At 44.4% G+C, this 60,948-nt stretch overlaps 1 pseudogene; it reads left to right on the forward strand.

Annotated features, from left to right (window-relative positions):
- The first annotated feature begins 31,005 nt into the window (after window positions 1-31,005).
- LOC141055840 (uncharacterized) lies at window positions 31,006-57,213 on the forward strand (annotated as a pseudogene).
- The last annotated feature ends 3,735 nt before the right edge of the window (window positions 57,214-60,948 follow it).

Genomic DNA, 60,948 nt, shown 5'->3' on the forward strand with positions numbered 1-60,948 from the left:
TGTATCTACAATAATATATACCTGACAGGAGCCCGTACAGTCTATATCTACAATAATATATACCTGACAGGAGCCCGTACAGTCTATATCTACAATAATATATACCTGACAGGAGCCCGTACAGTCTGTATCTACAATAATATATACCTGACAGCAGCCCATACAGTCTATATCTACAATAATATATACGTGACAGGAGCCTGTACAGTCTGTATCTACAATAATATATACCTGACAGGAGCCCGTACAGTCTATATCTACAATAATATATACGTGACAGGAGCCCGTACAGTCTGTATCTACAATAATATATACCTGACAGGAGCCAGTACAGTCTGTATCTACAATAATATATACCTGACAGGAGCCCGTACAGTCTGTATCTACAATAATATATACCTGACAGCAGCCCGTACAGTCTATACACTAATATATACCTGACAGGAGCCCATACAGTCTGTATCTACAATAATATATACCTGACAGGAGCCCATACAGTCTGTATCTACAATAATATATACCTGACAGGAGCCCATACAGTCTGTATCTACAATAATATATACCTGACAGGAGCCCATACAGTCTATATCTACAATAATATATACCTGACAGGAGCCCATACAGTCTATATCTACAATAATATATACGTGACAGGAACCTGTACAGTCTGTATCTACAATAATATATACCTGACAGGAGCCCGTACAGTCTGTATCTACAATAATATATACCTGACAGGAGCCCGTACAGTCTGTATCTACAATAATATATACCTGACAGCAGCCCGTACAGTCTATATCTACAATAATATATACCTGACAGGAGCCCATACAGTCTATATCTGCAATAATATATACCTGACAGGAGCCCATACAGTCTATATCTGCAATAATATATACCTGACAGGAGCCCATACAGTCTTTATCTACAATAATATATACCTGACAGGAGCCCATACAGTCTTTATCTACAATAATATATACCTGACAGGAGCCCATACAGTCTATATCTACAATAATATATACCTGACAGGAGCCCATACAGTCTATATCTGCAATAATATATACCTGACAGGAGCCCATACAGTCTTTATCTACAATAATATATACCTGACAGGAGCCCATACAGTCTATATCTACAATAATATATACCTGACAGGAGCCCATACAGTCTATATCTGCAATAATATATACCTGACAGGAGCCCATACAGTCTTTATCTACAATAATATATACCTGACAGGAGCCCATACAGTCTTTATCTACAATAATATATACCTGACAGGAGCCCATACAGTCTTTATCTACAATAATATATACCTGACAGGAGCCCATACAGTCTATATCTACTATAATATATACCTGACAGGAGCCCGTACAGTCAAGATTCAAGATTCAAAGAAGCTTTATTGGCAGGACTAAATACACATTAGTTTTGCCAAAGCAGGTGTATAGAAGGGAATAGGAATAGGGACTGTAGGGATGTTGGGAAGGGGCTGTAGGAAAGGTGGATGGGGCAGATCCAGGATGGGGGTATAGAAGTCCATGGCATAGGGAAGGGGGCATGGGGGCAGATCCAGGATGAGGCTATAGAAGTCCATGGCATAGGGAAGGTGGATTGGGGATTGGGGCATATCCAGGGTGGGGGCCATAGAAGTCCATGGCATATCATAGTTCTCTTTCTCGCAGTCTATGGCATTCGCTCACATATTGCGCTGCTATCTCCACTGCTCTCTCTTCTTCCCCCAACAGGATATATGCTTTCTCTTCCTCCTTCATGGTGGTGAAATCCGGGAAGAGATGTGAGTGTCCCTCACTGCTGAGTACTTGGAGCAGTGGAGCAGGAAGTGGGTCTCATCCTCCAGGGCCTCCTGGTCACAGTGTAGGCACAGTCTTTCCTCCCTGGGCTTGTAGCTCTGCCTGTGTCGGCCGGATTCCATGGCCAGACTGTGGGCACTGAGTCTATACCGGCTCAGGATCTTGCAGTCTTTGGGGTCCTGGAGTTTCTCCAGGTATGGAGCCAGTCTGTGGTCTCTCTGTAGACTCTGGTACATGGTCAGTTTCTGTGAGCTGATGATGTCGTTCTTCCAGTCACTTACGTACCTCTCCTGGCCTTCGTCTACCATCTTCCTGATTCCGGCTTTTGTCAGGTTGTTGTGATTGGTGTTCTGGTCATGTTGGGTTTGGGTGAGCTGTTCCGAGGGTCCTGGTTTTTCTGGTTCCCCTACATGTGTCAGGGCTTTATGGTGATGGGAGCTTGGATTGCTCCTATGTAGGTGAGCCCGGAATGACAGTGCCCTCTTTAGAACCGTTATGTCACGTCGCCGTCAGACTCGGGGCCTGCTGTTCCGCCCTCAGCCACTAGGAGGCGACGGACTGTCACGCCGCCCTCGGGCTCAGGGCCTGCTTTCCAGGCCTCGGCCACCAGGAGGCGCCGTGGCTCGCGCCCGAGTGATGGCGGCAACAGTGAAAGGGCTTCTGCGCAGGTGTCTAGTGGACGCAGACTCCGCTCCTCTGTCAGTCATGAAGGGGTTGGTGCATCGTCATCAGGTCTGGTCCTGGGGGCGGTCCTGATGACATCATCAGCCCGGGAGCCAGTGAGGGATGACCTGATCCCTCAAATACCTTGGGACTGGGCTTGCAAGCCGCCGGATATATTCTTGGTTCCCCTGCGTGTTACTGTGTGAATTGCTATAGTTGACTGACTCTGACCTTGGCCTGGACTTCTGACTCTGCTTCTGCCTAACGATTCTGTACCTCAGCTGCCCTCCTGGTTTATGACTCTGACCTTGGCCTGAATCTGACTCTGCTACTGTCTACTGTTTTTGTACCTTGCTGCCCGACTGGTTTAGACCCGGATACCACTACGTTTTTGTCCTGTTTTGGAACACCTTTCTGGCGACTGTCCTGCTCTGGCCACTGCTCCTATTCAGACAGCGCCTCCTGGGCTCTGCTATAAATCCAGATCCCTGTATAGGGGTAAAGGGTATCAGTGTTTCTCGGGGTGTTGGCTGGCTGCAGCCCAGACCGCAGACGGACGTCACACGTTAGGTGTAGAGGGAATCTGCCCAGCTCGGCCCGGCAAGCACTGTTGGAGGTGCTCCGATGGACTTGTAGAAGGTGCTTGCAGAATTCCAGGTGGAATATTTCTGTTGGGCTTGAATCCCACCTTGACCAGTCTGGGTAGGTGTGAGGACCCCAGACTTCGCTGCCATACAGGAGCATTGGGGCGATGATAGAATCGAAGATTTTTAACCAGACCCTCACTGGTGGCTTTAGATGGTAGAGTTTCCTTCAGATGGCATAGAAGGTTTTGCATGCCTTGTCTTTCAGGGTCTCTATGGCTTGTTTGAAGCTCCCTGATCGGTGAATCTCTAGGCCCAGATAGGTATATTTGTCCGTTCCTGTAAGGGCGCAGTTGTTGAGGATAAATGAAGGGTGCTGGTCTGATTTTCCCTTTCTCTTCTGGAACACCATGATGTTGGTTTTCTTTAGGTTGACCGGTAGAGCCCAGGTGGAGCTGAATTTCTCTAAGATTTTCAGGTTGTCTTGGAGGCCTTTCTCGGTTGGTGACAGAAGCAGCAAGTCATCTGCATACAGCAGGAATTTCACCTGCACGTCGTGGAGGGTGAGACCTGGTGCTGTGGAAGATTCCAGAGCGGTAGCCAGCTCATTGATGTAAATGTTGAAGAGCGTTGGGCTTAGGCTGCAGCCTTGTCTGACTCCCCGGCTCTGCTGGAAATAAGCCGTTCTTCTGCCGTTCACACTCACACTGCAGAGGTTCTCGGTGTAGGAGCTTTTGATAACATCATAGGTCTTTCCTCCTATTCCGCTCTCCAGCAGTTTCAGGAATAAGCCTGGGTGCCACACCGAATCAAAGGCCTTTTTAAAGTCCACGAAACAGGCGTATATCTTCCCGTTCTTTGTATTGTGGACGTGGCTCTGAATGAGGCTGTGCAGGGTGTAGATGTGGTCAGTAGTGCGGTGGTTTGGCATGAACCCTGCTTGGCTCTTGCTGAGGACGTTGTGCTCGGTGAGGAAACTGAGGATCCTCTTGTTCAGGATGCTGTTGAACAGTTTTCCCAGGTTGCTGCTGACACATATTCCTCTGTAGTTGGCTGGGTCATACCTGTCCCCATTCTTGTGGATGGGTGTGATGAGGCCTTGATTCCAGGTAGGAGGGAAGTAGCCGGCACTTAGCACAATATTGAAGAGTTTAACCATTGCGGCCTGTATTTCTGGTGGGCTGTACTTCAGCATTTCTGGTAGGATTCCATCCAGGCCACCGGCTTTTCTACATCTTATGGAAGAGATTCTCTCTGCTACTTCCTGTAATGTAATAGGTGCATCCACGGGGTTTTGGAAATTTTTTACTTTTTCCTCCATTGCTTTTAGTTTTGCCATTATGTTTTCCTGTTCTTGGCTTAGTTCTTCCTTTGGAATGTCTTTATAGAGGTCTCTGAAGTACTGGAGCCAGATGTTGCCATTTTGGATATGGATGTTGTTTTTCTTGTCTTTTGTGCCCATGTGGTTCCATAGTTCCCAGAAGGAGTTGTCTTGGAGGGCGTCTTGGAGTTGGTTAAGTTTGGTGGAGATGTAACTCTGCTTCTTCCTCCTGAGGATGGTTTTGTACTGCCTTTGTATGGTTTCATAGGCTTCCCTCAGACCCGGGTGGTTGGGGTCTCTGTGTTTCTTGTTTGAGGCTGTTCTCAGGGTCTTCCGTACGGCTTTACATTCTCTGTCAAACTATCCATTGATCTGTTTTTCTTTTGGTCTCTTGTAGTTGACTTTTTTAAGGTCGGACAGTCTGGCCATTGCATAGAATATATTGTTGAGGTCTTTTGCAGCTTGACTCACTCCCTTTGGGTTAGGCTGGTACTCGTAGTTGTAGAAGTGGTGGAGCATCCGCTGTATTTCAGGTCTGCTGGGAACCTCTTTATACTTTAATGCCGACGTTTTGTGCCATTTATAGGATGGAGGCCGGGTGAAGAGGCCGCTCTGCTGTGGCTTTTGAGTGGATGGTTTCTCTGTAGATTTCAGGTACAGAAGAAGTTGGTTGTGGTCTGACAGGTGCGTTTGTGGGGAGACTATGAAGGCGCTGATATTTGCCAGGTTCATATCTGTAATGGCATAATCTACTACACTCCTCCCTACATGGGAGTTTAGTGTGCACCTCCCTAAGGAGTCTCCTTTGGTTCGTCCGTTAAGAATATGAAGTCCTAAACTTCTGCATACGTTCAGGAGCTTTTTACCACTTTTGTTGACTGTACTGTCATAGCTGTTTCTCTCTGTGACTACTGAGTCTTGGGCGTTATTCTCTGCTCCAAATATGTTGATGTTCCCATCCGTGGTCAGGAAGTCGTTTTCTCTCCCTGTTCTTGCATTGAGGTCTCCAAAGATGAGAACTTTGCCCAGGCCCTGATAGTGGGCGGCTTCTCTTTGTAAGATCTCGAAGCAGTCTGGATTGAAGTAGGGTGACTCTGGCGGTGGTATATAGGTGGCGCAGAGATAGACATCAGACTGAGAGGTGAGGATGGAGCTGCTGATCCTGATCCATATGTGGCTGCCTCCTCTCTTCACTGGTTTGATGTACTGGTGGAGCTCCTCTTTATGCCAGATCAGTATTCCTCCTGAGCTCCAGCCCTGTTTGATGTTTTTATTTTTCAGGGCAGGGACAGAGATTTCCCTGTATCCGATGGGCACCAGAGATTCGTCTTCGGCTCTGGTCCATGTTTCCAGGAGGATCTGAATGTCTATATTTCTCAGTCTTTGTATAAAGTCAGGGTCATTTGTTTTACATCCAAAGGCCGAGGTGTTGAGACCCTGAATATTCCAGCTGCTGATTGTAAGTGAGGTCATTTTTTTTTTTTTTTTATATATATCTTGGGTGTATATACCTTGTAATGAGTATGGCTGTGTAGGACACACCGGATCTCTGACTGGTTTATTAATGGTGTTGTTTCCGTCCAGTCACATTAGTTTCCTGCACACTGTGTTGAGTAGAGTCTTTATCTCCTCCATATCTCTGCTCTGTATATCTCTGCTCTGTATGCCTCTGTTTCGCATGTCTCTGTGTGAGGTCGGTGAACTCCTCCATGGTGGTCTCCTCCTCTGATGGTCCAATTTTGGGTGAGGGTGTATGTTTTCAGCTTCCTTTGATATAATTGTTGTTTCTTTCCTTCTTATTGTCGGGGGTCTTTTCATGGGATTCTGGTTGGTGTTGGCTCCAGGCCTAGGGTGGTCTCTGTTTAGTACAATGTCCTTCAGCTCTTTGGCCAGAAGGCTGACCCCTGATTTGTTCAGGTGCTTACTGTCATAGAGGTGATGGTGATTTATGGAGGGGTGTTGGGCCAGAATCACTCCTGGCACAGATTTCATTCTTTCTGTTAGGTCCATATTGATGTTCTGGATGGTGTGGTTGGATATGTCCTTTCTTGGGAGCAGAGATGACAGGATGATTTTGCTGTCTGGGAATCTTAGTTGTGCCGTCTTTGCTAGTTGGGCCAGTTCTCCTGAGATCTGCTGGTGCTGGTCTGGCAGATTGTTTGTGCCGGTGTGTATAATGATATGGTTTGGGTTGGAAAACCGTGGATTAATGATGACCGCTGTCACCTGCTCAATAGTTGCACAGCGGATTTTTTTGACCCTTTTTCCTGGGAATAGCCGCCTTGTATTCAGGTATTTCCCATTTGAGTCCATTATGAGGACGGTGTCAGGACTTTGTGATGTTGTTGGTGGGGGATGTGGCTGCTGATGAGGGTCTGTGCTGGAGATTATGCTGGTAGCAGGTTCTCTTCTCTATGGGTCTTGTTTCTGGCTCACTTTGATTAGACTCCGGTTCCTCCATATTGGGGTTGTTTGGCCTCTCAGCCTCCTGGCCAGTGGAGGTCATGTCCTCTCCACTCCTCGTTTCCATGGCCCCCTCCTGGCTCAGATGTCCAGGTGTTGGTGCTTTCAGCTTTTCTATCTCCTGTCTCAGCCTGGCATTTTCTTCCTGCAGTTCACACATTGCGGCTCGTATTTGCTGTAGGGATGACCTGTATTCACATTTCAGTTTGCTTATCTCAGTAACTATGTGGTCATTCGCATTTCTGTCACCAGTGTTTCTCAGATGTTCTTCCTTAAATTGTACAAATTCTCTTTCTAATTGAGATAAACAGTCTCTGAGGGTCTGGGGTGAGGGGTGTGAAGCATTGGGGGCAGTGGTGTCTCTGGAGGTCTCTGTAGGCCTGTGGACATCAGAGGTGGCTGTAATGGTGTGGATATCAGAGGTGGCTGGGGTTTGTTGTTCTTTGTGGGATTGGGCCTGGAGTTTAATATGAGGGAACCTGTCTTCAAATTGCCCCAGATTGTCCTCAGTCCCTTGCACCAGGACGGTGCCACTGTTGTACAGAGTGATGGTGAGTGAGCTGCATTCGTCGTCTTAGAATCATAGAATCGTAGAGTTGGAAGGGACCTCCTGGACCATCTGGTCCAACCCCCTGCTCAAAGCAGGATTCGCTAAATCATCCCAGTCAGATGTCTGTCCAGCCTCTGTTTGAAGACTTCCATTGAAGGAGAACTCACCACTTCTCGTGGCAGCCTGTTCCACTCATTGATCACTCTAACTGTCAAAAAGTTTTTTCTAATATCTAATCTGTGTCTCTTCCCATGTGTCTTCATGGTTTCTGACTCTGATCTGCCGGCTATTATTGGTATCAGACTTGGTTGTGTGTTGATATTGCTTGCACAGGGCGGTGTGCCAGGCTCGGAGATGCTCTGTGAAGAATAACACATTGGTTTTCCTTTTCTCTTCCTCACTAGATGTGAAGTCTGCATACAGGGTCTCTGGGTTTTCTCTAATTGTGGCAGTTTTTATGGCTTTCTTTGCATGACTGTTCTTCTGCCTTTCAGAGTGTGTTATCTCCACGATCTTAGACCCCCTGCTGCCTTGTGTCTCCGGCTCTCTATCAACATTTACTTTGTTCAGTTTCCCTTGTTCCAAATTAACATTTTCCATTTTTATAATTCTAATTCTAATTCTTATTTCTGATAGTTTTAAGTTCTAGCAAGATTCTGAGTGTGGTGAGGCTGAGGATGGTCCTACCTGAGGGTGCTGTCCTCTGGATGTCAGACCTGGTGCTGCCTGGTGGTTGCTGTCTGTCCTCCAGGGGATTCTTGTTTTGTCCTTTGGAACTTATTTTTTCCTCCTTTTTCATAAAATCTTTAGTCCGGCTCCGTCCTGCTCACTTCTGTATTCCACGGGGATGAATTTTTCCAGGTTGTGTCCTAAAGTTTCCTCATTACAAGGTATAAAGTGATGAAAATTCAGGAGCTCATGTTCAGTGCTGCTTACTCCTGGAATGGTGGGCGGGATCTATCTACAATAATATATACCTAACAGGAGCCCGTACAGTCTATATCTACAATAATATATACCTGACAGGAGCCCGTACAGTCTATATCTACAATAATATATACCTGACAGGAGCCCAAACAGTCTATATCTACAATAATATATACCTGACAGGAGCCCATACAGTCTATATCTACAATAATATACACCTGACAGGAGCCCATACAGTCTGTATCTACAATAATATATACCTGACAGGAGCCCGTACAGTCTATAGCTACAATATATACCTGACAGGAGCCCGTACAGTCTGTATCTACAATAATATACACCTGACAGGAGCCCGTACAGTCTATATCTACAATAATATATACCTGACAGGAGCCCGTACAGTCTGAATCTACAATAATATATACCTGACAGGAGCCATACAGTCTAGCATCTACAGTAGTGAGCCGGCTAGACTGTATGGGCTGCAGTTAGGACCTGGAAGGAGCCCATACAGTCTAAGCTCAACACAGAAATGACGGTGTGCAGAAACACAGACAAGAACCTTGCTGGTCACATGCCCAGAGCAGGAAGGTCCTAAAGGCTAGATTAGTACTTGTGCATGTCACATCCATTTTTGGATCTGTGAGTCCTGCCTACACTGACTGAGGCCCCTGATCATGTGACCCCTGACTCCTCCCCTCCTGTGACCTCATCACAGGTCCTGTGCGCACAGAGCAGCCATATATGTGGAGTGCGGCTCTGCGGGTGGAGGTAGGTGCTGGAGATTCCCCATTACTGGGCGCGGGGGACATTAACCCCTTCAGCACGGAGATTTTTTTCAGGTTTTTGTTGTCACTTTATAAGAATCATAACGTTTCTGTGCTGTATCCTGTAATAGATACATACGGCCCAACTATGGAAGACAGGAAGGGAGGAATGGATTGTTCTCATAGTACAGGGGCCCAGACAGTGTAATGCCCTTATTATCTACATTATGCAGTAGATGTATGATGCCCCCAGTACCGCCATCACCCACACAGTACATTGTTCCCACAGTACCACCACCCCCCACACAGTACATTGTTCCCACAGTACCGTCATCCCCCCACACAGTATAATGTTCCTACAGTATCACCATCCCCCCACACACAGTATAATATTCCCCCAGTACCGCCATCCCCCCCACACACAGTATAGTGTTCCCCCAGTACCGCCATCCCCCCCACACACAGTATAATGTTCCCCCAGTACCACCATCCCCCCCCCACACACAGTATAATGTTCCCACAGTACCGTCATCCCCCCACACAGTATAATGTTCCTACAGTATCACCATCCCCCCACACACAGTATAATATTCCCCCAGTACCGCCATCCCCCCACACACAGTATAATATTCCCCCAGTACCGCCATCCCCCCCACACACAGTATAGTGTTCCCCCAGTACCGCCATCCCCCCTACACACAGTATAGTGTTCCCCCAGTACCGCCATCCCCCCCACACACAGTATAATGTTCCCCCAGTACCACCATGCCCCCCACACACAGTATAATGTTCCCACAGTACCGCCATCCCCCACACACATCATTTTTATCATTTGGTCATGGACAGGGATCTTGACAGGGAGCTGAATGTCAATAGATTGGGTCCGAGAATTACATCCAGTTTAATTTTAGCAGGTTGCCTTTCGTGGACTTATTAATTAAAAAAGAACGGGATGGGACCACCACCATCCCTATAAAAAATGGAATACCCAAGGGCTAGTTTAAATGGTTGAGAAGGACCTGTTCTAATGTCACAGATTCTAATATACAGGCAATTGACATGAATACCAGATGCAGGGAAAATGGGTAACCACAGTACAGTTTGGATTTCGCATGATCGATTGAATGAAAATGGGAGAGACAGACACTCCTCCATACCTAACCAAGAAAACACTGGCATATGCTTGTGGTGGACCCGGACCTGATGGGTGCTGTAGGATCTGCTCCTACAAAAACTTTCAAAAAGGGTTGGTAAATTAGGGACCATTTAGTGCATAGTTTCTATAAAAAACTTGGTTCCAAGGGGACTTGGCTAGATAGAAGAACCTGCGGTTTCTTTAGATGTGGAGAATGTTGCACATGTAATTGGATGAGACCATGTAAATCTTTCTCTAGTTCCTCCACGCGTAAAACCTTTTCCAGAGGGATTATTCTGTAAATTTCAGGACTTTCATATGTGGCCACAAGCACCTGCCCCCTAGATTATGTAGACAAGAAGAAGAGGAAGTTTAGGATGCGAATGAGGGAGCATTTGGGCGATATACGCCACGGTCAGGACACCCCATTTGCCAGACACATGAACCGTGTACATCGAGGTGTCACCGGAGACGTCTCCTTTTGTATCATTGAGGTGGTGAAACCCAATGTGAGAGGAGGTGATCACAATCGATGTCCTCAAATAGGAAAGTGAGAGGATTTTTACCCTGGATTGATTAGTCCCTAAGGGACTCAATGAGCAGATTTCCTATGCCTGTTTTGTGTGAATATAGCCCCATTCTGGATTACATTTTAGATTTTATCCTTCACCCATTGTTATTCAGTTTACTGCGAATGGTGGTCACATATTGTTGTACTTCATTGACCTGTCTGAGCTTCTATATCAGAATTATTTCTTACCAGTTATATCCCACATATACTATTTAGTAACTAACAAGTGTGGTGATCCTTGTGTATCTCTAATTATACAATAGGCGTCACATTAGACCATTTAAGAACATACTGTGGGCCATCATCCCATATTTCATGTAGTGATAAAGTAGATCTACATGCCTATTGCATGATGGGAGGATGTGCAATACTAGTTTTTAGTCTCCGATGACGCTGATCTCAGAGATATGACTTTTCTATATTGGTGGAATGCAATCCAAATTTCGTTATGCACTCCGGCGCGGTACGCATGCTTCTGGAAATGCACAGTCGCAGATAGGAGACCGCGATTTGCTCCAGCGTGGACTCTTGTCTGAGCATGTGCAGTCACTGCTACGAGTGGCGCGAAGGCAGTCGATTTATCTGGTTTTTCAATTTAAAGCACTTCTGTTCCAGACATGTAAACTAGGGGATAGACATTATCGGACTTCTACAGCATGAGAAGTAGTGCAGGCGCAGTACATTATTGTAGACAGACTCCATTCTCCCGTGGGTGAATTAAGTATTTGATCCCTTGCTGTTTTGTAAGTTTGCCCACTGACAAAGACATGAACAGTGAGCTACCTTTATAATTTTAAGTGTAGGTTTATTTTAACATTGAGATATAGAATATCAAAAATGAAAGCCAGAAAATCACATTGTATAAATTATATAAATGTATTTGGATTTTGCAGTGAGAAATAAGTATTTGATTCCCTACCAACCATTAAGAGTTCTGTCTCCTACAGACCAGTTAGACGCTCCTAATCAACTCTTTACCTGCATTAACATGGGGAAGACCAAAGAGCTTTTTAAGGATGTCAGGGACAAAATCATAGACCTTCATAAATCTGGAATTGGCTAAAAAACCATAAGTATGACGCTGGGTGAGAAGGAGATAACTGTTGGTGCAATAGTAAGCAAGTAGAAATACAAAATCACTGTCAATTGACATCGATCTGGGGCACCATACAAAACTCACCTTGTGGGGTATCCTTGATCATGAGGAAGGTGAGAGATCAGCCTAAAACTATACAGGGGGAACTTGTTAAAAGGAGTCTGTCACCTATTTTTTGACCTATGAGATGCGGCTACCGCCATCAGGGGCTTATCTACAGCATTCTGTAATGCTGTAGATAAGCCCCCGATGAAACCTGAAAGATAAGAAAAACGAGTTAGATTATACTCACCGGGGGGAGCGGTCCGGTGCGGTGGGTGTCGCTGTCCGGTCCGGCGCCTCCCATCTTCTAGCGCTGACCTCCTCCTCCTTACAGCTGCCGCGGCTCCTGCGCAGGTGTACTTACTCTGCCCTGTTGACCTCTCTGACCTTTCCCGACACCTTGAGGGTAAAGAGGTTAAGTTAGGGAAGGATTCCTTATATCAGACCAGGTTTTAAGAAAACAATTGTCTATACTAGAGAAATGTCACGACACAGCTGTCGGGTGACCCGGGACCATGGGCTCCTTCCCTGTCCCTAACACTAGGGGGCCCCCTAGCTCGCTGTGCTCTGCTGAATACTTAAGATAGCGAAGATGCCAGGGCCTCTGCCCTTGCCTTATCTCCTAAGTTCTCTTCCTCCACCCAGGGAAGAGGGGGCACTACTGTGCTCAGTAGTACACCAACCAGACAAACTAGGCTACACAAACAAGGGTTAACAGAAAACTCCAGGCATAAAAATTATTCACTCACATATAACAGGAAGGCACCGGTTTGTGAGGGTAGGTGAATAAACCAAAATAGAGAAGGATAGGGATTTACCATACATAAAAACCAAGCAACAGTCACTTATTGTGACGACAGCATGCCGCTGCCACCAAATTGTGACGATTGACAGCACAGCACCCTGTGCCACCAATAAGTCACGATCCCACCACTGACACGGATAGTTATCATGCCACTGGTACCATGTGACAAAAATACACAGCAAGCTAATCTCGCTCTAACAATTTACCGCAGGGGGGTTATTTTGGATGCCCTACCACTGCTAACAACCTTCCAAGCAGGGCTGTGGAGTCGGAGTCGTGGAGTCGGAGTTAGTTTTGGTTGGAGTCGGTAGAAATGTACCGACTCCGACTCCAGCTTTAAAAAAATGTATTAATAGTTCATAATTGAACTTTCATATGAATTTTATAAATGTTACTCAAATATATATGTTCTATCAAACTATGAACAACAGTGATAAGCAGTTCTGCTGGAGATAGAGACATTTCTTACTTCTTGTGTGTCACTGTTCTCCACTGCCCTTATCTAATCTTATACTTGGTTAACCTCATGCTGCCCCAACCCCCCCTACTTACAATGTATGAAACTGAAAGTGAAAATATGTTGCAAATTCTTAGTAGTAAAGCTCCTCCTCTAGACTAGATCATACTAGGTGTGCGTCTTCCAAGCATCTCACAGCTGCCTGCTACTCAGAAGAGGAAGACTGTAAGAAGTATTATCCTTTCAACAAACTTTGCATCAGTTAACTGTGAGTACATGAGGAATAATAACAGTATTACTGACCACTATATCAGTTGTACGACCTGGCAATAATTTTGTACAATTGTTTTTAGGAAAAACAATTGTCATTTGGATTGTGAATGCAGAATTAAAAACCTGAGAATGTCAAAGAAGCATCACATTAAATCAGCTGTATTTGAACATTTCACCATCACTCAAGATAGAAAACATTATGTCTGTCAGTGTATGACAAATGATCCAGACGAAAACAAATGCTGTGAAGCCAAGATGAGTGCATATTCAGGCAAAGATAAAAATGCTCCTACCAGAGCTTCTAATCTAAAGAGACATTTACAGCGCTTTCATCCAGAAGTACTGAAAGCAGTGGATGAGAAAGACTGCATCCAAACCAATGAACCAGTGCCCAGCTCTTCCAGCCAAACAAAGGAGCAGAGAACTTTGCAGCCATCAGTTGCAAGATATTTTGTCAGTGACAAAGTTACTGTGACAATGACAGTAGATACATTTAAAAAACAGATCATAGAGCTTGTTGTAAAGGATAGTGTGCCTATTTCATTATTTTCACGACCAGCTTTTATGTGTCTGAATGGGGAAATGGCCCGCAAGCTTGGTGTTTCTCTGGAAAGAGAGAATTAGAAAATTAGTAATCGAAGAAGCTTTTAAACAAAAGGAAGAACTTAAAAAACTCTCAAGGGACGCTTTCTGTTTCTTAAAATGGATGCCTGCACACGTCACAGAGTGAACTATTTTGCCATCAATGTCCGATTTGTTTGTGACAAAAATGAAATAGTTACCAAGACATTGGCAGTAAAAGACACCAAAGCTCATCACACCAGTGAGTTTCTCCAGGTCTTGGTGGAAAAGGTTCTGCAAGACTATGAACTTAAAAAAGAGCAAGTTCTTTCTGTCGTAACTGACAATGCTTCAAATATAAGTACTATTAAGCTAATGAATGAGAGTAATGATGGTGACCAGCAGCTTGAAGAACATTCTGGGTCCACAGACACAGAAATGTTTGAAATAGAGGAACACAGTATTGTAACTGAGGAGCAAACTGAAGTTGCTTCAGATGAACAGCAACATGATAGTTTAGATGATCTTGTTGAAACTGTGTCAATATGTTCTTTCATTCATCACATGCGCTGTGTTGTGCATACGCTACAGCTGGCTATAAGAGACAGTCTGCAAGAAGGACATGCTGCTGCACTGATTGGCAAGGTGAGAAAATTGGCTACTGTTGCCAGAACCCCTAAAGTTGACTCAATTTTGAAGAGACGTGCTGGAAAAGGGGCAATTATTGATCAAGCCACACGATGGGGCAGTACTTACTTAATGATTCAGCGCTTGGTTGAACTGAAAACCTTTCTTGTAGACATGGCTAACTCTCAACTGACGCTAAATGAAAGTCAGTGGAATCAGGTGACTGAGCTGGAAAAATTGCTAGAGCATCCATTTACAGTGACTAAAAAATTACAAGCAGAGGACTTAACTCCAGGTATCTTCTTAAAGGAGTGGAAGAACCTGATGTTTTGCCTGTCCCAAAGAGGAGGGTTAATTGCAAGTGGCATTGCTACATCAGTGAAACAGAGAGAGGAGCTACTATTACAAAATAACATTCTTTTGGCAGCTGTTTATGTAGACCCAATGCATCGGATTCTTCTAGATGATCAACAGCTAAGTAAAGGAAAAGAAGCTCTGTTTGAAATAGCAGTAAGGATGAAAGGGTTGCAGAACAGTCAGGAGGAACAAGAAGAATTTGGTCGTCCTGCCACATCTTCACCCTCATCATCAACTGATGAAGAATTTAATTTCGAAAAATATTTGGATCACAAGGACCGTGCAAAGCGTTCCCGCATAGAAGAGTCATCCCCATCAAGGAACACAGCCAGTACATTTCAGCAGAATTTTTCATGTGCACTAAAAGAAATTGAGAAATTTGACCGTTCATCAAAAATAACAGTGCAACAAGCGATTCCTCTGTATCCTGACATTGTCAGAGATGTTGCCCGAGTGGTTACTGCTTTGCCACCAACACAAGTTAGTGTAGGGAGGTTGTTCTCTGCTCTCAAAATAATTAGATCAGATTTGAGGGCATCCATGAAGGAGGATCTGACAGAGGCAATACTTTTTCTGATGACAAATTTATAGATTTCTTCTTAACTGCATAAAAGTGTTTATTGCATATTTACTTACAGTTTAGAAAAGTTTATAAAAGTTATTTGCTATATTCTAATTGTATTCTAATAAATGTAGTTTTTGCTCTAAGTGGTCTGATTACTTATATGATGGTGAGAAACTGAATAAGCACGATGTTTAATATTTTACAACAGTAAATTTGTTGTTATGAATTGGCCATTTATGAAGGAGCCGGAGTCGGAGCCGGAGTCAGAGCCTGATAAAATCCAGTAGTCGGAGTCGCAACTGTGGCTTACCGACTCCACAGCCCTGCTTCCAAGAACTGCGGGGATTTATGTATATCCCTCTTTCTCAGTTCCACCTTGGAACTCGCAGCTCTCCGGCGCCCCCCTTACTCTCAGGTCAGTCAGGGAACTGCACCTAGGATAATTAGTCGCCGGATGGCCTGCTTGTTGTGCACGGGAAATTAGACTACTGCATTAAGGGAATTATCAATGCTATGGCCGCAGCCCCCCTTATTCAGCATTTAAGCCCCTTCCGGACTGCCAACTAGCCCAACCAACCTTACACACCACACTGCCACCAGCTCCTGGTTTCTCCACTTAAGTTATAGACTTAATGGAGGGGTTCGATGCCAACCCAAACAGTAACGTAATTATCTAAAAAAAAAAAAAAAAGGCACATAGTTCGTTTCTTAGAGCATGGAGACAGAGCTAACAGATTTTATCATTTATTCCCAAAATGTGAGCAGTGATTACATAGATAAAGTTGCTATAAATGGAGACAGTAAACATGTACAATGCAAATATGAAAATAACGTGGATGAAAAGAGAAAGTACACTTACATGTGCTTAGTTGGTATTAGGCATCCCATGTGGCTCGGGGGATGGGCAGCCATCCACACATCCCAAGACATCCGCACGTCGTGTCAGCATCAAATCCCAGCTCAAAACTGATGGGTTTTTCCAAGGGAATGCCTTATAGCCTCTGCTGTGTGACATCACGGAAGGGGCAGATTGAAGAGGGTCAGCCCCCTACTCTTGGATTTAGAATCAAACTACAAAACTTAATATAACTATCTCGTAGGAGGAAGTTTGCACAAACACGCACATGGTATCATTCTTTGTAGTTTGTTGATTACAATAATTCAAAACCAAATATGCAGTAGTTCGGACACACCGTTTAGAAGGAATCCATATCTCAGTTTCTGGGGGTGCTAGAACCATGAAAACTAGGGGAAGAAAAGCTGGTTTCGTGCCCATCACAGGAATGTAATTATTATATCTCTGTGGTGTATGATTTTTGCAATATGACTTGTTTTAATACTACTCATATTGATCCCAATACATGTCTAGAGAACAAAGGAACTTCCTTTCCTGGCTGTGCAAGGGGGGGGAGCGAATCCTCATTGTGATCTCAGATTTCACTGAGCTGCAAGCAGGAAGACGCTGGTGTGTGTGTTGTGGGGGAAGAGGGGGTTGCAGCTACATGACAGGCTGGTCTCCTCAGTGTGTAGCAATGGGAGATTCTAGAAAGTTCTGCAAAATCATATCTTACATTACACTTATACAGTGGGGGAAAAAAGTTTTTAGTCAGCCACCAATTGTGCAAGTTCTCCCACTTAGGCCCCTTTCACACGTCCGTGTCTCCGGTGCATGTGGTGACAGTTTTCACACGTACCGGAGACACGTACTCACGTAGACCCATTCAAATGAATGGATCTGTGCACATGTCAGTGTGTTTCCATGGACCGTGTGTCTGTGGGCAAAACACGTTGACATGTCGATTTTTTTTTTTTTTTTTTTTTTTTTTTTTTTTTTCCTGTCACCACGGATGGCAAAATGTCCCGCACACGGTGAACACACATTGACGTCCTCCGGGTGCACGGACTACTGTAAGCGCTGTTCCCCTGCTGCAGGTGCTGAACATGGCTCTCATTCTCCCCTGCTCTGCCGGCAATCGGCACGAGCAGAGGAGAATCAATGAATGAAAAATGCAACGTGGGTTCCCCCTATGTTTTTGAACCAACCCGGCAAAACTCGCAGGTGCGGGCTGCTGTTCTCAGGATGGTAAGGGGGCCATAGATATGGGCCCCCCAGCCTTAAAACAGCAGCCTGCACCTGTGAGTTTTGCCGGGTTGTTTTTTCCACTACCGGAAAGATCAGGACGTGTGAAAGTGGCCTTAAAAAGATGAGAGAGGCCTGTAATTGACATCATAGGTAGACCACAACTATGAGAGTCAAAAATATATCCAGAAAATCACCATGTTTGATTTGGCAAGATTTATTTTGCAAATTATGGTGGAAAATAAGCACCGTATTTTGCGGTTTATAAGACGCACCCCAAATTTTGAGAAGGAAAATAGTAAAAAAAAACTTTTTTTAATAATATGGTGGTGCTTCTTATAATCTATGCGTCTTATTGCTTACCGGGGGTGGTGAATTCGGTGAAGCGGGGTCCCAGGGTTGCTGCTGAGATGAGGGGATATTTGGATGTGCGACGCGCCACTGCGGGTGTCTCCAGTGCTGCGGGTGTCTCCAGTGCTGCGGGTGTCTCCAGTGCTGCGGGTGTCTCTGTTGCTGCAGGGGCTCTGCCGACATTTTTTTATTATTGCTCCCACAGTTGATTTCATCATAGAATCGTAGAGTTGGAAGGGACCTTCTGGGCCATCTGGTCCAACCCCCTGCTCAAAGCAGGATTCGCTAAATCATCCCAGTCAGATGTCTGTCCAGCCTCTGTTTGAAGACTTCCATTGAAGGAGAACTCACCACTTCTCGTGGCAGCTTGTTCCACTCATTTATCACTCTAACTGTCAAAAAGTTTTTTCTAATATCTAATCTGTGTCTCCTCCCATTCAGTTTCATCCCATTGCTTCTAGTCTTTCCTTGTGCAAATGAGAATAAAGTTGATCCTTCTACAATGTGACAGCCCTTTACATTTTTGTAGACAGCTGTTAAGTCTCCTCTCAGTCTTCTCTTTTGCAAACTAAACATTCCCAAATCCTGCAACCTTTCCTCATAAGACAGGGTTTGCAGACCGGTCACCATTCTGGTCGCTCCTTTCTGAACTTGCTCCAGTTTGTTGATGTCTTTTTTAAAATGTGGTGCCCAAAACTGGACACAATATTCCAGATTCAGTCTTCCCAGCATGGTGCAGGGCTACAATTTTGTTTCTGGTGTCCTTCGACAGCTCTTTTGTCTTCACCATAGTGGAGTTTGGAGTGTGACTGTTTGAGGTTGTGGACAGGTGTCTTTTATACTGATAATACGCTCAAACAGGTGCCATTACTACAGGTAATGAGTGGAGGACAGAGGAGCCTCTTAAAGAAGAAGTTACAGATCTGTGAGAGCCAGAAGTCTTGCATGTTTTAGATGACCAGTTATTTCCAACATAATTTGAAAAATAAATCTTGCCAAATCAGACAAGGTGATTTTCTGGACTTGTTTTCTCATTTTGACTCTCATAATTGTGGTCTACCTATGATGTTAATTACAGGCCTCTCTCATCTGTTTAAGTGGGAGAACTTGCACAATTGATGGCTGACTAAATACTTTTTTTTTCCCTTTCCCATGACAGCACCGTACATGAGAGATGGCATCCACCCCCAGGAACAGGAAACCTGCAGCAGAGATAAAAGAAAGGGGCGGCACCTCTCTCCTCAGTTTGGGTTTTCTGTTCCTGCAGACAGATACCTGTGGCGAACTGCATACATCTGGAGCGATCCCCGTCCGATGATTTCTGGTCCGGAGACCAAGGTCTGCGGTGTGGGGGCAGCTGGGCGCGGTGGCGCGCCCGTCATCCCAGCTTCCAGGGAGCTGCCATGGGTCGCGCCTCATCCCACCACTCGACTCCCCTGCGGCCGCTCCTGTCCGGAGGCTGGGCCGGGGGTGGGCGCGTCCATCACGACGCTGGCGCTGAGTGAATGGGACGGCTTCTGAGTCGCGCAGAAAGTGACGTCACACGCCGGGGGAGATGGTGTGCTGAACACTTCCGGGAGGGAGTTGATTCAGAGGCATGCACACTGCTCCCATCAGATAAAGGAGCAGTGTGCAGTTGATGCGGCGGCAGCAGCTTCTCAAACGAGCATGGCGGACCCCACAGCGGACCACTCATATCTGTGGAGGAAGCGAACCCACAGGCTACTGTGCTACCCAGGGCTCTGGTGGGTGAGCGTCTTTGTAAGGCAAATACGTTGGAAATAATATTTTCTGTGTCATATTTTGTTTAGGGGAAGAAGGCCACATCAAAACAGAAAAACAGGGTATGTGCACTGTGTAGGAAAACCCTCCCTAGAACATATGAGAAATGAATCTGTCGCTCATGTATTGAGAAAACTGTGGCCGAGGAGTTGCCGTCCTTACTCCAAAGCATAAAATCTATTATTAGGGATGAAGTAAAAACCACAGTAAAGGAACAGATGAAGCAGCATACTGCACTCAGTTCCGGGATCCCCCCCTCCTCCTCCTACAGATATCCAAAGCCCTGATGTAGATTTGGAGGAAGAACCTGGAGAATTAGCCCCCTCTGATGACTCAGATTTGGACTCCTCGGATGAAGAATATGGCCACCCTTGTTTTTTATCCGAGGGTATCGGAAAGTTACTTGGTTACTTAAGCTTGTCAGGTTTACTATGGGGGTTGAAACACCTAGAGAGCAGTGATCAATTCAAGATTCCATGTTTCGTAGCCTGGAGGGGAAAAAACGTAGGGTTTTACCCTTTCATGATAACCTGTTGAATTTGATTAAAAGGGAATGGAAAAAGCCAAACAAAAAGATGTCGGTTCCGCAGACACCAATGACGCCATATGTTCGGTGGGGGGAAGACCAGGGCTGTGGAGTCGGAGTCGTGGAGTCAGTCGGTGCTCATTTTGGTGGAGTTGGAGTCAGTATAAAATGGACCGACTCCGACTCCTAAAATATATAATAAATTGGGTACAGTAATTCAATGCAGGATGTGCTGAATATTTTTTCATAGGAATTTGGGAAAGTTATGAAATGTCCTATAAATGGCTGTTCTAGTCCTGATCTAAGGCTACATTCACACACAGCGTTTTTCCTGTGTTTTTCAAGGATACGTTTTTCAGCTGCAAAAGCAGATCAGCTTTTTAAAAAACTGCATCACCTGAAAGGTTTTTGAGCTCATAGATAATGTTTTCAATAGCAAAAGCAGATTAGAAATCTGCTCTATCTATCCATTTATCCATATCTGTCTATCCATGTCGTATCTGCACCAAAAAGAATGAAAACCGGGTAGTACACAGACTAACACTCCTTTTTTTAGCACCAGTCAGCTACACCTCATAGCTGCCCAAAAGGACGCCCAGGACAGGCATTGCTCGTCTTCAGTAACACATCAACATCAAGTGATAGTTGGAATAAATAGACTGCATTCATCACCACCACATCTTCTTAAGGTGCATGCTTTATTTTCAAGTGTAGGGGTGTGCAGTATAAGGTTCTGCAGCAGCTGATGTGTGCAGTATGACATTCTGCAGAACAGTATGAGGTTCTGCCCCCCCCAGGTTTAATCCTGGCTACGCCCATTGTGTGAATGTAGCCTGAGGATCTAGGCTTTGTCTTAGCTGAGATAAGTCGTAGTGTTATATGTTATATATATATATATATATATATATATATATATATATATATATATATATATACACACACAGTACAGACCAAAAGTTCGGACACACCTCATTCAAAGAGTTTTCTTTATTTTCATTACTATGAAAATTGTAGATTCACTCTGAAGTCATGAAAACTATGAATTAACACGTGGAATTATATAATTAACAAAAAAGTGTGAAACAACTGAAAATATGTCTTATATTCTAGGTTCTTCAAAGTAGCCACCTTTTGCTTGATTACAGCTTTGCACACTCTTGGCATTCTCTTGATGAGCTTCAAGAGGTAGTCACCGGAAATGGTTTTCACTTCACAGGTGTGCCCTGTCAGGTTTAATAAGTGGGATTTCTTGCCTTATAAATGGGGCTGGGACCATCAGTTGTGTTGTGCAGAAGTCTGGTGGATACACATGTGATAGGCCTACTGAATAGACTGTTAGAATTTGTATTATGGCAAGAAAAAAGCAGCTAAGTAAAGAAAAACGAGTGGCCATCATTACTTTAAGAAATGAAGGTCAGTCAGTCCGAATAATTGGGAAAACTTTGAAAGTGTCCCCAAGTGCAGTGGCAAAAACCATCAAGCGCTACAAAGAAACTGGCTCACATGAGGACCGCCCCAGGAAAGGAAGACCAAGAGTCACCTCTGCTGCAGAGGATAAGTTCATCCGAGTCACCAGCCTCAGAAATCACAGGTTAACAGCAGCTCAGAGACCAGGTCAATGCACAGAGTTCTAGCAGCAGACACATCTCTACAACAACTGTTAAGAGGAGACTTTGTGCAGCAGGCCTTCATGGTATAATAGCTGCTAGGAAACCACTGCTAAGGACAGGCAACAAGCAGAAGAGACTTGTTTGGGCTAAAGAACACAAGGAATGGACATTAGACCAGTGGAAATCTGTGCTTTGGTCTGATGAGTCCAAATTTGAGATCTTTGGTTCCAACCACCGTGTATTTGTGCGACGCAGAAAAGGTGAACGGAAGGACTCTACATGCCTGGTTCCCACCGTGAAGCATGGAGGAGGAGGTGTGATGGTGTGGGGGTGCTTTGCTGGTGACACTGTTGGTGATTTATTCAAAATTGAAGGCATACTGAACCAGCATGGCTACCACAGCATCTTGCAGCGGCATGCTATTCCATCCGGTTTGCGTATAGTTGGACCATCATTTATTTTTCAACAGGACAATGACCCCAAACACACCTCCAGGCTGTGTAAGGGCTATTTGACCAAGAAGGAGAGTGATGGGGTGCTACGCCAGATGACCTGGCCTCCACAGTCACCAGACCTGAACCCTATAGAGATGGTTTGGGGTGAGCTGGACCGCAGAGTGAAGACAAAAGGGCCAACAAGTGCTAAGCATCTCTCGGACCTCCTTCAAGACTGTTGGAAGACCATTTCTGGTGATTACCTCTTGAAGCTCATCAAGAGAATGCTTAGAGTGTCCAAAGCAGTAATCAAAGCAAAAGGTGGCTTCTTTGAAGAACCTAGAATATAAGACACATTTTCAGTTGTTTCACATTTTTTTTGTAGTATGCCACAGGCCTGTTCTGCTGACCATGTTTTTGGGCTAGGACCCCTGTAGCATGTCCTTGCATTTCTGTGCAGTACAGGAGGAAAAGTTTAGCATAGTCTGGGGTGCCTAGAGCTGGGGCAGAGACGATTGCTAGTTTGAGTGATTAGAAACTGTCTAGTGCTTCCTGATCAAGTTTGAAAGGTTGAGAGGGCAGACAATCAGAGTGGCTGCATGAGAATGGATGCTGAGCGAATCCAAGGCCTACAATATGATGCCAGCCCCAGGAAGGTACGTAGATGTTGAACCCCTGTAGGTGGTTTTAACACCTCAATCGCCTTTTTCCTGTCCTCTGTCAGATGGCGTGCACCCTGTGATATGCAATGTCCGAGAAACACAACTTTTGGCTGACAAAACTAGCTTTTCTCTGGACGCTTTACACCCTTTGGCAGCAAGATGCAGAAGCAATGAGATTGTAGCTTCGCAGCATACATCTCTGTTCGGGGCACAAAGGAGTAGGTCATCAACATACTGAAGTAAAACAACCTCAGTATGTTTGTTGTCCCAGTCCTGCAAAATGAATTGCAAAGCAGCAGTATACAAGGTTGGAGAGTTTTGGGCTCCCTGCGGTAAAACCAACCAGGTATACTGTCGACCCCTGAACGTAAATGCTAACAAGTACTGACAGTCCGGGTGCAGAGGAACAGAGAAGAAAGCATTTGCCAAGTCAATGCAACTTAAGTAAGCAGCTGTTGAAGGGATCTGTGCCAAGATCGTGTGCGGATTTGGAACTACTGGTGTCAGTAATTCTGTGACAGCATTTATGGCTCTGAGATCATGAACCATCCTGTAAGTAACTGGCTCCCCTTTCCTGCCTTTCTTTTTCACTGGAAACAAGGGGGTGTTGGCTATAGATTTTGTAGGCTTTAGAGCCCCAGAAGCAATTAGATCTGCAATATTTTTGCTTATTGCCTCCTCTTGATCGACACTTAGTGGATACTGTTTAAATTGCGGTGGTTTCTCTCCTGATTTCCGGTTGATCATTACAGGAGAGACTGGCATGTGCCCAATATCAGTTTTAGACTTTGACCATAGCGAGTCTGGGATCTGCGCTAACTCCTTATCTTCTTCTGAAAGGGCGGGGGAGTCAGAGAAGTACATGCAGGCTAGAGCTTTGCATAGGGCGCTTTCAGAGACTCCTGCCGTTAACTTCACAGTTCCGTCGGATCCGTACACAATGTGGGCCTGAATTGCTTGCAGCACATCAGAACCGAGTAAGTTTACAGGTGTTTTGTCACTAACTAGCAACTTAGTTAGGCATGTGTGGTCAGCCAGTCGAAGGAGCAATGGTTTTGTCATTTTACATTCCTGTATCAGTCCCTCAAACCCTTGAGTGTAAATGGTTTCATTGGATATGTCAGATGGTTTAACATGTTCCTGGCGAATAACGGTTTTGGCTGCCCCCGTATCCACCAGGAATGGGATTTTCTTACCATCTGGGAGAGATACTGAGATTACCCCTTGTGGACCTGTTTTTGCACATGATGGTGTCCTAAGGGGGTAGATGTCTACGGGGTTGCCTATTTCCTATTGTGGGTCTTGGGTCGGGACGTCCGTCCTGGCCTGATTCTCTTTCCTGGCTGATCTGCATTGTCGGCTAATGTGGCCCATCTTACCGCAATTATAACATTCAATCTGTCTGCGGTGATTTCTGGCTGTGGTAGCTTTCTGACCTGTCTGGGTGTCATTAGATGCATACTGTATCTGTACTGGCTTTATCCTCTGGTCTAACTCAACACCTTTTGCCACACGCGCTAAGTCTTCTATGAGACATGTCCTCCAGTCGGGCTTAGCTGCCTGCACCCTCTGTCTGAGCTGTGACCTAAGCCCCGCCATAAAAGCTCCATGGAAAAGTTTCTTTCCTGCTTCTCCCATCCTGTCATAGCCCAGATCTGCATATCTCAGCTTCAAGTTCCCCCAGAATTGGTCTACCATCTCCTTAGGACCCTGTACCACATCCAAAAGGGAGATAGTGGATTCCCCCACCTTCCCTCAACACCATGCGTGCAGACCTTTCAGGAAATGCATCCCTGACTCTATAGTCCTTACGTACTGTGTTCCCAGTCTATGTTCTGCACTGTATGATCTTCCAGCTCTGTTTATATCCTCTAATACTGACTCCATTCGTGCATCCCCAATTTTCCCCCTCAGGAGGGACTCTAAGTCCATCCATGTGCAGGTGTAGGTGTTATTTAATCCTACCATCCATCTATAAAAGGCCATTGGTAAGTCAAATGGGTCTGGGGCGTCTTTAACTAGCGTCATTTGGTCCTTTGGACTCTATGGTCTGTAATGAGACACAGCAGTTGTCTGTATAGTCGGTCTTGCGGGGGTAGAGGTTGCAGCTGCTGTGATACCAGTCGCATCCATGGTTTGATAGTCCCCCTCTTCCATTGTAATTAACAAACTGTCCTCCGGTTTTATTACCGTATTATTATTATACCCAGGGACCTGATACTGAGTCTGACCCTGTAGGACTGGGTATAGCCCTGTGCTCTTATGGGGTTTTGGCCTCCCGCAGGCAGAACATTGTTCACGCCAGTCGGGGTTCTGCTGTCCACACACGCAAGTCCATCCTTCTGGTCCTGTCATAGGATGGGTCTGATAAGGTGGGGGTGTTTTTATTTTCCTTGCATACCTCACTCCTTTCGGGGTTTCTACCTTAACCCAACAACCTTCTTTCTTCATTTCTTTTGCTGCCTCTGCCCAAGCCTCTGCTTGTTTTATTAAATTATTGTCAGCAATCCATCCCCTGCTACCTGCTAAAGCAGACTCCCAGAGAGAGAGCAATCCAGTGGATCGTTCTTCATTCCTAAACCTTTTAACAACTTCCTTGCGTCTTTTACAGCAAACTTTCCTTTTCTTTTCTCAACTATCTCACACGCCTTGCAACCCTCCTGATGCTCTGAACTTTCTGTATTTCCCATTTTGCCTAATCTCTCTGTCTGCCTCTTTCTCTGGTTGTTACTCACTATTTTCTTTAATACGCGCTATTATTTTGTGCCCACTTCTCAACTATTCTACTTCTTTATCACTTTGCTAGCAATTTCTGACCTATGCCGACTGCACTTCGCTAATTCGATGCATAGGCTGCGAGCCGCTGTTATAAGGGGTTCCTGCTCAGTGTCCGAACTTACATCCTAAAACTGACGTGACGTCATCAGTTAGTAGGCATCAAAAACCCATAGGAACCCTGATAAGAAGTTTAACTATTTTAGTGGTCTGGCCAACGTGACCCACCCGGTCATTTAATCCCACTAAATCTCTACGTGCTCAGTATGAGATGGCACTTCTCTGTAGTTAGTCCTAGCGTATTCAGCAACTCTATATATCAACCAGAGAGCAAATCCAACTAACCATAGGCAGGCTAATATAACCCAAATCTTCTCATAATCTTCTAATCCCATAAGAAGCAAGGCAGAAATTGAACAGCCCTATATCATGGAGGGTGCAATCATGCATAACCCACACAGTTGCAGCTTCCCCAAGATATTAGCTAAGTTGTTGCAAAACCATAGGCCACCAGAAAAGCACGGACAGGGCAAGCCCGACTATGTGTAATCCAGTCTTTCTGCGTAGCTCCGCAACAATAGCAAAATATATTGGTTTCAGCTTATCTCATTCACTCAGGTGTGACTATGTGTTTTGACTTCCTAGTGTTCCTCCACTCTATTTCTGGTACCAAGGTACCCAATTAGCATACCTAACGGACTCCCTTATACATTCAGGATTGTGTGTCACAATCCTTATTACATGCATACAGTCATTCAATTCATTCAGGGAGTCTCATTGTCCCCATATACATACACATACACACCTCCAATCCGGTATACCCTTAATGTATCACAAGGATATTCTACGGTTCTTTAGTAAAACAACTGGTCATATAAGAAGATGGCTATACTTGTACCCGGGGCCCGGCTGCAGAGTATGCGGCAAGAGGAGACACAGAGAATTGTAAGAAACAATGGCTCTTACCTTCACCGGTGATTTTGGTCTGTGTGTCCTCTAGGCCTCAGTCTGCGGTTGCCGGATCTCGGATACTGGGTGTCTTCTGGTTGTGACCAGCCTACCCAATTGGGACGCCAGATGAAGGGTTTTGATCTTTATCTCTCAATCGGAGATCTTTAGATATACCGGATGGTAGCCAGATTGATAGCGTGTTGCCCGGGCAAGGTGACAGATCGACACAGAGACAGGTTATGTATCTGCAAGATGCCACGCTACGCCTGGCCAATTTTAATCAGGTCAAGCTTATATATTCATTTAAGTAGGCGGTTACATTACATCATCGTATTCCATTGGACAATTGATTATTCAACAGTAAGCATAAATGGTTTCAACCAATCATATTCATATTCGTTAACCAATCAGATTGTATTCGGCCGTTAATTATTAGATACATTTGGGAATTTCCAGAAAAAGGGTTAATACAGGTGTTGGTTATACAACAGCCTGATATTACTCTCATTAACCTGTCTTACTAAGGGTTCATAGCCCCTTTATCTATCTATTTCTAGGACTTTTGTACTCATTAGGGCTACATGGATCTGCTGATGCATGAATCATAAGTGTCATAGAGGTGAGAGCACAGAATAACAGGATCAGGAGAGAGATGATTTCTTCTTTGTCAGCTAATATCATATAAGTGTGGAGTGTGAGACCCTATAAGTGTATGAAGGGACCCCACAGAATCATGGTCTCCCTATCAATTATATAATTCCACATGTGCTAATTCATAGTTTTGATGCCTTCAGAATGAATCTACAATTTTCATAGTAAAGAAATAAAAGAAAACTCTTTCAATGAGAAGGTGTGTCCAAACTTTTGGTCTGTACTGTTTATATGTAATCGATATTACATAGTGTATTACATATTTACAATTTATTACAGTTTTTTGTGTTCTAAAGTTGTATTCCAATAAATATATATTCTGCTCTATCTAAATATCTTGATTATTGGATCATAAAAATAATTAAATGTCTGATGTTCACATTGTACTACAATAAATTTTTCACTTAAATATAAGCAATATGTGTGGGAGTCGGAGTTGGAGTCGGTGTAAGGGAAATTGAGGAGTCAGAGTCGCAGGTTTGGCTTACTGACTCCACAGCCCTGGGGAAGACTTCGGTTTTTCGTCCATCATTGGTCAGCGTTAGCAGCCTCACAGTGGATAACCAACCTGTTATCCGAGGACCTATGGCTAAATTTAATCAGCCTCCCACCTCAGCGGATGATAATGACTCGTGGCCAAGAAAAATCAAGCCACACTAGAGAAGGAAGTTCGTCTCCTCATGCACAAGGAAGTACCGTTAAAAGTACCAGACCAAGAAATAGGAAAAGGATTCTACAGCACTTTGTTCCTCACGCTGAAACCAGACGGTTCACTGAGGACAATCTTCAACTTGAAAGTACTGAATCGTTATATCCGGGTGGAGAAATTCAAAATGGAAACTCTGAAATCAGCAGTAAGGCTACTTTATCCAGGTTGTAGCATGGCAGTAATAGATCTGACAGATGATTACTACCATGTACTAATTTGTGTGGAACATCAGCAATACCTAAGGTTGGTGGAGATTGGGCAAGTTCCCACCCACTTACAACACCAATGTCTTCCTTTCGGGGTGTCGGTAGCCCCTCAGATTTTCACGAAGACCATTTCCGAAATAGCATCCTTCGTGAGGAAAGAAGACATACTACTGGTTCTCTGCTTAGACAACTTTCTCGTTGTGGCAGACAGCAAGGAAGACTGTGTAGACACTGTCACGAGAGTACTGGAGGTGCGGACCAGGCTGGGCTGGATAATAAACTTAAAAAAATCGAGGATAGTTCCAGCTCAGATACAGGAATTCCTCGGGATTCACTCAGGCAAGATTGTGTCCTTCCAGAGAGGAAAATTCGGACCATCCAATAAAAGATAAAGCAGGTGCAACCCGGTCAGTCCATCTCAGTAAGGGGGCGATGTCACTCTTGGGTATCCTAACAGCGACAATCCCAGCGGTCCAATGGGCGCTAGTCTATACGAGAGAATTACAATGGCAGATCCTGTCCGAGCAGGCGAAGGATCCTTACAATTTAAATCGGAAAATTCTCTTATCGCCATAAGTGCGGGACTCTTTAAAGTGGTGGCTGAGCACCGAAAACCTGAACAATGGTGTACCTTGGTCAGTTCGGAACCCAGTGGTGCTGACCACGAATGCAAGTCCATTAGGTTGGGGAGCACATCTAGCAGGCCGGATTCCACAGGACCAATGATAAGCCTCAATGAGGGCAGCATCCTCCAACCTAAAAGAGTTGACAGCTGTATGGCGGGCAATTCTCCATGCAGAAGAAGAGATCCAAGGAAAACATTTGGCAGTATTGTCCGACAACAGCATGACCGTGTCATACATAAATTGACAAGGAGGAACAAGGTCAACATCTCTGATGGCAGAAGCCAAGAAACTGTTCTTATGGGCAGAAAGCAATCTTTTATCCCTGTCAAGCACACACTTGAAAGGGGCGGACAATCTTGTGGCAGATTTCTTAAGCCGTCATGTGTTACATCAGGGAGAGTGGTCCCTGAATCAGGAAATATTTGGAAAAATTTGTGCCATCTGGGGCACACCAGAAGTGGATCTGTTTGCCACAAAAGAAAATCGGAAGGTAAACAGGTTCTACTCCTTAAATCCAAGGGAACACCCGGAGGGAGTTGATGCACTGCTGCACCGTTGGAAGTTTCCACTAGCTTATGCGTTTCCCCCGGTTCTGCTGATCCCAATAGTCCTAAAGAAAATTCGGGAAGACAAGACACGAATAATCCTTGTCGCGCCCTTCTTGCCAAAAAGGGCATGGTTAACGTGGTTCAGACGTATGTATATCTCGGACCCATGGATTCTTCCGGATATGCCAAATCTCCTGCACCAGGGTCCAGTAGTACATCCTCAGGGGCACAGACTCCATCTCACCGCTTGGAACTTGAGAGGGGACTCCTACTAGCGAAAGGATTCTCTGGCCCTTTAGTGACCACTTTGCTTGCCAACAGGAAAAAGATCACATCAAACAAATATCAAAAAAACTTGGGAAAGATTCCTGTAATTTTCAGGATGACGGTTGTCCGATACAATCCAAGAAGTCCCAATAACTGAAGTTCTGGAGTTTCTCCAAAGAGGACTAGAGAGAGGATTATCTACTAGCACCCTGAAAGTGCAAGTCTCTGCCCTTTACGGCCAGACCCTCGAAATCACTACCTAAGGTAGCTCCCTGGGATCTAAACTTAGTTTTAAATGCCCTAACTTCTCCTTTCGAGCCTCTTCCATTTCGATAAAGGCCTTGACACTAAAGACAGTTCTACTGGTTGCCCTGACATCAGCTCGACGTATCTGCGGGATGCAAGATATCTCAGTAAATCCCCCATATACTACTTTTCTGGATGACAGAGTAATTATAAAGTCTGACCCGGCCTTCCTCCCGAAGGGCAATTCAAAATTTCACAGGGACCGTAAAATAATTTTGCCCTCTTTTTGTGCCAACCCAAAATCCCAGGGAGAGCAAACCTTTCATTGACTAGATATCAGACGTTGCCTACTCCAATATATAGAAGTTTAAAAGTCTTGGCGACAGTCATCAGCCCTCTTTGTCTTCTTCCAGGGGAAAAAAGGCCTCAAAATCGACTATTGCACGGTGGCTTCGTATGGCTATTTCACTTTCGTATTCTTCTTCAGGACAAGTTCCCCCACTGGGTGTAACGGCTTACTCTACAATGGCCATTGCCACATCCTGGATTGAAAAGGGCGAATGCCTCTGTAGAACAGATTTGCAGAGCAGCAGTATGGTCCTCACTCTCCACTTTCTTCCGTCATTATAGGTTAGATCTAGGACTTTCAAATCTTGCCTTTGGGAAAAAGGTGCTATCTGCTGTTGTCCCACCCTAAGAGTCTCTTCTATTTTTTTCCTCTCATGTACGGTGCTCTCACGGGGAAGGGAAAAAGTGATAATTACTTACCGGTAATTTTATTTTCCATATCCTTGACGGGACCACATTAATTCCCGCCCTGTCTTGGTGATGGTTGTGTGATGCACAAAAAATATTGTAGAACTGGTAAATATGGTTTCGTTAAAAGTGAATATCATATGCATATGTGAGCTAATAAGGCTGTTACCTTGCATACTCTGAAACAAACTGAGGGGAGAGGTGCTGCCAACTTTTATCTCTGCTGCAGGTTTCCTGTTCCTGGGGGCGGATGCCATCTCTCATGTACAGTGCTGTCATGGATCTGTAAAATCAAATTACTGGTAAGTAATCATCACTTTTACCCACTGTAATTCCTCCAACTCTCATAAGAACTCCTCTGCCACAATTATCCATGCAGTAATAAAGCTTTCTCTGACAAGGATTAGTAACAGAGGCCAGATTATGGAGGAAAAAGGAGTGGCTATCTGAAGACAGCTGTGAGCACAGGGATTTCCATTATGGACGATTAACCCCTGTTCTGCCTGAAGAAATAAATACACTTAAAATGAAGGAGGAGTGCTTCTCAGTGCTGGAGTAGGAGTAATCAGACGTACCGTTCTTCTGGCTCCACACTGTTGCGGTAACCCCATGTGACAAGAAGAAGCCGCAGTGTCGCCAAACTGGGACATGAGTTCACCTACGGAGAGCTGAAGATATATTGCCACAGCATGGAGTGTGTAGCACTCATCTAATGGAGGAGTACTAGTGAGGAGTCGTACCGATGCACCTCAGCCATTTAGGTCCTCACAAATCATCTGTAGCCGTAGTGACACATCTCAACCTGTATGGTCCCCACAGGAGATGATCGACTTTGCCATAATGGTTTGCTGGACTGTTGTAGCTTGTAACAAAAGTTATGTATCACCACTTGTAACCGGAAAGTTCCTGACTCTGCATAATGCAGAAGAAGCATTCATAAAGTGCTGTACCTGCTATCTGATGTATATACTTCTCATCAAGTTCTTCTTAATTAACGTATATACTTGAGTATAAGCCGAGGCCCCTAATTTTGCTACAAAAAACTGGGAAAACTTATTGACTCGAGTATAAGCCGAGGGTGGGAAATGCAGCAGCTGCTGGTAAATTTCAAAAATAAAAATAGATACCAATAAAAGTAAAATTAATTGAGACATCAGTTGGTTAAATATTTTTGAATATCCATATTGAATCAGAAGCCCTATATAATGCTCCATACAGTTCATGATGGGCCCCATAAGATGCTCCATAAAGGTTGATGATGGGCCCCATAAGATGCACTATACAAAATATGCCCATATAATGCTGCACAAAAGATAATGTTGGGCCCCATAAGATGCTCCACAGAAAAATATGCCCCATATAATGCTGCACAAAGGTTAATTGTGGCCCCATAACGTGCTTCATAATACAGTATGCCCCATATAATGCTGCACAAAGGTTAATTGTGGTCTCATAACGTGCTCCATAATATAATATGTCCCATGTAATAATGCTGTTGCTGCGATTAGAAAAAAAAAGACATACCTCTCGTCGCTGGGTCCCAGGTGACGGTGTTCTGAGCAGGCGGGGACATTGGCGCGCTATGAGAGCCAGGTGCCGGTGTTGCCACTTGCTCAGGCCCCTGGCACTGGCTATATTCACCTGTCCCCGTTCCACTGCCACGCGCTGTGAGTATGTGTCATTTTTTTTTAATCACAGGGACCGTGACTTGTGTATAAACCGAGGGGATCTTTTTCAGGGGGCTGAAAAATTTGGCTTATATACGAGTATATACGGTAAATAAAAGTATATTTTTGGACTTTGGTCTCCCTCATTCATCTCAATAACATCTGGTCCAGGCCTGCCAAGTACAACAGAAGCATGCAGTCTGTAGAGTCAGGAGATATATACATGTACAGGTCTGGCAAAAATTAAGAGACCACTGCAAAATTTTCAGTTTGTCTGATTTTTCTCTTTACAGGTATATTTTTGAGTAAAATGTAAATTGCTCTTTTATTGTATAAACTACTGACAACATGTCTTCGAATTTCCAAGCACTAAATTTTGTAATTATTTTCAAAAAATGAGAAATGGTCAAAATAGCAAAAAAAAATGCAGCGCTTGCAGACCTCAAATAATGCTAAGAAAACAAGTTCATAATCATTCAGAAACAACAATACTAATGTTTTAACTCGGGAAGAGTTCGGAAATCAATATTTTGTGGAATAACCATGATTTTTAATCATGCGTCTTGGCATGCTTTCCATCAGTCTTTCACAATGCGTTTGGGTGACCTTATGCCACTACGGGTACGAAAATGTAAGCAGTTCTTCTTTGTTTGATGGCTTGTAACTATCCATCTTCCTGATTTAGCGAATCCAGCTTTGAGCAGGGGGTTGGACCAGATGGCCCAGGAGGTCCCTTCCAACTCTACGATTCTATGATTCTTGATTACATTCCAGAGGTTTTCAATGGGGTTCAGGTTTGGAGATTAGGCTGGCCATGACAGAGATTTGATGTGGTAGTCCTTCATCCACACATTGATCGACCTTGCTGTGTGGCATAGCGCATTGTCCTGCTGGAAAAACCTGTCCTCAGAGTTGGGGAACATTGCCTGAGCAGGAGGAGTCAACTGATTTTACAGGATAACCTTGTATGCGGCTTGACTCGTAAGTCCTTCGCAATGATTAACCTGTCCAATTCCCGCCTTGCTGAAGCATCCCCAGATCTTCATCGATCCTCCAACAAATTTTACAGTGGATCCAAGACACTGTGGCTTGTACCCCTCTCCAGGTCTCCTTCTAACCATTAGATGACCAGGTGTTGGACAAAGCTGAAAATTAGACTCAGCAGAGAAGATTACCTAAATCCAGTCCTCTATAGTCCAATCCTTATGGTCTTTGGCAAACTTCACCCTGGCTCTCCTTTGTTTCTCATTGATGAAAGGCTTTTTTCTAGCTTTACATGACTTAAGCCCTACCTCTAGGAGCCTATTGCGATCTGTTCTTGCTGTGCACTTGTCAAGTAGCAGCTAGATAGCGCTGCCACTAGAGGTGACAGGGGCAAGTTACCAGCGTGGGGAAAGTCTACTCACCGCGGTGGGACCCAGGAGCGCAGCGCTGGCAAAGATAGACAAGCTGCAGGACCTGCGGGGAAGGCGGAGCGTTGGTGAGAAGCCTGAGATCCGCAGGACCTGCGGTCACGTGACCGAGAGAAGGTGGGTGGGGCCACCGACGAGCTTTAGTAACGCTAGCAGCTGTGCTGGAACTAATGTGGCTCAGAGAATTACAGTGGTCAAACAAGCAATCAGGTCACACACGGAGTGGGCGGCGAGGTACAGGAGAGATGTACAGAGGGAGGTCAATAACGTAGCCAAGGGTCATACACAGAACGGGCAGCGAGGTACAGGAGGGGTATTCCAAGAGAGGTCAAAATAGCGTAGCCAAGGGTCATACACAGGACAGGCAGCGGGGTACCAAATCAGCAGACAAGAGACGTTAACTGTGACAGGACTGAATCAAACACCAGGCAAACAACAACGATTGGCATGAAGCACAGACAGAGCAGGGTCAGGCACACTCAGCTAGGAGTATAAACGACAGAGGAGGGCTCTACCATGAGGCCATAAAAACCCTCCCTGGATCCACAGAGAGGCTTTCCAAGTTAACCCTTAAACACCCTACCCTGAAACCTCAATAAACCATGACAGCACTTCACCCCAGCTGCCATTTGCCATTCCTTTTGTAGGTCTCTTGATGTCATCCTGCGATTGCTGAGTGACATTCAAATAAGATGACGGTCATCCCGGTCAGCGGAGAGTCGTTTTTTGCCCTCTGCTGGTCTGTAGCTTTGTTGTCCCCAATGTCTGCTGCTTGACCTTGTTGTAATGGACTGCCATCTTAGAAATTTTAAGGATGGAGGCAACATGATGCTCACTGAATCCCTCTGCTATTAAAAACAGAATTGAGCCCTACTTTTCCTCACTCAAGACTTTTCTTTTCAACTCCTATGGCTTGGTTAAAAGTTATTTTTTCATTCCTATTACTTTTGGGATATTACTAGCACTTGTTTTTCCATCCAGCTTGTCCTATTGCAGGAGGATTGTGAACAGGGTGTTTTATACTTTCCCTTAAATAAGATTTTGTTCAGGTGATCACCTAATCAGAAGGACATTAACTAGAATGTGGTGGAATTCAACAGACACTTGAATGGAATGGCTGTCAGACATTTTGAGAAGCTGATGTTTGTAAAACTGTGCAGTGGTCTCTTAATTTGTACCAGAGCTGTATGTATGTGTGTGTATATGTGTATGTGTGTGTGTATGTATGTGTATATATATATATATATATTGTAGGGATTTGACTCGCTTAGGTGCAGCGGGAGACAATCATGAGGCACGTTCCTTTAAAATTTCACCAGGTTTATTACTCCATAAACCATAGACAGTATAACACTGAAATGTAACCTTCACTTCAGGCAAAGGAACAGAAATGTCCGTGGCTTCAGACTCGGACTGAGAGTCTCAGCACATGCTGGGAGCTGTAGTCCTCCCCATATACACTCTCTGTAGTGTCCCACCTGGACACATGGAAGTCTGTCCACACTTAGACAGACTCACTCTCACACTCTCTCACATGTGCCAAACACCTCAATTACATAGCCCTGTAACCACACCCACAGGTGATCACATGGCTATGACATCACTAAAGGTTGTATAGACACACACAGGCTTCCCTGACACAGTGTAACAGAAAGATCAGCAGTACCTCTGCTGATCAATACACCCTGGAGCCTGCATCCCAAGGCCACCCACCTTGAGACCCATAATGGTCATTTAGGACCCTGCTCCTGTTACCACACTGAATGTGCCTGTACACCCGTCCTGGGACACCCACACAGCGCCCCCTAGCTGACATAGTGGTAACTACACCACAATATATATATATATATATATTATATATATATATATATATATATATATATATATATATATATAGTACAGACCAAAAGTTTGGACACACCTTCCCATTCAAAGAGTTTTCTTTATTTTCATCACTATGAAAATCGTAGATTCACTCTGAAGGCATCAAAATTATGAATTAACGCATGTGGAATTATATAATTGACAACTGAAACAACAGTTGTGAAACAACTGAAAATATGTCTTATTTTCTAGGTTCTTCAAAGTAGCCACCTTTTGCTTTGATTACTGCTTTGCACACTCTTGGCATTCTCTTAATGAGCTTCAAGAAGTAGTCATCCGAAATGGTTTTCACTTCACAGGTGTGCCCTGTCAGCTTTAATAAGTGGGATTTCTTGCCTTATAAATGGGGTTGGGACCATCAGATGTGTTGTGCAGAAGTCTGGTGGATACACAGCTGATAGTCCTACTGAATAGACTGTTAGCTGCTTTTTTCTTGCTATAATACAAATTCTAAGTAAAGAAAAACGAGTGGCCATCATTACTTTAAGAAATGAAGGTCAGTCAGTCCGAAAAATTGGGAAAACTTTGAAAGTTTCCCCAAGTGCAGTGGCAAAAATCATCAAGAGCTACAAAGAAACTGGCTCACATGAGGACCGCCCCAGGAAAGGAAGACCAAGAGTCACCTCTGCTGCAGAGGATAAGTTCATCCAAGGCACCATCCTCAGAAATCGCAGGTTAACAGCTGCTGAGATTAGAGACCAGGTCAATGCCACACAGAGTTCTAGCAGCAGACACATCTCTACAATAACTGTTAAGAGGAGACTTTGTGTAGCAGGCCTTCATGGTAAAATAGCTGCAAGGAAACCACTGCTAAGGACAGGCAACAAGCAGAAGAGACTTGTTTGGGCTAAAGAATACAAGGAATGGACATTAGACCAGTGGAAATCTGTGCTTTGGTCTGATGAGTCCAAATTTGAGATGTTTGGTTCCAACCACCGTGTCTTTGTGCGACGCGGAAAAGGTGAACGGATGGATTCTACATGCCTGGTTCCCACCGTGAAGCATGGAGTGGGGGTGCTTTGATGGTGACACTGTTGGTGATTTATTCAAAATTGAAGGCATACTGAACCAGCATGGCTACCACAGCATTTTGCAGCGGCATGCTATTCCATCCGGTTTGCGTTTAGTTGGACCATCATTTATTTATCAACAGGACAATGACCCCAAACACACCTCCAGGCTGTGTAAGGGCTATTTGACCAAGAAGGAGAGTGATGGGGTGCTACGCCAGATGACCTGGCCTCCACTTCTCCAGATCTGAACCCAATCGAGATGGTTTGGGGTGAGCTGGACCGCAGAGTGTAGGCAAAAGGGCCAACAAGTGCTAAGCATCTCTGGGAACTCCTTCAAGACTGTTGGAAGACCGGTGACTACCGCTTGAAGCTCATCAAGAGAATGCCAAGAGTGTGCAAAGCAGTAATCAAAGCAAAAGGTGGCTTCTTTGAAGAACCTAGAATGTAAGACATATTTTCTGTTGTTTCACACTTTTTTGTTAATTATATAATTCCACATGTGTTAATTCATAGTTTTGATGCCTTCAGAGTGAATCTACAATTTTCATAGTCATGAAAATAAAGAAAATTCTTTGAGGTGTGTCCAAACTTTTGGTCTGTACTGTATACATACTGTGTGTGTATATGTGTATATATACACTCACTGGCCACTTTATTAGGTACACCTGTCCAACTGTGTGTTAAGACTTAATTTCTAATCAGCCAATCACATGGCGGCAACTCAGTGCATTTAGGCATGTAGACATGGTCAAGACAATCTCCTGCAGTTCAAACCGAGCATCAGTATGGGGAAGAAAGGTGATTTGAGTGCCTTTGAACGTGGCATGATTGTTGGTGCCAGAAGGGCTGGTCTGAGAATTTCAGAAACTGCTGATCTACTGGGATTTTCACGCACAACCATCTCTAGGGTTTACAGAGAATGGTCCGAAAAAGAAAAAAAATCCAGTGAGCGGCAGTTCTGTGGCCGGAAATGCCATGTTGATGCCAGAGGTCAGAGGAGAATGGGCAGACTGGTTCGAGCTGATAGAAAGGCAACAGTGACTCAAATTGCCACCCGTTACAACCAAGGTAGGCAGAAGAGCATCTCTGAACGCACAGTGCGTCGAACTTTGAGGCAGATGCGCTACAGCAGCAGAAGACCACACTGGGTACCACTCCTCTCAGCTAAGAACAGGAAACTGAGGCTACAATTTGCACAAGCTCATCGAAATTGGACAGTAGAAGATTGGAAAAACGTTGCCTGGTCTGATGAGTCTCGATTTCTGCTGCGACATTCGGATGGTAGGGTCAGAATTTGGCGTAAACAACATGAAAGCATGGATCCATCCTGCCTTGTATCAACGGTTCAGGCTGGTGGTGGTGGTGTCATGGTGTGGGGAATTTTTTCTGGGCACTCTTTGGGCCCCTTGGTACCAATTGAGCATCGTTGCAACGCCACAGCCTACCTGAGTATTGTTGCTGACCATGTCCATCGCTTTATGACCACAATGTACCCAACATCTGATGGCTACTTTCAGCAGGATAATGCGCCATGTCATAAAGCTCGAATCATCTCAGATTGGTTTCTTGAACATGACAATGAGTTTACTGTACTCAAATGGCCTCCTCAGTCACCAGATCTCAATCCAATAGAGCATCTTTGGGATGTGGTGGAACGGGAGATTCGCATCAGGGATGTGCAGCCGACAAATCTGCGCCAACTGTGTGATGCCATCATGTCAATATGGTCCAAAATCTCTGAGGAATGCTTCCAGCACCTTGTTGAATCTCTGCCACGAAGAATTGAGGCAGTTCTGAAGGCAAAAGGGGGTCCAACCCCTTACTAGCATGGTGTACCTAATAAAGTGGCCAGTGAGTGTGTGTGTATATATATATATATATATATATATATATTTATTTATTTATTTTCCCCTTGTGAGATTGAGGGGCCTAATTCCAGCTTTTCCTGTTGGACCTGTGATTTCTATCTACACCACTGTGTATAGGATAATAAAGTGTAATAAAGTTGTTATGGACCAACATTGTGCAGTGACTCTGTTTTCCTTATAGTGACAGATATTTCTTGTTGCTAAAACTGATTTCTTTATTTTAAAACTTTTTTTTTAAACCTTTTTAAACATCTCTCATTAGTGCGATCAAACAACATACAAGCCTGTGATTTCTCCGGTGATGCACTGTACTACTGTAGTGCCGTGTATCGTCACTGCCTGTCAGTGTAATACTAACGGCCCCATACACATGAGATAAGTGTTGGCTGAACGGTCATTTGGCAGACGGGTATCTCTCCCGACTCCCCCATATACACATATATTCCAGCTTGCTGTGGTCTGTATGAGAGAGTCGCCTCCAGACTCCTCTAGCGGAGGATTATCTACAGGAAGAACTAACGGATTAGCCTCTGAAATTCAGGATGCCAGATCCTTCTCTGCGCTGACATCATCTGTCGGGAAAAATATGAAAACCTGGCATTCAGCTTAATGCTGTGAGAGATAATTTTAATTATTTTCCAAATTGTAGTACTGAACAGAAAACGTTTTGGTCACCCGGACCATCATCAGTTAGTACTGTTATGATTAAAAGGTTTCCTAAGGACGCTTTTAAATAGCCGGATGTGTCTGCAGTCAGTGGCTTGTTTAGCATATGTCCGCCGTCTGAATGAAGAGGAAAAGTGCGTGTGAGTCCTGTTAGTCAAGCGGTGGATACTGCATCACAGGATGACTCGCACGCGCTTTTCCTCTTCATTAAGACCTCTGACAAAGCATAATAAGTTGAGTGCCAGGTTTTCATATTTATTACTACACGGTTTGTGAACCTTCCTCAGGCACTCTCCACAGTAGTGTTCACAAGTGTTTCTTATCATCTGTCGGGAGGTATGAGGGCTTTAAAAGGTAACTTATTGGTCGCTGTATATCTTGTCTGTTTCTATGAATTGTTGGAGCCAATTTTCTTTGGATATCTTATTTTTTCTGGCGTTCATGGAGACTTTGGCATCAAATAACTACTGTCGTGTTGTTCTTATAAAAAAGCTTTTATAAAAGCCTCAAACTTCTGTGTGTGACTCAGACCTGAGATGTAACGTGATAGAAGATTACAGTGCAGGGAAGACGGGAAACCTTCATATAGACGGTGGAGTCAGTGACGGACTCTGGCCAAATATGTTTCTAGAGCCGTAGTAGAAGATGAAGATGTCGTCCTCATCATGAAGTAGTTATTTCTCCTGTCCTGTGTAATGAATATCTCCTGCAGTATTGCTAATGCCGATTCCAGTGTCGGGAAATGAGACGAGAATTAGCGTTATGGAAGATGAGTCTATGAGAAACGTATTCAGCTGCCGACTCCGAGGAAGAAACTGCTTGTTGTCTGTGGCCTAAATATATAGGTTTTATTAGTAGATGTAAAGAAGAAAACTAAATACTGTAAAATAATAAATCTTCTGATATGTTTCCCTTATTATCTCCAGTAATTGTATTATTACACTGGATTTTTATGATGTTACATCGGCTCATCTTCTTCTCATTCAGGTCTCTACAATATCGGATCCTCTCAGTGAAGATCTTCTATATAAGAGAATTTTCCTGATTTACTTCTCAAGGATGAATATGGACAGAGACAAGATGGCGGAGAGGATATTACACCTCACCCTAGAGATCCTCGTCCGGCTTACTGGAGAGGTGAGAGATTGTGATGACGTCACATTACATCATTCTTATCTATGGGAATAACAGATGGACAGAACTCACTCGCAGGCGTGCCTCTCCTGTCGCCGTCTCCGCATGGGTCTTCCCAAGGTCACTTCCCCTGCAAAACTTCCAGCATACTTTTTGGTTTCACTTGATTTTTGCTGGGCATCAGATGGCAGCCTCTCCTAATCAATGGCACCTCCTTCAAGAGTTCTCAAGATATGTCATGGCTGGAGAGGTGAGGACTCTGGAAATGTCTGTAGTGAGATTTATTAGTGTGTCTCTCCATAACCAGGATTACACAGTAGTGAAGAAGACCTCTAGTGAGCGCTGTCAGGACCCTGTGTCTGAGGGATGGGAAAGACCTCTGAGGCCATTCACAGCGCCTCCACCTCACTCCCTGATACATGAGGACATCAATGACCAGAAGATCCTGGAACTCATCTACAAGATGAATGAGATGCTGACTGGAGAGGTGACACTGCTGGGAATCCTGGGATATTATACAGTAATGCAATGAAGTGATCGGGGGATGACTATCATTGTTTGTGCTAGGTTCCTATAAGGTGTCAGGATGTCGCCGTCTATTTCTCCATGGAGGAGTGGGAGTATTTAGAAGGACACAAAGATGTGTACAAAGACGTCATGATGGAGGTTCCCCAGCCCCTCACATCACCAGGTAATAGGACTAAATACACAAGGCCTATAATTATCTGTATTTAAAGAATTAATTTAGTCCCTGTGTTTGTTTCCTCCAGATCTATCCAGTAAGAGGACAACACCAGAGAGATGTCCCCATCCTCTTCTTCCACACGACTGTAAACAAGAAGATCCCAATGTTCCTCAGGATCATCAGGTAGATGGATAGAAGGTGTCATGAGATCTCCCCTATGATGTGTAGATGGCTGTGAAGGTCTTGTGCTCAGTCTTGTTTTATCCACCAGTATTATATGTTTTATACTTGTGTAATGAGAGCAGTGGAGATGGCAGGATTAGAGCTGATCATACAGGTGACTTCTCATCTGTCAGTGACTTTTACAATATTTGTTTCAGGGTGAATATCTGACCCATATTATTACTACAGAGACATATGTGAGGGGTGATGAGCGGTGTAAAGAGGAGATTCCTACATATGACTACCCGGGTGAGTAGTAACTACTAAACACAGAAAAGTCACATATTCTTCTCAGTCACCGGCTGTGGCTGCTTTATCAGTGGTGTAGTCCGGCTGTATCATAATTTTGTGTTCACCATTTTGCCGCTGGAGCACAACATTTTCTTTCACCCATAACTGATCAAATGATTTTGGACATTGTAAGACAACCTGCAGGACCCCCTTACGTAAATTAGAAATCACTGACTGTTACCTGTATCTGTAAACTACAAAGTCAAATGACAGCAAGCGTAGAATGTGCTAACAAGTTAGAAAATCTTTCCAAATAAACTTTTATGATCGGCCTCTAAGAGCAGAACGAATATGTTCGAAATACGATCGCCAAACATAAATTCAGCACGGATATGGCATATTCAGATTCGTGATCGGGATAAGGAGCTAATTTTTGTCAAATCAGAAAAAATCGGTAACATAAGTTAAAAAGTGCCGGAATATATTTGCGTTGCCACTAAAGTATCTTCAGCACTTTGACTAGGATAGTGGTGGTGTATTATGAGCATGGGGCCCATGTTTGATGAGGGTAGTGGTTGAGGAGAGCTCAGAGTAGTGACTTGCTTGTAAAAATTTTTTCTAACTTTATGTGTGTGTAAGAAGGCGGCTGGGACCATCAATTGCCTTCTCGCTTCTTAATAAGGAACACCGCTGTTGCATCAGCTTTCTGATGTTTTCTAATGTTCTTGCAATGTGTAATGTGTTGTATATGTGCTCTTAATGTTTTACACTGTAATGTGAATGTATTTGTACATGTTTAGCTTAGGGATAGAGTACTTAGGGTTAAACAATTGGGAGGAGTTAAAAGGGAAACTGTGCAAAGCCTGTGAACTTAGAGAAAGGACTTCCTGCTCTTAGAGCAGAGCCAAAGCAGGCTTGCCCAGGGCAGGACATGCACCATAGCAGGGACAGAGGATTCCCCGGTCGGGGGGGATAAAAGCTGCCCTAGCTTGACGGGCGGCATGGACAGACACTGTCTTTTTGGGATCGTCCTCAGGAGAACTACGAGGTTCGGGATGAGGATAAGATCTGGTGCCATGCAACATACAGAGGCTGCAGGAAAAGTACAGGAAATATTGTCTTGTTTGCACTGTGTTCAGTAAAGTTGTTCAAGACAGTCAGTGGCGTGAAAATGGAGAGCGATGCCACCTTTTGTGGGCGTCATGGAAAGAAATTTGCACCGAAAGGAAAAGACTGTGGCCTGAGCCGAGGCCACAGCCCACTGTGATTAATGCCCAATCGAAATGGGTGCGGGCGAAGAAGTTTCAGCCTTTCCAGCAGAATGTGAGAAAATGGGTGGAGCAGCCAGAAGTGAATCCGCCCACAAACGGGAGGAGCCCAGAAGGATGAGACAACGTGTCGGGAGAGGGGACGCCATTGCCTGACAACATGCAGAGGTGAAGCATGTCCTTCCGCGGTGGCATCAGATGCCAGGACTGGAAGCTATCTGTGGTCCGGGCGGAGACAGGTTCCCTGCACTTCGAGACCTGTGGATGAGCAAGTGGGAGGTGTGGTACCCTTTTCGATGGTCAGACAAGCAGCCTGTCGAGGACAAGGATATCACTGGACTGGCTGAACTGGAACCGGACTGGAAAGCCCGGGAGGCTATTCTGAGAGGGGTCGTCGTGACTGTAGTTCCCTACTCATGCGGTTGCATGAAGAAATCGTCACTGGGCGCTGCAGCGGTGAGTAGCGAACCCGTGTCCGACCAGACTGTCCCATCAACTCCTACTGCCTCACCTCCCACAGCCCAGCCATCTTTGCCAACTCTCGTTTCTTCTCCCGGCGCCTACCGGGAGGAGTCCAGAGAACATTCTCCTGAGGAGGATCGGTGGATCCAAGGAGTGATAGAGGAGAAGAAAGGGCAAGAATACCAAATTGTGAAGGAGTCACAGCGCCCCGGCAGGGAAGCCTTGTCTACCCGGGTGACCAGCGGCGTTATCAGGTACTTTAACCCCACGAGGGGTTACGGATTCATTCTGGAGACCGGCACTGAAGATAAGGTATACGTAAATGCGGGTCAATTGCCTTTGAGGGTCCCATTCAATCGTGGGACTAAGTCACCATGGATAAGGAGCAAGGGCCCTGAGGGCCATATGCAGTGGCTGTAAGGATGGCAGTCAGTCTGGATGATCGCAGGAGTCCCAGTGTTGTAGGCGACTGACTACAGCGATCGCAGACCCTGCAGCTAGACAGCAGGAAGCGGCGCCTGGACAGAATGTGGCAGCCGCAGATGAATGACCAGAGCCGAACGTTCTGGGAGCCATGGAACCGCCGCTGGAGGGAGCAGGGAGTAGGAGAAATACTGGAGAATGTTCCTCCAGACGATCCTCAGCTTACACGTATATTGTGGTGCAGGGTCCAAATGCGTCCCACTATTTAACCAGTGGCCGCGTATAGACTGGTGCGGCCTTGTTTAATGTTGCTGTGCCGGTTGCACATGCTGGATGGAAGAGACTGTTCCACGTCTCTGAAAGGGCAATGACCCTATGTGGCAACAGGACTGGGTGTCAGTGGTGACCAGTGCGGTCACAAGCAAGGAACTTTTTGTCTGTTTTCTTTCCCTCTCCTCCAAGTTTTAGTTGCGCACGTTGTGCACCCCCTGCTAGGTTACGGGACTAGAACCTACAAGGATTAATCACTATGGACTATGAGTGTGGCTGCTTTAACGACTGAACTGTTTTTAACCTTGAACTTTACCCTTCTTTTAACCCTGGACTGTCCTCTGTTAAAAGCAGCCCACCAGAGTTTAAAGGCCCATGGTCTGCTCAAAGGAGGGATGGGAGAGATCTGTGCAGGAGGACCTGAGGTGCGAGCCAGGTCAGGACTATATGAACTGTCGTTACGTTGGCCATGGGGCCAGTATGTTTGTCATGGATTTTCTGCATTTGGACACCCGAAGCAGGAAAGGACTAGCCTGAGGGCCTAATCCTTTGCTGTGATATATGGGTTCTAGGAGCAAAGGGACCTGGGTCAGTCAGACCCACATTAAAGGAACTTGGACTCTTTGGTGTTGGGGCTCCAGCCAGGTGGAGCCGAAGTCACAGTTGAAAAAAAACTGTATTAACTTTCTTGATGTTTACAAATGCTAATTGTTTTTTTAAGTTTACAAGTGCCATCATTTTAGAAGGGAGGAGTGTAAGGAGGTGGCAGGGACCCTGAACTGCCTTCTCTCTCCTGAATAACAAACACCGGTGTTGCGTGCGGCTTCCTGATGTTCTTGCAATGTGTAAAGTGTTGTATATGTTCTCTTAATGATTTACACTGTAATGTGATTGCATTTGTACATGTTAGCGTAGGGATAGAGTACTATGGGTTAAACAGTTGAGAGGAGTTAAATTGGGGACATGCAAATCCTCTGAACTTAGAGAAAGGACTTCCTGCTCTTAGACCAGAGACCGGGCTGGCTTGCCTAGGGCAGGACATGCACCAAAGCAAGGCCAGAGGATTCTCTGGTCGGGGAAATAAAAGCTGCATTAGCTTGACTGGCAGCGTGGACAGACACTGGCTCATCGGGATCGTCCCCATGAGAACAACGGGGTTCGGGACCAGGATAAAAGCCAAGCAATATACAGAGGCTGCAAGGAAAGTGCAGGAAATATTGTCTGGTTTGCACTGTGTTTAGTAAAGTTTTACCTTTAGAGCAGAACTGTGGCTTGTGGTGTTTCCTGAGACATCGTCCCTTGCAACCAAAGTGACTATGTGCTGAAGGTAACTAACTGTACCACAAGACTGGGACTTCACCTTTCTTTTCATGTGCAAGGTGCCGGGGTGCTCACTGACTGCGGCATAGTAGACTTGCCCACGACTACCACCCCATGCCACCTTGTTACATGTGCACATTGCATGTAGCCAATCAGGTCACAGGAAACATCCACAGTGTCCTGACACAATGTCTTGTGTCATTGGCTGCTGAAATCACATGTCCTCTATATAAAGAGCGGACATCTTGTTTTAGCGCCATTTTGTCACTAGCACAGCGCAGAGATGCAGCTCCGGACACTGGGCCTTGGTGCTGATCGATTTTAGCTATATAGCTAGGCGGTTGTTTTTCCAAACTCGGACAGTTTAGATAACTAATGTCCTGTGTGGTTGTAAAATCGAGCTTCCAGCAGATTTTTTTTTTTTGTGCCATTTCTGAGGTCCGCAGACAAAGACAGCAGGGCACATTTAATAGAATTGTGTTGTGCATTGCTTCTATTGTGCTCCATGCATGAGTAGACCTTTCTAAATCTTATTTTGTCAGTTGCTTAACGTGATACAGCACGCCATATTCCTTGTCAGTGGCGGTGAAATTGATCTGTGTGCAGAGATATGCACAGTAAAAAAATATATTTTTGCCAGTTGCTAACATGATTCAGCACGCCATATCTCACCTTGTCATTTGGTGGCGGTAAAATTCAGCTGTGTGCAGAGCTCATGCAGAGTAAAAAAAAAAACACATTTTTTTTCCTGTTACTAAACGTGATGCAGGTCACCATATCCCACTTTGTCATTCAGTGGCGGTGAAATTGTTCTGTGATTTGACCTGTTACACAGTAAAAAAAAAAAAAAAAATTTTTGCAGTCGCTAACGTGATTCAGCACGCCATATCCCACTTTGTCATTCAGTGGTGGTGAAATGGTTCTGTGTGCAGAGATCTTGCACAGTAAAAAAAAATATTTTTTGCAGTTGCTAATGTGATTCAGCACGCCATATCCCACCTTGTCATTTAGTGGTGGTGAACTTTAGCTGTGTGCAGAGCTCATACAGAGTAAAACAAAAACATTTTTTCCAGTTACAAACGTGATACAACTCGTCCACAGTATAAAAAAATCTCATGTTTTCTGTTACTACCGTGCTACATAAAGCAGGCCACATTTTATATTTGAATTACTTTGGGCTGGTATTATGCTCCAGCCAGGAGTTCACATTTCACAGTATAAATTATTTGTGCTGATAGCGTGGTCTTTAAAGCATGCCACATTTAAGCATTAAACAGGGCTTGGAGCAGTATTTCTTGCTTAAAGTTTGATCAGTAACTGGTGGATAAGTGACAGGTGTAGTCCTGGTGCTCTGAGAGCTGTGCCAAATTCAGGCAACACAAATGAATGAGACCCAACTTGGATACCAAACATTTCCTAAAATTATGCGCAGATATCATCAATATGCATCAATTTCTATTTATTTATTTTTACACTCACTAAGGCTACTTTCACACTTGCGTTTTTTTGCGCTGCGCACCGTGCGCAGTGCAAACGCACATAAAAAACGCATCATGCGTTTGTGTGCGTTTTTTTGAGGGTTTGGGTGTGTTTTTTTAAAAATCGCATGCGTATTTTTTTTGCGCATATGTGCGCATTACCATGCGCATGTATGCGCACCCATAGACTATAATGGGTGTTTGGCTGTAAAAAAAAAACGCATTGCGTGCGCATGCATTTTTTGGGAGCAAGTCGGACGCACAAAAAATGCAACAGGATGCATTTTGTGCGCCCGAGCGCACACTACAAAAAAACGCATGCACATACAAACGCGTACAAACGCATGTGTATGCGCACCCATGTAAAAGATAGGGGAAAAAAACATGCGTTTTTTTGCGCAAAAAAAAAACAGCGCAAAAAAACGCAAGTGTGAAACCAGCCTTATATATCACCAATAATTCCACAGCGCTTTACAGACATTAATGACACTGTCCCCATTGGGTCTCAATCTAAGTTTCCTTTCAAGTGTGTCTTTGGAGTGTGGAAAGAAAAATGAGTACTACTAGAAAACCCTTTCAAACATGATAACATACAAACTTCTTGCAGATGTTGTCCTTGGTGGGGTTGGAACCCAGGACTCCGGCGCTGCAAGGCGGCTTGTGTTTTTGCATTGACGACTCAACGTTCCCGGGGTTGGAAGTCTATCACTGCGATACACACACTGTGCCTCACTTCTGTCTTGGGGGAAAACCTCAAGATTGTCTTGAAACACGTTTTGATACTGCAGCATGGATGCTTCCCTTTCCAGGGGGGAAGCAACTGGCAAAATTTACTTTTGTATCTAGGATCGAACAGATTGGCAACCCAGTAGTCAGAACAATTTTGAATCCTAACAACACAGGCAACAATCATTTTGCAGATAATGCTGCAAGCAGGTGCTCATGGGTCAGTGTCTTTCATGAGGTCCAAGTCCATAGTGTTTTGCTGACGGGATAACACTCAAGCTTGCTTCCTCCATCCCCTCCTGGCAACCACGGACAACAGAGAGGGAATCATTATCCTCTTCATCGCCTAACTGTTGCGCATCCATCACCTCTTCCTCCTCGTCGTTCTCCATTTGTTCTTCCCATGGCAAACCACCAGTGAGACAACAGGCCGAAACTTAGAGATATTGTTAACCCTTCCGCATCCTCCTCTGCTTTTTCCTCTTCCCCCGGGACCACCACCACCTCCTCAGTTCTGCGTTGTGCCAGGCTATGCAAAATGTCATATAGCACCAGGTCTTGAAGCTGCTGCCACAGTCGCAACATGTGCAGAGTCGAATTCTACGGTGTTGTCACATCGCATATCAATCAGTTAACCAGTAGGCCAAAAGATCTTTATACCAACTTAATGGTGTAATGGTGTAAGTGAGCACACAACGACAGAGGTTTCTGCAGCAGCGCATCCAGACTGGAACAGTGGCAAAGGAATTGCGGTACCATCAGATTGAACATGCGAGCCATGCAAGGCACGTGTGTGAGGTTGCCCACATAGGGCCACCACCAGGTTTGCACACGGCCTTCACTGGTTCCAGGTTCAGTGGAGACATCCATTTCTCAAACTCAGCATGGATATCTGTCCACAACTCTTTATCTGTATGACTGCGATCTCCAAGTCATATTAATTTAAACACTGCCTGATTGCGGTGAGCCCTGGCTGCACAGTACGGAGGTGGGGGGATTCTCTCTGCAGTGATGGGACATGTGTCTCATTAAGGCACAGGTTGAGAGCACAGATGGAGGCCCTAGAGGGGGTGGAGGAGGCAGAAGCACTGGAGGAAGTGTTAGAGGGCCTCTCCCCTTCACTCGACTTTCCTCTCTCCAGTCCATCCTTAATGCAGCTGCCAGGGTCATCTGTCTAGCTAATCACTACTCGGATGTTTACGCTCTTTGGCAGTCATTGTACTGGCTGCCCATACATTTTAGGATCCAATTTAAACTGCTTGTTGTTACCCACAAAGCTCTCCACAGAGCGGCACCCCCCTACATCTCCTCCCTCATTTCTGTTTATCAGCCTACCCACTCGCTACGCTCTGCAATTGACTTTCAACTAACCTCCACACTAATCTGTACCTCACACTCCCGACTCCAAGACTCATGAGTTGCACTAATTCTCTGGAATGCTCTACCCCAAGAAATTAGGACTAACCACAACTTACACAGTTTTAGGCACTCCCTAAAAACACATCTAATAAGCACGTGTACTTTGTCACCCCCAACTCATTGCAGATTTTGAGCTCTTACAGGCAGGGTCGTCATTATATTGCATTAATTATTGTATTATCATTAACTTTGCTATGACTGTTGTATAAGAACTGTGGAATTGTAAAGTGCTGCGGAATATGTTGGCACTATATAAATAAAGTTTATTATTGTTACTCTTATTAAATACAGAGGTTTGTCCAGTGAGCCCAGGTGATTCCATGACTTGGTGTCTAGTGACAGCACTGTCTAGTGCTTTAGTTCTCCATCACCTGGTGTGTAGTAGTTTAGTTCTCCATCCCTTGCTGTTTAGTACTTTAGTTCTTCAATTCCTGTTATCTAGTAGTTTAGTTCTCCATCTTATGGTATGTAGTGCTTTAGTTAGCCAACTTTAGGTATTTAGTAGTGTATTTCACCAAGCCCTGTTGTCTAGTAGATTAGTTCTCCTTGTTCTTGTGTGTAGTGTTTTAGTTCTCCATCGCCAAGCGCCCTGCAAGCCTTGGGGACTCCAAGATTTGTGGAGCAGCCCCTTCCCAGACAGTCCCCGCAGCCCACAGTCACCCAGTGCCTAGTCAGCAAGATGTAACCCCCCCCCCCCCGTCCATGCTTGCTTGTACAGGTGACAGTGTTGAAATGAACTCTGTCAGACAGAATTTTTCAGGGAACGGGTGATGTCTGTGATGTGCTGGTGTAGAGCAGGCACATCTTTCTTAGAGAAGTAATGGCGACTGGGCAACTGGTACTGGGGGACTGCCAAGGCCATTAGCTTTCGGCAACCGTCTGTAGCGACAAGGCGTAAAGGCTGTTTTTCCGAGGCCAACAAATTGGATTGGCCATCCAATAATCACAGAGCTCACAGGCCGTAAGTCACCCAGAACCACCCACTGTGATCTTTGGAGCGAAGCACCCTCAGCTGGCCGCTATCGTCCAGACAATTATACGATTGGGCGATGATCATCCGAGTCATGCAGCCTTTATCTACCCCCCATTTCCTCAAGATGGTTGGACCATCATTGTAAATAAGCACCTGTACTTTGTGTCACTCCCACCTCATTGTATATATATTGTAAGCTCTGAAGAACAGGGTCTTCATTATTTTTGCATTAATTGTGTGATTATCGTAAACTTTGTAACTTTTAACTGTTTTTATAATTATTAGTAAATTGAAGATGGTGAAGTTCAAGCTCTTAGCTTTGGCATGTGAAGGAGGAAACAATTTTTTTTACGTGAGCACAATTGCACCAACGAGGGCTAACTGCTGTGCTGACATAGGGTGGAGTAGGGTGAACACGACAAGCTGCTGGACTGTGAGAGAGGTGCAGGCAGAGATGTTACGGTAGATTGAGAAAGATGGGGTGTGCTTGGTATCTAAGATCAGTCAAAAACAGAAGGCATGTCCGCTTCCATATCAGCTCACAGGCTCTCACCCCGACTGTAGTGGGTAAACAAGTGGAGGTTCTGAGACCGGAGACCTATGTGACAACACTTGCCACGGTGAGGGAGGAGGAAGAATCAGAAGATACAGTTGATCGGGTGGTTCTAGTCTGCATTTTAATACAGTGAGATTCCCTGATTAACACATGTTGATCACACATGTGACAGTTCATGCATGAAGTAGTCAAATTCTTGCATTTTTTAACTCTACTCTGTTGTCTTTAACAAAGCTGGCAGATAACGTAATTTGTTTCATTTTTGACGGTCTTAAAAAAAGACCTGTTATGATTGAGTCACCGAGGAGGAAAAAAACAAAACACAAGCTCAGCCCAGAAAGTCAGAGAGGTTGGAAACTAGCGGATTGCAGACCCCTGTTCCTATCACACAACTAGCAGTAGCCGTGGAGTGTTCCTACGGTGATCCTAGACACCTCGTCACAGCCGGAGATCTACACAAGCCTAAAGAGAGAAAAGAGAAAAACTGACTGCCCCAGAGCAGACCCCAAAGCAATAGGCAGCCCGCAACATATAATGACGGTAAAGCAAGATGAAAACACTAACACAAATAGAAAGATAGGTTGAGCAAACGATGGGGCCCAAACTAACTAAAAAGGACAGGACAGAAAAGCTGCTGTCTGCAATCCGAGAAAACCCTGCCAAAAAATACTACCAACACAACTGATAAGCAAAAAGGACCCTGAAGTCACTAGACTTCAAACCCTATATCAGCAGTCAGAATATTCTGGAAGCAGAGCAAAAGAGAACACTGATCAAGGAAAAAGAATCCAGCACACCCCCGGCCGGGGATGGCTTAACTAAAAAAACAAGGTAAACAAAACCAAAACTAATAAGTTTTTGCTCTGCTATTGAACTTATCTTTGGGAAGCAGGAATCAGACTGGTCTCCAAGAATCCAGCAGAGAAATCACCAGCGACTCAGAAGGGCGCCGGCTGCCTTATATCCAGTCTGTAGTTCCCGTTACCCAGTCCCGATCCACCTGATCAGGTGTTTGGTTTCTTTCATCCAAATCATCCTCACTACCTTCCTTCACCAGAAGAGGGAGATCCTCGGACACAAAAGATGAATGAACAGATGAGCTCACAACAAAGACCCAAGCTAGGCAACTGCAGACCCACGAGCGCTGCTGGCCACTAACATATTTGGGGTTGAGGATGCATTGCTTGTCATAGTTGCATAACTCTGTGTCTGCAAGAAACTGCAACATAACCTCCTTGCCTTCCTCCTCCTCTGCTGATCTACGCAGCTGCATTCATCTGGGTTTACCCCAAGTGGGATCTACTACCTCATCGTCATCCTTTCTGTTCTCCCACTCCTCACTCTGAGCGTCACCCTCCTCCTCTTCCTGCCTTGACAGCACATCACAGTCCGTGTGCGCCTCAAGTATCTGAATCTCATCAGGATCACCCCCATCCCCGGGGTTAACTTCTGTTGATGGCGGTTTGGATTCTGCTTTGACCCTACTTCCTCTAGCAATGGATCAAACTGAAAAAAAAATTGGGCATCAGTGCAAATGATTTCCTCCTCTTGTGAATCTTTGGAGTACACTTCTGATGCCCATGGCATAGAATGTGTGAACAGATCTGCAGACTCAGCCATTTGTTATTCCCTACAGTCTGTTGGTTGGTTAGAGAGATGTGACATGGGGAAAACAAGATTAATTGGCGTGTCACCTCTGAGGACTGTACTGTGTATGATGTTAAAGTGGAGGAAGAGGAGCAAAGGCCACATGATGCAGCACTTGCCATCTACTGGAGCACATGTTCTTTCTGGACCTCATCTTCAAAGCGTACCGCTGTGCGGCTGCCAAAGAAAGGAGTGGAGTGGCCCGTCAAGTAATAGAAGCTGTAAAAATGCTGTGCAATTGCTCACTGCAGCAAAACAAACCAACTTCTCATCTCTCATACCTGTCTCACAATCATTAACAATTCAAGACTTTCAATTCTCTCCTCTGTCCACCAGCTCCACTCCCTCTCCTTTCCTCTCAGCTGAAGACTTTACCTCATTCTTCAAGCATAATACCACAAGATATGGCATCCTGCTATATGTGCATTTGTCATCAGACAGGGTTTTGGGAAGGCCATATCTTTTTTTAATTTTTTCTATGTTAGCTGTTTTGATATTAGTGTTAGGGACCTGCAAATTATGAGGAGCCTTGACGTGGCTTGCAGGCTCTATCTATTTTGGCCAAAATATTAGCCAATACCTCTTTTAATGTACTCATTGTATGCATTAATTTTTTGCACTTATCATATCATTTTTTGCAGGATGCAGCCAGGCCTCTTTTTGTTGGCTTGGTCTATTGGGGCGTCTGTCACTGTGTGTTGCATATTATAGTGCTGGAGCAGCCCACCTGAGAATACTATGGGCGTCACTGATGGGTTGCAAGCCAGACACTTTGCATCACACTTACATGTGTGACTGACGTCCTATGCAGGCCTTATCTATGTGCATTTTTTCTACTAGGCAGCCAACCCCTCCATGGTTTGGTAGGTGTGGGGTGGTTGTTTTTATCAGTAGTCTGCACATGAGCTGCCCCTTGCCTTTATTAGTGGAGGCCCGCTGTATCTTGCTATATGTGCATTTGTCATCAGACAGGGTTTTGGGAAGGCCATATCTTGTGGTATGAGTTTTTTTCATCATCTCCATTACCAGCGCCGCCTGCAGATTAAATAAATCCTGGTGACAGAAGCAGACATCGCAGGAGCAGATCCCAGAGGAGATGGGACACATCATTTGTAGAAGCCCTAATATGACAAAGTAACAGAAACCCCGAGCAGTAGAAATCCCCATAAAATTAATACATTTTGTAAATTATATCTCTCGATGAATTAATCCATAGGAATAGTGACTATTTTCACTCCACAGGTACTTTCCGCAAATTATTATGCAATGGATCTTGGAGAGTGAAAATTGCAATTTTGTAAATTAAGTGGGTTCTCCTCACTATATTGATGCCAAATACATGGAAGCTAATTGTGGTTTGGGCACACTGCAAGGCTCAAAAATGAGGCAGAGATTTGACTTTGGGAGAGCGGATATTGCTGGCTTGGTTTATGGAAGCCATGTTGCTTTTCAAGAGGCTTTGAGTCACATATAATGTGGACACCCTCTGTTTTTCCACTGACAGATGACGGACCTGAGTTGGGGTTTGTTTTTTGCTGGATGAGTAGAAGTTTTTATTGGTATTATTTTCACATACTTATCATTGTTTGGTGACTTTTTATTCCATATTTGAGAGGCAAAATGAACAAACATCCTATGAAGTTTTCTATTAGACTGTGAACTATCATTGTCTTGGTGAATAATTCAATATTTTACATAACTTGCCATTTTAATAGACAGTAAGTATAAATGTTAAAAAAATATAAAATTCATGGATATTTTATTCAAAAATAATAATTGGTTTTATTCTTGGCAGATTACTGTACCAGGAGATTAGAAGGACAGGTGACACCTTCATTTTCTAAATCAAATGATCTTGAGAACCCACAAGATACAATTGAAGTGAATGCCATTACTCCAGATATACCATCATCCCTTCACAGCAAAGACCTGTCATCTGGTTTTTTGAAACAGGTCCTGTCTTCTGATTCATTACCGACTACTAAGGAAAATGAAAGTTACAAGATAATAATTCAAAAACAAACTGCTCCTAAAGCAAAAAAGCCAGAATATGGAAATAGTTTTCCCCTAGAAATGTCTTTTCCAAAGAAATCAAATCTTATCAAACACCAAAAAATTAACACAATAGAGAATATATTTTCTTGTTGCAAATGTGGGAAATGTTTTAACAATAAGTCAAATCTTGTTAGTCACCAGAGAACTCACACAGGGGAGAAGCCATGTTTATGTACAGAATGCGGTAAAAGTTTTACAAAGAAATCAAGTCTTATCACACATCAGAGAACTCACATTGGGGAGAAGCCATTTTCATGTTCAGAATGTGGAAAAAGTTTTACAAAGAAATCAACTCTTGTTACACATCAGAGAACTCACACAGGGGAGAAGCCATATTTATGTACAGAATGCGGGAAAAGTTTTGCAAAGAAATCAAGTCTTATCACACATCAGAGAACTCACATTGGAGAGAAGCCATTTTCATGTTCAGAATGTGGAAAATGGTTTACAGAGAAATCAGGTCTTATCAAGCATAAGAGAACTCACACAGGGGAGAAGGCATGTTTATGTACAGAATGCGGAAAAAGTTTTACAAAGAAATCAAGTCTTATCACACATCAGAGAACTCACATTGGAGAGAAGCCATTTTCATGTTCAGAATGTGGAAAATGTTTTACAGAGAAATCAGGTCTTATCAAACATCAGAGAACTCACACTGGGGAGAAGCCATTTTCATGTTCAGAATGTGGAAAATGTTTTAGACAAAAATGGAGTTTTGTTATGCACCAAAGAACTCACACAGGGGAGAAGCCTTTTTCATGTTTAGAATGTGGGAAATGTTTTAATTGGAAATCCTGTGCTGTGGTACACCAGAGAACACACACAGGGGAGAAGCCTTTTTCATGTTCAGAATGTGGGAAATGTTTTAACCAGAAATCAGAACTTATTAGTCACCAGAGAATTCACACTGGGGAGAAGCCTTATTCATGTTCAGAATGTGGGAAATGTTTTATCCAGAAATCAGTACTTGTTGGTCACCAGAGAATTCACACTGGTGAGAAGCCTTTTTCATGTTCAGAATGTGGAAAATCTATTGCACTGAAATCAAATTTTTTAAAGCACCAAAGAATTCACACTAGGGATAAGCCTTTTTCATGTTAGGAATGTGGAAAATGTTTTACAAAGAAATCAACTCTTGTTACCCATCAGAGAACTCACACAGATTTGAAGTCATTTTAATGGAAAATGTTTTGTGAAGAAATCATCTCTTCTTAGTCACCAGAGTGCTCACACAGGGGTGAAGCCTTTTTTATATTCTTAATGGTGGAAATGTTTTACTTGGAAAGACACACTTTTAGCAAGAAAAAAATCTGCTCTTTCCTCCAGCCCCACACATATGTAATCAATTGTTGTAGGGCAAGAGAGGAAGGTACTGGGATCTTCACAGAGGCTGCACGTCCTGAGTGAGCATCTAAAGAACCCAACTAGCTCAAGGACCTTTCAGATCATGTAACACTGTTTTACATATTTTCAAAAGTTGTCAGGTTCAGTTGTGAAATGAGACATTTCTTAATGATTTTGATCTCCTGAATTCAAATCTGACAATGAAAATTTTTATTTCTCTCTTGTTCCTAGGATATCAAAGAATTTTCCTTTTACTGCTACATATAATTAATGCATAAAATATTATTACTTTTGCAAATATAAAAATGCAGAATATTTTGTGTGAGGAGCAGTTGCTAAAGACTATTGGACCAATGCATGTAGAACTGAATCCGCTGCTCTATGCAGACTTTTTCCAGCACAAAGCACCAGTTATGTCAGTCTTTTTGTTATGTTTTATTAGAAATTTGCTTGCTTGTCAGTTCAGACTCAGGAATCAATGTTTCCATTCACTGACAGTAAAGGCCCCGTCACACACAGCGATCTCGCCAGCGAGATCGCTATGTGTGACGGGGATCAGCGACCGGCCCCCCTGCCGGGTATCGCTGATCGTGCTCGGCCATTTTTTTGATCGCTGGTCTCCCGTTGGCCAGCATGCATCTCTGCGTGCGGCAGCGAGAGACCAGCGATCAGCGACGCTGGTTTCCAATGTAAACATCGGGTATCTAAGAGCCATGCGGCTCTTCAATACCCGCTGTTTACCCTAGATACCAGCGCACGCTGGTTTCCAATGTAATCAGCGGGTATCCAAGAGCTGTGCGGCTCTTAGTTACCCGATATTTACATTGGAAACCAGCGTGCATGCTGGATTCTAGGGTAAACAGCGGGTATCCAAGAGCCTTGCGGCTCTTAGATACCCGCTGTTTACATTGGAAACCAGCTCGCTCGCTGGTCCTGATCGCTGGAGGGGCTAACGATGTCCCAACGATCCCATCCATGTCGAATCATTGGTGGGATCGCTGGGACATCGTTATGTGTAACGGGGCCTTAAGGAGAGGAAGATGTGCTGATTGGATCTTATGTAAAGATAAGGCCAGACAGGAGATTTCTACAGGTCACACCATCAAGCAATCATTCTATTAATCTCATCAGTATCTCAGGGGACTGAAGCCATTGTTCTCCCAGCCACTACATCCATTGTGTAAATGGGGATAGTAGACCCAGGAGAGCCTTCATCACAGGGGTCTCACAAGCAATCCCATGTGATGGGTTTCTAGAATATTCTTCATTTTTTGGGCTCAAACCAATGTTTAAGGTGGAGGGTGTGAACATTTCTGCCCATTCAGGGGGCATATCCCAGAGAGAGCGGAAAAGAAGCCACATGTATAGTCGACGAATTTGTGGAGTGATGTCGAGGGGCGATGATCTATCACTGAGGTCCTGGAGCACATGGATGGATGGCCTATGGAGTTTGGAGATCGGTTGTTGGTTGGAGAGGTGCTACTTGCTATGGTTGTGATATCCGTCATCTGGAGGAATATAGGCTGACTACACACCATACTGGTGAGAGATGTGAAAAGCTGTGGGCCAACCAAAAGTTTTGAGACAGTGGGGATCACCTGATACGGGGGCAGTGGAACTACCGGTCCCGGGTTGAGTACTTGTGGACTGAGGACATTCTATTTTGGCCATCTACCTGGATTTGCTGTATAACCATGGTTGGAAGAAATAAAGCTAGCTGCATCGTTAACCTGCCTGAGTGATTATTACAACCCCTAACCTCAGATCTTCACATTTAGATATTCCAATTTTCTGATATTTATTCTGAGGAAACTTAGCAACCATATCAAATAACTAAAACCTGTCTAAATACTATTTCTATAATGACTCTGTTGGGTATTCCAGAACCAGGGGATCCTTCCCCTTCCATAATGCGCCCTAGCTTGCCATGTTTCCCAGCTTACTTCTGATGGAGAAGATGCTGGGATCACGTACCTTGCCTTAGCTCCTGAATCTGCCCTCAGTTTGTACCCTCCCCCCAAACAGGAATAGAGGGGTGGTAATGTACCGCATTACATAATAATACTTTTATTTCTATAGCGCCAACATATTGAGTGTGACTTTCCATTTTTAGAGGCGACTTGTACAGACAAAAGACATTACAGCATAACAATAATCACATAAATCAACAGATACCATGAGGAATGAGGGCCCTGCTTACAATCTATGAGGAAATAGGGGAGACACGAAAGCTGGATGGTAATGATTCTTTAATTGTTCTGACCAGCCATAATGTAAGAAATCGGCTGTTCATGTAATGCTGCATGAACCGAAATATGAAAAAGTACAGATCCAGAGGGCTATTAAATGCATAAAGTGTGTGAGATCATGATACGTGGAAACTGGTTATGATAAAAATTTTGAATGGGCAACACAGGGATAGTTAGATTCATGTGTTGAGGCTGTAGGCCAGTCTGAAGAAAAGTGTTTTTCGGGCACACTTAAAACTGTGAGTATTGGGGATTTAACAAATTATCCTGGATGGTGCATTCCAAAAAATTGGCACAGTTAAACGAATTAAAAAAAAAAAATTGGCACAGCATGTGTGAAGTCTTGGAAACGGGAGTGGGAGGTTGTGATTATTGAGGATGTTAACCTCAGGTCATTAGCAGAATGGATAGGGTGGTAGACTGAGACGGGGAGGAGATGTAGGATGGTGCTGAACCATGGAGTGCTTTGTGGCTGACAGTGATAAGTTTATATTGATTTCCTCTCTCATCCTGTACCAGTCGTGACTTGTATTGTTTAAGATTACTGTACTTGTATGTATTATGTATACCCCTCCTCACATGTAAAGCACCATGGAATAAATGGCGCTATAATAATAATAATTTCTGGAGTGAATGGGTAACCAGTGCAATGACTGGCACAAGGTAGAGACATCGGTGTAACGGTTGGTGAGGAATATGATTCTGGCTGCAGCATTCAAGACAGATTGGAGAGGGGAGAATTTGGTAAGAGGGAGACAGCTTAATAGAGAGTTACAATAGGACAGACAAGAATGAATAAGAGCAACAGTAAGAGTTTTTGCAGAGTCGAAAGGAAGAAAAGTTTGAATTCTATAAATGTTTTAGAGGTGCAGATAACAAGAGCGAGCCAGCGATCGCATGTGGGGAGTGAATGAAAGCTCTAAATCAAGAATAACCCCAAGACAGTGGGCATGTTGCTGGGGAGTAAAGGTAGAACCACACATGGAAATGGCAATGTCGGGCATATGTGGGTTAGTAGAGGGAGGAAACACAAGGAGTTCAGTTTTAAACAGGATCAGTTTTATATAGAGGAAGGACATGATGTTGGAAACAGCGGTAAGACAATCACTCATGTTTTGTAATAAAGACGTGATGTCAGAAGTAGAGGTGTATAATTGGGTGTCATCAGCATAGAGATGGTACAGGAAACCAAATCTACTGATTGTCCAATAAGTGCAGTATGCAAGGAGAAGAGGAGGGGGCCTAGGACTGATCCTTGAGGAACCCCAACGGTAAGGCAAAGATGAGAGAAGGAGGAGCCATTAAAATATACAGTGAAGGAGTGGTCAAAGAGATAGGAGTAGAACCAGGAGAGAACGGTGTCATTTGAGGCCAATGGAGCGGAGCATAGTGAGGAGGAGCTGATGATTAACAGTGTCGAATGCTGCAGAGATCCAGGAGAATTAGCATGGAGTAGTAATCATTAGATTTAGCTGTTAGTAAATCATTAGAGACTTTAGTGAGGGCAGTTTCAGTAGAGTGTAAAGAGCGGAAACCGGATTCAAGAGGTTCGTGAAGAGAGTTATCTGTGAGATAGCGGACAAGACAGGCGTGGACCAAGTGTCCCAGGAGTTTAGAGATGAAGGGAAGATTAGAGACATGTCTATAGTTACCAGCACAGTTTTTGTCGAGGGATGTTTTTTAAAGTAATGGATGTATGATGGCATGCTTAAATGAGGAAGTATACCGGAAGAGAGAGGTGTTTGATATTTTTGTTAGGTGAGTGGTGACAGCAGGGGAAATGGACTGGAGGAGGTGTGTTGTGAGCTCTCTTGATCTGACTTCTGAGTCGGGGCTCCCTCTGGTGGTTGTTGCGGGTAGTGAAGCTGGTCATGTTGACAAAAGTCTATCACCTGAAGACAATTATTGGAAGTCATTGGTTACAGACTGGGAGGATTTAAGTGAGCAAGCTTCCTTCAGTTGCTGCTGGTGATTGATTTTCTTTGTGCATTTTGAAGTTTGCTTTATCCCCTGCTTGGTCTTTCATCATTCAGATAAGTTATTTGTTTGCTGGAATCTTTTGCATTTGATATAGTTTTTGCCTATCTGTGCGGGTTCAGCATTATTCCCTGCTGGGATTTATGCTGGACCCCGCTCATATGTTCCAGCTTATGCCATGCTGTTCAGTATTGTTAATCCCCTGTTATATTAGTATCTTTTGCTTTGCTTCCAGTTCACACCAGAATGATGATCTAGTGGGGGAGAGGTCGTGTGGCCTCAGTGTTTTTGTATATCAGACGTATTGGATTTTTTAGGGATTTTGCGTGATTGCAGACAGGACAGTACAGAAAAGATACTATCTAGACAGTTTGGGCCACATCGTTTGCTCACTCTATTTTCTGCCTGCATTTGTGCCTCATCTTGTCTCACCGACAATATATGTTTGGGGCTATCTATTCCTTTGGGGTTCTACTCCTGGACAGTTTAGCTTCCCCCTTTCTTGCTTTATTCTTAGTTAACTCTTTGGCTGTGCCGAGGCATCTGGGGCATCGTAGGCACGTCCCACGGCTAATGCTAGTTGTGTTGTTAGGTTTAGGGGTCTGCAATCCGCTAAGTTACCAACCTTTCTGGTTTCCTGGTTGCTTAGCTAATTCCCTGGTGATCCTCCTTGGTGACCGAATCATAACAGAGATATGACGGAATAGGTATCAGGATCCTGTCAGCGCCGGCGGACTGGCGAGGCTGAACAGGGTAGCTCACCCAGACTACGGGAGGACTCGGGGTCCAATACTGCAGGGAAAGTTCAGACAACAGGACCTGCGACACTGAAAGTAGTTTAGCAGTACAAGGACCTACGATCATGTGACCACAGGGGGTGTGGCTTAGCGTCCTGCTGCAGAGAGGGCTATAGGGTTCTATTACAGGAATCCTGGAGTAAAGGCTAGGGAAACTAAGGTCAGACAAGCGGGGGTCATACACGGGGAGGGCAGCGTGGTACCAGAGGGACAAGCAGAGAATAGTCAAAACTTAAGCAATGAATCATACACAGAGATAGCAACGCAGTACAAGGGAGGCAGTCAGAGTAGTCAGGTCCAAGGCAAAAGAGTCATACACGGGAATAGCAGAGCAGTACAAAAGGAACAGGCAGAACTCGTAACAGGGACAGAACAGGATCAAAACCAAGCAAGCATAAAGTATCAGTCACAAAGCACACCAGGGTCACACACTCGGCCAAG

Source organism: Dendrobates tinctorius, unplaced genomic scaffold (assembly GCF_039654945.1).
Source record: "Dendrobates tinctorius isolate UK_male_01 unplaced genomic scaffold, ASM3965494v1 ptg000192l, whole genome shotgun sequence".
Lineage (NCBI taxonomy): Eukaryota > Metazoa > Chordata > Amphibia > Anura > Dendrobatidae > Dendrobates > Dendrobates tinctorius.